Source organism: Amblyomma americanum, chromosome 11 (assembly GCF_052857255.1).
Source record: "Amblyomma americanum isolate KBUSLIRL-KWMA chromosome 11, ASM5285725v1, whole genome shotgun sequence".
NCBI lineage: Eukaryota > Metazoa > Arthropoda > Arachnida > Ixodida > Ixodidae > Amblyomma > Amblyomma americanum.
Window position 1 is genome coordinate 60,317,715 of NC_135507.1, and position 72,089 is coordinate 60,389,803.

Here is a 72,089-nt window from a genome sequence, read left to right on the forward strand (position 1 = left end):
ATGGCACACTTTGCTGAAAGTATATATCAAGTAGGGCTTGCCAACCAGTCCTTCCTTTACGGAATCAGAAGTTAAGTATATGCTGCCGTGCCCGGGAGTAGTGGTACCCATGCAACTTATAACTTCTATAAAACATCTTCAAACAACTCCAAACATCTAGTAACATCTAACTCTAGATTAAAACATTTAATAGGCATCTCAGGAATAGAGGTTTATCCACAAACATTTTAAAAATGCACTGACAAAAGAGGTTTATTCACAAATGTTTTAAAAACATGACAAAAGAGGTTTACTCATAAACGTTTTGAAAACTTCTCTAAATACACATTTTCCACTCAATGTTTTAAAATTTCTCTGACGAGTTGTTTACCTGAAAACGTATGCAGATATGAAACTGCAGGTATGAAACTTTTCTGTATAAGAGAAGTTTGGAAGGCGGCCCCTGCAAAACAAGCATCCTGCTGCTTCCAGTTTTAATTGGCAAGCATTTTAGTTTTTTTTATTGCACACTTATATAATAAACTATGTTCAGAGACTGATGAAATGGGTTTTCTTGTCTCATTTGCATAGTGTATTTATGCTGCAAAGGGCAGCTGCCCGCCCTTTGCAGTTCGACCTCTGCTGCACATATCTGAGCAAACAAGATCTGCAGCTCTAAAAAAAGCATGCGCACTAAACCTAATGAAATAGCCCAGTAAAAAAAAGAACAATGGGTCCAGTAGGGCATACCATTCGATTCCAGTTGGAATCAGTTGGACCCAAATGGTCAGCCAGTTGGGTTCATGAACCCAACTGGGTAGCCTATTTGGTTTCCCTAGTTCCAGTTGGGCATTCCAATTGGTTCCGCGTTTCCAACTGGATTACCCAACTGGTTTGTGAGGTTCCAATTTATTTCGGCACTCCCAGTTGTATCACCCAACTGGAACCATTTGAAACCAATTGGGGTTCCTTGTTGTACCCAAGAGAACCAATTGAAGCTGATCTCCCAACTGGAAGCTCCAGTTGGTTTTAACTGGGTGATCCAATTGGAAAGTCTAAGTCAATGATGTCCTTCATTCTGTATATATATTTAGCTGGCTATAAAACACAACACTAGGCTAATTACGTTCTTGTAAAAGAGATATAGTAGCCGCTTAATCTCTTGAATACTTTTCATTACTTCCATCGTCACTGCCGGCGTTCTTAAATAAGATAGCTTTACTTAATGTTCAGCCACCACTGCCTCCAGCTAGACGGTATATATAAATGACTGCAAAAGTGTGCTTTGTGGGTATACATTAAGAACTTGTGTTTGTATACAGTGTTTGACTCCTTGTGTGTAATGCACGTTTGTTGGTGTCTCTTGATTTTCATAACGATGTGTATTTATAATAGTTCTCTTGTAGAAATGTTGGCAGCAGTCTCACAGCAGTCATAGAAGAAAGGCCATTTGGTTACAATGCAATTATATATTTTTTTGCTGACCAGTTCAAACCATTTGAGTCGAATAGGTATGCCAACTTAGTTGGTGGGCCATTTCGTCTGGTTGGGTGGCCAATTATTTCTAATTGGAAGCACCAGTTGGGCTCAACTGGTTGAGCCCAATGGGTGCTGAAAACACATTTGGTTTTCGACACATTGGTTTCAAGTGGAACTTTTCCAACTGGACCCATTGTTTATTTTGGCTGGGATCCCAATGGTTGATTTTAGAGAGTTCTAAATATATACATAGTGATCTTTAGTCTAGGCTTCATATAAGGAGCCATTTCCAAAAAATAAAAATGTTTAAATGTGTTCTTAAGGAGTTTTTACGAAGAAGTTTTCTAGATTTTTTTTTGGCGGGGCATTGCGGCCGGGCACGGCACGCATCCAAACATAGCCTTAAATGTGCTCATCTTTGCCTGTCTGCAGGTTCCGCTACTGAACGGTTCATTTACAATGTCATCCACTATGTTTACTGAGCTGGATCCATGGAGTACAAGCCGATTGCCGAGCCTTAACTTCAGCCGCCATCAGTGACAGCAAAGTGCGCTGTCTAAAATCTAATCCAGAAGCATTCACCAATCACCGTCGACCACGGTTCCGCCGACTGTCTACATAAGCAAGCATCTGGATCCTACTCAGTTGTGGGCACGGCACGCATCCGAACGTGGCCTCAAATGTGCTCATCTTTGCCTGTCTGCAGGTAAGACAGAGTGCACCTTCGTTTCGAATCAACCATTTGTCTCTTATTGTTGTGCCGTGCCCATGCACACTGTTCTTGATTTTATGTGATTGCTGGTTCGTATTTCTTAAGCTTTTAACAAGTGGAGATGTTGAGTTGAACCCGGGTTCCCCTAACGTTGATTAGAAGCTGGAACAAATTCTCCTAACACTAAAGGAACACATGAGAACGTTTGGTGATATTAAGCGCGAGCAGTGCAAAAGCAAGCAGACAAGCGAGCAGTACAAAAGGACGCTGAGGAAAATGGTACTGCTATAAAAAATCTCGGAAGACCGTCTAAATAAACTTGAATCTGCACTTTCCACTGTAACCGAGACACAAGAAGTAGTCAACGACTTAAGAAAAGACATCACTCAGCTTTCCAAAAGGGTTGACGATTTGGAAAATCGCCAGTGGCGTAATAACTTGATCGTATTTGGACTGCCCAAAGAAGAAGATGAAACCCCTGATGATCTGTCAAAAGCTGTAAATGAAAAGCTATTCACTGTGGTTGGCGTCAACCCTACCAGTCTAAAACGAATGCATCGCATAGGAAAAAGAGGGGCATAATGCCGGCCAGTGATTTTCCGATTACACGACTTCAAAGAAAAGATTGCAATTCTGCAAAACTGCAAAAAAATTAAATATACGGGCATTTCTGTCAGTGAAGATTTTGCAAATGGTATGATTTATCGCAGAAAATATCTGGTAAAGTGCCAAAAATGACAAGCTGAATGGAACACGTGTGTGTCCAGTGCACAAGTTATATGTCAATGATAAGGCGTACTAATGGGACAATGATTCTGCGACGCGTGTGGCTTATCAGGCCTCTCGTCACAGCTCAAACGATAATACTCCGGAGCACACAGAGTCGTCTTCCTGACTTGTTAACTGTTATAAATTTGAATTTGCAAAGTTTAGAGAATAAGACCTTACATTTCGAAAGCACCCTTTTTGAGCATGAACCAGACATAGTCATTGTAACTGAAACGTGGCTAAACGAGTTTGTGGATAATACAGAACTTCTCCTGCCTAATTACACAGCTTGCCGTAAAGACCGGCGGAACCAGAGGTGGAGGTGTTGCCATTTTTTGCAAATCTAGTATTATTTGCATTGAAATACTGTCACCACCAGACCTAGAGTGCGTCTTGTGCAATATGAAAATCGATAATATTTCTTTCACAGTCACTGCGGCGTATAGAACTCCAGGTAGTACTGAAGATTATACACAGTCACTAAAGGATTTTTTAATACCCCTGTTTGCTAACACAACAAAGAAAATTATAACGGCTGGGGATCTCAATCTGCCCCATATAGACTGGGAAAATTTCAAGGAGAGTACGGTTGATGTGGCACTATCCCATTCCTTTTTAGATCACATATTTTCCCTAAATATGGTTTAGCTTGTCAGCACGCATACAAGAAACGCTGAGTCCGGAAAATCCCTACTTGATCTAGTCTTTCTGAGTCAGTCGGCAACACAATATCATTCACGCTGTGATGTCATGAGTGGTCTTTCCGACCATATGACGGTAATCGTCCAGCTGTCCATCAAGTGGCAGAAACCGCACCCCGCAAATACTGCGCTAGTCTCTGCTTTTTCTAGAGCAGACGATGTAGGAATACGACTGTCTAGAACAAGGCTTCGACGGTTTCAGTAATTTTGTAACTCTTGAATCAACATCTGTAAATCAAGCTTGGGAACAGTTTAAATAAGTATAATTCACAAGAACATAATATCCTTCATTCCTACGTGCATCAAGAAAGTTTGCAACAGAAACCCGTGGATATCTCTGAGTATTATTCACATGAAGCACCAGTTGAAACGTATGAGAACAAAACGCACAAATCCAACCTCACATGTAACAAAAGAAAGGATTAAAAACCTTTCCCAGGCATTTAAAGCAGAGATTGCAAGAGCAAAATAGCGATTAGGAATGAATCCTTGACTACATTTATTAAAACATCTCCGGGAAAATTCTGGCAGTACCTGTCAAAACAGAAATCCCCCATTCCGTTCTTGAAAACCGCTACTTGTGCAGTTAGTGATAGTAGTGAAATGGCATGCGTTTTTAACGATAATTTCGAGTCAGTATTTACCTGGGATGATGGTACAACACCGCATCTAGAATCACCCGATATACCGTCTTTATCGGATATAAAAATAAGTCAGGACAGAGTTCTTAATCTTCTTCATAATCTCTACACGATAAAATCCGTAGGACCGGTTGAAATTCTATATACCTTCCTAAAATGGTACTCAGAATGGGGTTCTTACTATCTTGTAGAAATAGTTGTCTCTTCTATCTGATGAAGTCCCTGGCGACTGGAAGTATGCCAAAGTAATACCAATAAATAAGCAAAGAGCAATACATGATGTAACAAACTATAGTACCGACCAATATCTTTGACGAGTATGTGTTGCAAAACATTTGAACACATTTTAACTGAACACCTAATGGAATTTGCTCAAGCAAATGGGGTTCTGGGAAGCCACCAGCATGGTTTCCGACGCGGATATTCCACTATTATCATATTAAGTGAAGTTGTACATGACATTGCCAATTAATTGTATTGACGAAAGATGGCAAATAGATATCATCTTTATCGATTTTAGGATATCTCCTTTGGTGGGATATTCTATAATACGCTCGAAATTTCACAACTTATTGAAGAATATTATTGTAATAAAATGGATTGAGGTATACCTAACCCATAGACCAGTTTTTTTTCTCTTGACAACGTTGCCAGTTCAAATAAAAAGGTACGATGTTCCACAAGGCTCTGTGATAGGTCCTTTGCTTTTTTCTTTGTATGTTAACGATATGAGCACCGGCTTTTCGCCAAAGATAGCGACTAAACATTACGCAGATGATACTATCATTTATTGTAATATAAAATCTTGTGATGATCACAAGAGACTGAATGACCATCTGGATATAATCAATACCTGGTGCCAACAGTGGCAAATGGACATGAACACAGAGAAGACCGTTTGTATGCATATGATGCGTAAAAACACCTCCTTGTATTTTCTTATAAAATTCGTGATGTCATTCTAAAAGATGTCCCTGCGTTAAGGTACTTGGGCTTGTGTCTCAGACATGATCTAAATTGGTCATCGCAAGTAGATCAAGTTTGTGATAAGGCGATCAGAAAGCTTTGGGTGCTACGGAAGAAGCTTACTGACGCCACGCCAGATGTGAAGTTGCTAGCATCATAGACCTACTGAACTAGAGACCTGTGACGAGTCTGGATGCCCGCTCACCTCCGCTTTCAGTAGGTTTTGGTTTCGGTTTTCACAGTTTTGCGATTTTTTGCTGGCAACATGGGTACCTCCGAAGCCAAATCCTCATCCATCCAAAGTCTAAGTGTTTTCCTCTCTCTTTTGTGTTCATTGCGACCTCCGGCACATCGGGCTCAACGCATCGTTGCGTCGTGTTCTTGTGACCTCGCTCGCAGTGTATTGATACAGTGCACACGATGGCAATGCGTCGTGCTCAGTGTGACGCTCGTTTTAAGAGAAGAGGGATCCTGTTAGCTGAAGAGGTCGGGAATTCTGCGGCAGCTGGAAGACTTGACCTCAACGGGTCAACCATCCGAGGATGGCGCCTGCAGCGGGAGGGGCTCTTTAAATGTGAGCCCGACTGCAAAGGATTTCGTGAGCCTCGCCACGGCCATTACGCCCAGCTGGAGAAAAAGTGGCGGACTTTGTTATCGAGCAGCGCAATTGTCTCATGGGGCTCAATGTCGAGCTGATCCGTTGGAAAGTTAGAGACGTTGCTCGGGAGATGGGAAGTTCAGAGCATCTCGTGGTCGGGTGCAGACGTTCATGGAGAGAGAAATGGATTCTCTCTGCGGCGAACAGCATCGATGCGGCAGAAGTTACCCGGGAGACTTCGATAGCGAAAAGGAGGACTTAGTTTCTGAGAACTCGGCCTGCGAAAGCGAGGAAGGTGAGTAAGCATGTTCGCCACTGTTTTGCGTCCCTATTTATTTTTTTCCCGCTGGGCAGCATGTAAAGTCACCCCTCGCGTTACATTCGAGTAAATACGGTATTTTGAAATGTGAACGTCTGCAGAACATAGCTCAGGTTCACTCATAATGCTTATTCTAGAATGCAGTCAGTTTCAGAACATAGAAAAACGGCTGGACTAACTAGCCACTGTTAAGAAGAAAATGGAACACAACAGGATTGTTTTCTTCAGTCATATTCTGCGTGGCTATTACAAAGTAAACCTCGAAAGGTACATTATAGCAGACAGTTCCACCCATTCAAGGACAAAACACACTAAAGTTATCAAACCACTGACTTGCAGGGCAGACTCTTTTCTTTTTTTTTTTCTCGTGAGGACAATAAATGACTGGGAAAAACTGCCGAATGAGGTTATAAATTCTAAGACTACGGGCTTTGAAGCTGCACAACGGGAATATTCTATGAGTGCGTATAAATGTTTTTGTGTGCTAGCCCTGTTACCTGTCATTGCTGTCTGTTTTCTTTTTAACTTCTGACAGTCGGACCTGCCCTAATTACAATTGTTTGTACTTTGCTATTACGGCCATGCACCTTCTTGTCACATCGTACCACTGCGGCTGACGTGTGCACTGTTCAAATATTCGTTTCTGTGTGTACATTTGTTTTTCTTGTTTGTCAACATTTTGTCATATCACGTGCTGTCAGTGACGTGCAAAAATTCCTAGTGTTCAGAGTTCGTAATTTTTTCAGTTTTTGTTGTATTTTGCATGCAACAGTTCTAACAAAATGTGTACTGGTAAAACTGCAACTCCTGCCTTGGCCTGTGCCGGCAGCAGGAATAAATAAATAAATACATATAACACTTCTTTTTGCCTCATTGTTTGCAGAACATCTGAAAACAGATTTCTTCCAGACATAATCGTATACTTTTGCAGACGTTTGTTACACGTTGCGTAGCCCTTCTTGTGCTTCGTGGGGTAGTTTTTAGGCATTCGGTGGAGGCCAGAAGCTCTGCCATGGTTAGGTCAGAAGTAATCCCATCGGAGGGCTCTGTAACGGATAAGTCAGCAGGAGATGTAGACGTGCAGTCGTAGTGTGGAAAAAAACTGACAGGCTGCTTGTTGTGCAAATGTATCCTCATCCACATTCAGCGCGAGGCGATTGCTCTCTGTGTAATCTGGAACCTGAGAATTGGTCGCTCCATGTCTATTGCCCTGCGTACAGGACAAGCGGGCACACCATGCACCCCAGCGTCTCCAGTTGCCTAGCCGCTTTGCAGAGCGCCGTGCACGTGCGGTAGCCCGGTGAAGAGCAGGAAGTGCCGATGGGTCGCCGCGTTGACGAGAAGCATGATGATCCGCCTGGCGACGGAGAGTGCACAGATTCAGGGGGTGTATTTCCGGGTTTAGGTAGTCCATTTGCAGTAGTGGTAATATATAGTGGGTCGCAAAAACAGCAGAGTACAGTGCTAAGACGGGTTGAGTGCAAATAAACTATTGTCTGCACGTACAGAGTCCCATGATGTTATGCGTACGCTGCGACATATTTTCCGTGGACTCGAAGTAGTGAGGGAGATAAAAATGAGGTTGTGATCAGAACCCCAAGTATTTGAATCAGCAGCCAAACGAGGATTAGCGGGGACTAACCACCAAGTCATATCAGGTTGTCACATATATTAAGGAGCCTAAATTAAATTTTAAAGGAAAAGGGTGTGAAGAAGACAACGCAAATTAACAGAAGAATAAAGAGGAGGAAGGAGAAGCATTCGGTGAGGTGGAGAGAGATGATTGGTGGAGAAGCATTCGGCGAGGTGGAGAAGAGAAGACGACGACGACAAGGCTTACGTGGACTAACGAGGCTATAAAAGGGCGAGTGAGAGTGAGGCATGGGGGGAACAGCAGAGAAGCGGAGGCTCCGGCGGGTCAGGGACACTTTGGCTGGAAGAGAGCGACGCCGGCTACTGCTCCGGTGAGCTCGCGTTCTATGATATCGCATCGTGGACTTCCTGCCGTGCCTGAGCCCGTTCCGGGGAGTCAACAGAGGACGCTACCACCTGCTACGGCCAGGGGTGTCTCCAGCGCTGTTGACATCCATCCGGGTGGTGCCCTAACACCAACAACACCGGCATCACCTCCACGGGCGCTTGGACCGGGAGCTTGTACGATGCAGCCAGCGACGCCAGCCCAAGCACGGCGAACGCCGCCTCGATGCCGCCTGCTGGATCCATACAACGCTGCAGCCACACCGAACCAACCGTGAGCACGAACGCCGACCGCTAATAGTAGAACATAATAGTAGACGCTAGTAGCAGTGTGTCCGGGTCGTGTGTATTTATAGTCTTTGTGTTTTGTGTTAGTTTTGTGTTCTACGGTGTGTGCCACGTAGGGTGTATTAAATGTGCGTTTGTGTGGGTACACCCATCGCCTAGTCCATCCTTTCGGTCTGAGTGTTCTCCGGAGAGATCCGTGACACAGGTGAGGCCACCTCAGAGCGGTATTCGGGCGGTTTAAAAGTTGACAGGAATGATCTGAAAACCTGCCTTAGATGAGTGCACCCCTTGAAGAATCCTATGAGCAACCCCACGCTCCGTAGTCGGCCGGCGTAAGTGCCATGAGAAAAATATTGCCCAGCTTACACACTCTATGATCCAACAATGCTTTAGTTGTCACCCAATCAAGAATTTGCAAACTGGCAGCCAGCTTATAGCTTTCACGAGCCAAATGTTGTTGTTGCCTCAGTACGATGGCCAAATGTGCGAAACAGAAGAAAACAAAACCATAACCATAGCCCCTGGCAAACCACTTGCAAGGTTGACACAGGAAAGAAAGCTGCATCGCTATGAGCATCAACACTTCCAACAAATTCGAGTCGCGAGGTGCGTGATCATAGAATGCAAAAACTCTCACATTTGCGAGTTTATGCTCGGCAATTTTATTGTGTGCTTATACTGCAGGTGTGGCTTCATACGGCTCAATACATCTCAAGCCGCAGCATGTCGCTGAAGAAATTGTGTTTTGCCTTTGTGTGTGCTCTGCGGGTTCCTGACCTGTTCGCACTTTTACCAATTGGGGCAAAGCTCTGGAAATGTCTAGCCACAGATGCAAATAAATTTGCCACGGCCAAAGCTATTCGGGTAACCAGAGTTGAGACAGTTGACTTTGATGCAGGTTGAATTAAGTACTTCCATTCAAACTGGATAATGAGTATCGCATGCACCAGCGGACAAGTAAACGCAAGAACTGCTAAGGCACTGACTACACTGGTGCCTAGCTGCTAAAAATTGAGTGAATCTCGGTGTTTTCTCTGACAGTCTTGCTGACACAGTCGTGAGTGAGTGTTTCGTAGCTCTGGCGGTCGTGACTATCGATGCACCATTTACATTGTTCCCTTCTGCCTTTGATCGCACAGCTAGTGCAATGTTGCGATTGCCGCGCTGTTTGCTTTTGCGAGGTGGCCATAAATGTCCTGGTACACATGCGCCGAGCAACTGTCGTAACTGTCATTGGAAGCTCTGCTGTCTGTTCTGGGGCCCAATGGAGGCGATGCATCCGGCGGTACTAGTAGCCAGCTGATCAATTTCAACAAGAGACTGATTTACATAAAGTTACAATTTCGTTATCTATAGTTTGTTGAAGGAAAGAGCCTAACATATCAACATTGATGTTTCAGCAAAGAAACCAGGCACTCTGCTGTAATGGATTCATGCAATGAATTACGATTGTTTAATAGCCGGAGCCAGGCCAGAACAAATCCTTGATACCTTTCCATTGGAGTATTTATTTTCCCTTCTACGTGCCCTCGAAGCATCTATGGTAATATTGTTAGATGCACGAGGCATATAAACATTGCTGATTGGGGCCTTGGAATTTTCATTTGGACTGCTTTGCTCTCTCTCATTTTGCAGGTATCCTAACTGATGTTGAAAACACGAGGACTGCGATTTTGCCAGCATAATCGTAAAGGACTCACTGGTTGATGCTCGTATCCTGTAAAACAGTCTATCCTTTGATCTGAATATGTGTTGAGCATAGTCCAGTGCAGTAGTAGTAGTAATAATAATTTATATGGGCATACTATACAATATATAATGCGCCCTCGAGGTGAGGCTAAAGGAGAAAGATGAAGCATGCCTCCTGACGAGGCTTACACACCAAATGATACATCTAAAACAACGGTGGCCTCATGGACAACAGAAAAACACTTTCACAATAATAAACAAAATTTATCACAATAGAAAGAGCAAACAATGATAAACAATGGAAAACATGCTGAACAACAATTAGCAGTAAATGAAAACACTTTCATGATATGACATTCGGGTAGAAAAGTAAACAGCGCATAAAGTATGCAGAGTTAAAATTTATACACGAGGAAAAAGAATCCAGTTTTTTCGTAAACAAAGATACACTACGATTTTCTACAGGAAATTCTACTAGAGCATGATTGTACATAAGGTTACAGTTTGGTTATCTATAGTTTGTTTTCCATAGTTTGTTCCAGGTCTTGCATTGATGGGGCAACCGCACGTAAACCATGCGTAACGTCTCTTGAATTGTAAGCATTTTGGAAAGAACTGAAATCGTGCTTAACTTTATAAAAGCCAAACTGAAATGATATTGGGTTGTGTAACACAAAGACTTATTAATATATAAATATTTGTCAACGAAATTTTTTAGCCTAATTACTGTGTGAGATTGCCTTGTTTAATTACAGGTTACTGCCCGCACTATAAAATAAGCTTTAACATGTGTGCCTCCGCCCTTCACTGAAAGTACCCTGCCTTTCTTGGTGCAGGCATGGTTACAGCTGATCCCATCGTCACAGTACTTCCTGGGGAAAATACGAAAAAGCAGCTGCACCAGTCCGCCCACTGCAGTCGGAGCTTCATTAAGAAAGACCCCATAGAGCCGCACCTTCTCACCCAAACGGGTGACTATCACATCCAGTGTGACCACTGTGGAAAGAGCTTTGCACGAAAATATGACTTCATGAGACACATGCGTACCCACACTGGCAAGAGTCCGTACAAGTGCCAGGTTTGCCCCATGGCATTGGCACCGAATGCAACCCTTGCAAGGCTTATGTGAGCCCGCAAGAAAGAAAAGCCATATCAACGCCAGTTCTCTACCAAGGCATTAAAAGAAAATCACCTTTTAGAACGCCGTGAACTCAATACACACTCTGGAAAAACGTTAGCACTGTAAAGGTTTGTTGCCTTTTACTGAAATTGGATATGAGAGCCATTGCTAGCTAACAATATATTAGCCTTATTGGCTAAAAGTATGCAAATTTGCATGGCTTCAAAGTAAACTGGCACTGGGCAATTTTTCATGTCCTTTCTCTTATCCATAAGAAGTGTGATTATACTGAGCTGCTACTGTAATTGACTGAAACTGGCATGGTATGTGCATGTGAAATCTTTCATTGGAACATGGTATTTTCCTACAAGATTAAAGTTTTGCTGTATAATTTAGTAACAGCTCGTTAATTAAAACTTCAATGGACCAGTAAAAATGTTTGAATTATTCAACCACTTCGAAAAAGACTGACGCACACCGCTTGTATAATAGCAAGTTTACTTGGTAAAAGATTGGGCAATAGTCACCATGCTGTAGCATGCCTGATATATCGTTTATCTCGCCTTTATTTATAATGTCATGCTTTGGTTTCGATTGTAAATCAACTTACAATCGTGTAAATACGGTAGTCCTCTCTTGAATGTGGTGGCAATTCTTGTTAGACATTGTATCCCCAGCAAAGTCAGTCTTGTCAAATGTTATTTAAATTAGGCGAAAGGGTTTTGCGTTGCTGTCACAAGAGCACTTCTTGTCTTATTCCATTTGACCTTAGTGGCTTTAACATTTCAGCATTTTTGCTGTCAGCCCTAACATGTTGGGCTTATCGAAACTCGGTGAACTTGCTTTGGTGATTAGATTTGGCGGGTGACTATTGACATAAAAATTATCGTAATTTAGAGCAGCTTGTGAAAGTAAATGTTTCAGAAATAGAATTTGAACAAAACATTTTCTCCTGTGCATTTAGATATTCAGCAATGTGCTGTGGGCTCTAATACTTCAGCTGCTTTTTTCATGTTGCGGTTTAACCAGTGTTTAACTGCATTGTAGTTGGGAATTTTTTATTAGTTGTAACTGTATGTTGTAATTTATGAGATTTGTGTATAAATCAATAAAATATTCTGTTCATCCTTGCAGAGTACAAGAATGGATTAGCCCTAAGGAGCTGAAGCTATTGATAGCTTTGTCAGGCAACTGCCTGTACACGATGACAGTGGAAACACGTTATAGACATATAAACTTGTGTCATGTGGCATTGAAGGTAAATTAGATGCCGATGTATTTAGTATTGAGGAGTGCATATTATTTCTTTATTTGCAATGAAGGAGTGGTTTAAAAATGTTGATTTTGCAGTGGCTTCTCTCTAGGCAGCTTGTGGCAGGAGTCGACGCTCATTCGCTCCCATTTTCAGTTACAAGTTCCCTCACATCATGAACACTGCTAGATTCAAAAAGCTTAACGCTTTTATTCAAGTTTCCACATCGATAGAAGCCTGTGAGTCCATTGACCCCCAAAACCCCGCTGCCTTTACAAACACTCGAGTGGGCGGTGGAGGCGGCCAGTGGTTTCGTCTGCTCCTTCATCTGCTACGGTACCCGGTTTGCTTTCGTTCGCTTATCATGCCGTTTGAGAACCTTTCATGTAGAGCTGTCTAGGCTGTCCAGTTTGAACGACTGCATCAGTGAGCAACTATAGCACTCGTGGCAGCATGCGGGATACCACTAGAAGATCGGGGTTTGTCCTGCTGCACAACAAGATTGCAGTGTTTTAAAAATATGTTGCCTTCGGATTAGCATTGCACACTTTGTCAGTCGTTTTCAAAGCACTCGCCAACTGTTAACGAATGGCGGCCACCGTGAGTAGACTGCGAAACAAAAAATTGTTTGGAAGTTACCCAGCGCATTCTTTCCCAGCGCTCCCAGCCGAAGGTAACACACGCCCCCATATTGCGATGCTTTAAATATTTAAATATGCATATGCATATATATATATATAAGGTGTACTCGGCTTTTCTTTACGAAGAGACGATATCTTAAGTGCACTGTGAAATCATAAAACTGCTTTGAAAACTTTTTTTGGCATGTATTCCTATAGGGTGCTGTCACGGTCCGAATGCACTCCTGCCTAAGTGAATTAAGGCGCGGACTCCCTCGACCAGGGTGACCACAGCGGCGGCAGCGACAGAGGCAGCGTCAAGTGGCCTGTCCGCCCTCAGGTCACCGAACAAAGTGATGCTTGTGAAAGGTTGTGCTTAGGATGTTAATTGAAAGACGGCTGCGACCTCGACAGAGGTCCCGTGTTTCAGACAACACGCTGGGGAGTACAAGGACATTCATTCACCTGCTGGGAATCAGGGTGCCATTCCTTTCCCACGCAGGCACTGACCGGATTGCATTCATCACGTCGACACGACAGTGTTTGAGGACTGCCCTTTCCATAGACCGAGCTGTGAGAGTCAGTGCTGCTCCTTGCCGGGGGTGTTACCACATTGGGCGTCTTCAATTATCTACCTTGGGCTGCCGACTGGCTGACTGTGGGTTGCAAGATCACGGAGCCAGGTGCTCAATTTTCTCGGGCTACCTCAGGTACTTCCAGTGGCTGCCCAGAACGCGTTCATTTTTCTTTTTTTGTTTTTGTGGCAGTGCACCTACTACCTGGCTGAATAGTTTCGGGCTGCCATCAGGCAGCCAGACTCGTGAGGACAATTTTGTGCTGGCAGTGCTCGAGCAACTAGCAGACACGGAGAGGTTGTATGCTAGCACAAAGTGATTGTGGCCATTTTTATCTGGACTAGAAAGACCGCTGTTCTTCGTGCAATGTTTCGCACGATGCGGGCACTAGTGTCGACAAGACCACGGTGCTTATCGTCTGTGTCGCCAGCAGTGGCTCCTTTTGAGGTAGTTCTCGCTGTTCATATATTTGCTTTGCGTACGTGTGTGTGATCCAAGTTCAATCGTCTGACCACCTCGGAAGCACAAATTTTGGCTTCATATTGCGATCGCATAGATATGCACAAAATATTTCTGCTGTTAATTTCATGCACCCAGATGATATTGCGATAGTGCTCGATGCCTTTCACTAGAGAGGCTGCAGATTCCTGTGCCCAGTATGCACGCATATATGCATGTGCTGAACGTATTCACTGAGTTGTAGCATTGATACGGCAGCGTGTGGTATACGCTGCGTTCTGCACAGTGGAAAGGCAGATATGCTCTAAGACATACTTGATTGATGGAAACATGTCCTTTATTACAAGCTCTCACGAGCACATTGCTCGAGGCATCTATGCGGGCATATATGGGGCCACGCAGTTTTCACATTGCGGCTTACGAGGCGTGCTGATTCTGTCATCGTCGACTGTCGTATAGCTTGAGGCTCGGGCCTTCTGCCAGAAATGCTTAAAATATCTGATAAGTACTGTACGCATGCATCTCCTCGCGTATTTCTAAAAGAGTAAAGAGTATAAAGAGAAAAGAGATGAGAATTTTTCATCGCGGATCATCATGCAAGCAGAAGTGCCGCCGTCAAGCAAGGCCGAATTGTAGCGCCTTTCATTCAAGTGCTAGCATCTGCGGTAAGGCTGTATTATATACAGATACGATACGCAGCTAAATTTGTCCATTACACCGGCTTGCTCTAGATGAGCGTTCAACCATCTGCTATGCGCTTTTGTTGAGATTATTTGTGCTTTCCTTGCCGGCAGCAAAAGATTTCGGCTGATAGACTACATTTGAATAGAACTTACCCCGATTCTTTCTGTTTTACAGCCTGGGAAATAAGATTTCGACAATTTTATGTTTTGTTCACTTTAAGCTGAGGCTTGTGTTTTTGCAGAGATCAGCGGCACAAGGTGTGATCCACGATGGATAAGTTCAAGGCAGAGGACCTCCTTGAAATTTTGGAAGGAGTGGGCATTTCAGTAGAGCCCACTAAAACAAGAGAATCCATTTTGGGGCGTTACGCGGGCAGAATAGGTGACAGTCGAGGAGTGAGACGAGGCTTGGGAAATGATTCTGGAGTGAAGGCTCCAGGAGGAGAAAGAACAGGAAAGGCAAAAACTTCGCGAGGAACAAGAAAGAGAATAGCAAGGCTAATGCCGTGAGAGATGGGCTGAGCTAGTGAACCTGCACGAAAAAGAGCTGCAGGAGCTCACACCTGAAGTTCAGTTGCTGCAAATGGGAAAAAGCGAGAGCTTTTTTGAGAAGTTTTCGAAGACGAGAAAGTTTTACAACTTTCCTCACAAATTTTCAAGCAAATTTGCGCTGAGGAGGAGCTAGACCAAGGCTGCTGGTTAAAGACGTTGCTGACCACACTGCCAGATGATATCAGCGGTGTATTAGTGCACCTGACCGACGAGGAGGTCAGCAACTATGAGACGGCGATAAGAGCTCTTTACGGGTATTTTGCCATTCGTGTAGAGGCACAGTCTAAAGTACGAAGTGATGGAAGCGGGCAGCGCTCCCACCTGAGTGTCATGCGACCAGCCTAGGAACCCTGCTTGGTTAGCTAGTGACACAGCCGTTGGGCAGGAGAGTAATGACAGCGCAGGTTTAAGCCCAGAAAGGACCTTTGGCAGCTGCAGGGGCAGCATTTGCCGATTTAGAGGCAGAGAAAAAGAGTTGCAGCTACCCCATCAAAAACAAAGCCGAGCGACCTGCTCCGTTAGCGAGCACTGATAACGCGAACAAAGGCAAGGCGCCTGTCTCTAGCCCTTAAGCAGAGGCTGCTTTGACAAGTGAAGCTGAAGCTTTCAAGAGGAGTGTAGTGAGTTTGCAGGCCAGTGCAGTAAAGGATACAAAGGAGAACCTCCTTCAATGCGACTGGTGAATAGTAGCTAAGTATAAGAGACAGCGCTTTGCTGTAGAAAGAGTGACAGCGAGTTACTTGAATGCACTGCTGAAACCTCGGGCCAGAACGCAACGTTGGTGAAACAGCGTGGTTGAAATCAATTTGCGGGACAGGGAGTTAGGATCATGATGTCGGATAGGAAGCCTCTGGAGATCAAGTTGTTAGGCTCAGCAGAAAGTAAAGTGCGGTCGAGGCAATTTGTTAGTACGACATGCAGTGACTCATCAAAAGTGTGAGCCAATCGTTAGCAAAAAGCAGATGTGAAGGGCAGTGCGATAAATGGAGGCACGCAGAACAGAACAACCTGGGCAGTGTCCGGAAGACGGGCTTGCACAAGGAGAGCCAAGTCATGCAGTAGTCTCTAGAGAAAGGACAAAGTACGGGCTCAAAACATTGTAAGACTGAGGGCTGGTCAACGTTGTAATCGTCTTAAAGTGTCAAAGCGGCTCTCCACATGCGATAGGCACTACACTAAGGCCAAACTGACTACACGGGTTCAGAAAAAACTAAAACCACCAGCCCCATTGTGGCGACACTGCTGAAGTTCTTGCATGGCGTGTGAAACTTGCAGCGAGCCACAGAGTAGCACGCCCTGCTCCTGCACGAATGAACGCAGCAGAATGCGTGCCAGTCAAAATTCTGGTATCGAGAGAGGAATACATACAGGCATTTCTTTCATGCTGCCCAGGTGTTGGGAACGTGCGGCCGGGGTGCGGTACAAATCATTGTTGCATGGCGTCTTGAGCTCGCAGGTGTAAACGCGCACTTAAGACCTTCGGTATTCGTCTTGTCGCGGCTGCTGAAGATAGTCTGTGACCGTGCAGGGTGCGGATAACGAACAGACTATCTCCCAAGAACTACTGCGCTGGAGCCTCACTTTGCAGTATGCACTTGTACATAGGTTTAGCTGCATATTGTGACAGTGTCCGCTTACGACCGGAAGTACAGGGGAGTAACTAATGGGCCAATGTGGCATAGTTTCTTGCGTGGGCACTACGAGGCACAGGGTGTCTATAAGTGAATGGCAGGTCGTTGATCTGCTGTAGAAGCATTAAAGACGACAACACGGCACCCTGTGTAGCAACGGATGGGATTGTGGAAAGAGGTTAATTAGGATTGATATGGCTGGATACCTCAGACTGCTTTTCACATCTAACATGTCTTGGTCCAAGCACATCAATCTAACTTGCAGTACAGCACTTCAGAGACTTGGGTATCTACGGTGCACATTACGTGCTGCACATCGTCATACAAAGCTTTCAGCCTGCAAAACTGTAATCCGACCGCTTATCAAATACAGCTCTGTTGTTTGGAATCCGTATCAACAATTGTACTGCGAGAAAATTGAATCATTTCAACGCAATTCGTTTTATCTAATGTTGCTTCGACAGGGAATTTTCACCCCTGTCTAATCTCACTATCACTCACTATCTCTAACATCACTGTCAAGGCGTAGTAGGTACTCCGAGTGCCCCAGTCATATATACATATTCATTAGCTGTCTGCACCTCATGGCAATGAGCACCCATGTTAATTCTTCTACTCCATTATCAACTAGGTGCCATCATAGTTTAAATACTTTTCCACTTTACACATGCACTGATACATGTAAATAGAGCTTCTTCCCACATACCATCAAAAGCGGGAAATGCCTGCCGTGCGAAATTCATTCACTTGAACTTCAATATTTTTTTACTGCCATTGAATGTCATTAACACCTATGCTTTGTTCATTTTATATTGTATCTTGTACGTACTCCTATGTATGTACGCGTGCATGAATCAACATATATATGCAACTGCCTACCATGTATCTTATGTCTCTACTTCTGCAATATCCCCTTAGGGGCTGCAGTATGTATAAATAAATAAATACGAATAAGTCCACAATGCAACTCTGCCTACGTTCATGACTGCTGCACAGAATTTCTCAATCACAAGGAAGTAGTGTCGTTTAAGTGTTTCTTCTTACGAAAGCTAATCACGCCCTAAAGATGAGAGCACGGCACCCAGTGTAACTGGCTGGATGCTCGAAAGAGGTGAATTATGATTAGTATGGTCGTATACGACAAAGTCTGAAGCGAATCTCTTCCCACATTCATAACCACTGCACAGAATTTTTTCTTTTAAGAAAAAGCAATCTGTCAAAGCATTATTTACTTGAAAAACTTAATCACAGAGTAAAAAAACAGTGCGGCACCCTGTGTAACAATGGACGGGATGCTTGGAAGAGATGATTTATGACTGGTATGTTTGGAAAACACTAAGTCAGCAGTGCAACTGGTCAGATTAATGATTGCTGGACTAAATTTCTGTGTGATGAAACAGTCTGTTGTTAAAGTGTTTACTTAAGAAAGCTGATCACACAACTTTATTAACAGTTCAAAAGCTTTTCCGCCTCTTAATTGTTCAACACAGTATAAGTTTGGATAGCTAAATTTGTTTATTGTTTGGAGTGGTTACTTCGTTCAAAAATTGCTATTGCTTTTTTCTCGCTTGAGAGTCATGTGAGGCACGAAAGGACTGCGATAAAATCGCTGCTTCCTCGTTTTAATTCACTACAATACTAAACCCAGCCTTCCTCAAGTGACGGAACAACAACAAATGCAGAAGCAGCGATTATATTGCAGTTCTGTCATGTTGCACGTGGCCTATATACTCGCGCTGACGTCACAGTCATCGTTCGGCTGTTGGAACTGAAGAAGCAGGATTGGACAATTCGACTATAAATTATTTGCCAGTCATAGCCAAATATCACGTGGTGAGTCAAGCATATTAGTGTCTTCTGCATCATTGTAGAGAAGAAAACCTGCCATCAATATTAGGTGTTTGTACTTTTTTGCTGTCTAACTTGTCTCACTTTGTTATTCGCCTTGCAGTTCTTATTCTAATCATCTTTATTGCTGTGTTTCATGTTGCAGGCATCAAAATGAATATTGGCGACCAATGATTACACAAGCTGCCCGAAGGACCATCTTCCAAAACCAATTCCTTCAGCATATGCAGGCTGAACTGCTTGATGTTCATGATGTAAAATAGCATAGCCAGTGATCTCAGACTGTGGTATCGTTGCACAAAATAAGACGTATCAGACCCTGCCTTGGTAACGCCTAGAACACTACCTCATCGTTGCAGCAACCAGCCATGGTGTCTCAGTAGTTAGGGTGCTCGGCTGCTGACTCGAAAGACACGGGTTCAACCCCAGCCGCTGTGGTCGCATGTTGATGGAGGCAAATTACTAGGAGGCCATGTAATGTGTGATGTCAGTACATGTTGAAGAACCCCAGGTGGTCGAAATTACCTGGAGCTCTCCACTATGGCATCCCTCATAGCCTGAGTTGCTTTGGGTTGTTAGACCGTATAAACCAACGATCATCGCAACTTGAACTATGGATATCATGAAACATTCTACAGGTGAAATTGTGCATGATTGCTGAAGAAACTTTGGGATCCAGTAGACAGCAGCACAAGTTGCAGATGCAAGCTAGAGTGTACAGAGAAAAAAAAATGCAGTAAAAAAAGTGCATGTGTTTTTGTGGATGTGCCTTTTCTGCATAATACTCTTGCCTTTTGTGCTGTAGTCTAACCAGTTTAGCTCTTCAGTTTCCGTTGTAGTTCTGTCACCCTTTTGAGCTTCCGTGTCTCATTATTTAATGGCTTATTGTTTTCTGTATGCTTCTGCGCACAACTTCTTTATAATGTGAGGTGTGCACAGCAGTAGTAATACCTTTTGGTGTGCCTTCAGATGATGTGCGGCGATTTTAATCACTACTGTTTCATCTGATGTCTATAGGAACTTCTGATGCTTGTCCTTCTGATCCTATTTGCTGTGGGGAATACTTATCTAGTTTGGTCTATTGTGATTTGCTATTAATGATTCATGTTTATCTTTAGTGCTGTCTTTTATTTTGGTGACGCTGCTGACAGAAATGGTTTTGTCCTTGTGGTTTTCCATGTGACCGTTTCTGTTCTCCATTTATTTTGTCAGACCAGCAGACCTCATTATGCTAGATTTATTAGAGGAGTTTCGCCTAATATTTTTTGCTCTGCTTTTGTAGACAGAAGGAATACACTCATTGCCGGTGTACTGTGTCACTAATGAAAGCTCATAGACATGTTATTTGTGCAAAACTCTTGGGCAGGCTTTTAAGATTCCATGAACCCAGGCATTATATGAGCACTTTGTCTAAGTTGCCGAGACTCATAAGCTGCCTACAGAGTAAGCTTGTTGCTCTGAGTAATTGTTTGAAAGTTAAAATATTCACCCTCCAGCTCTATGGAAATTTATAATTACTAGGAAATTTTGTTTTAAAAACTCATCTTTCTGTTTTGAGGGTGAACCCATTTACACTGAAGTAGACTTAAGTTAAATATTGTGTAATATTGCCACCACCAAACACGCATGGTCTCGTATTTCCCTAAAAACACCCCGCCTTTCTTGGTGCAGGCCTGGTCACAGCTGATCCCAAGCTCGGAGTGCTGTCTGGGGAGAACATGAGTCAGCAGCTGCACCAGCCCCCCCACTGCAGTCAGAGCTTCACGAAGAAAAACTGCCAAGACCAGCACCTTCTCACCCTAACGGATGACCGTCCCTACAAGTGTAATCATTGTGGGAGGAGCTTTGCTGAAAAGATCAGCCTGATCTGCCACATCCGTATCCACACGGGTGAGCGTCCATACAAGTGTAACCACTGTGACAGCAGCTTTTCTCGAAAAGGCCACCTGGACCGACACCTTCGCACCCACACGGGTGAGCGTCCATACAAGTGTAACCACTGTGACAGCAGCTTTACTCAAAGTTGGAACCTGGCGCATCACCTTCGCACCCATACGGGTGAGCGTCCGTACAAGTGTGACCACTGTGGAAATAGCTTTGCTAAAAAGGACACACTGGTGGCACACCTTCGCACCCATACGGGTGAGCGTCCATACAATTGTGACCACTGTGACAGCAGCTTTGCTCACAGCTCCTGCCTGGTGCAACACCGTCGTACCCACACGGGTGAGCGTCCATACAACTGTGACCACTGTGGGAACAGCTTTGCTGAGAAAGGCACGCTGGTGGTACACCTTCGCACCCACACGGGTGAGAGACCATTCCAGTGCCAGCTCTGCCCCATGGTCTTTACTCAGCGTACAGTCCTTGCTAAGCATGTGCGAGCCCATAAGAGTGAAAGACCTTATCAGTGTCAGTTCTGCACAATGACGTTTAAAGAAAAAGGCATTTGAAACGCCATGAAAATAACAAACACACTTCAAAAACCACAGTTCCTCAAAGTTTTGATAGCTTTTCCCAGCATTAGATGTTAAAACCATTTCTAGCGAACTTGTCTCACTTTTTAATTTGCCTTCTTGAGAAAAAATGGCAAGTTTACATGCCTTCAAAGTACATCCACACAGGGCAAACCTTAGGTTGCGTTCACTCCTCCATAAGAAACCTCAACATACCAAGCTGGTACTGTCATGAGACTGAAATCGTGCCATGTGCGGATATGATCATGTCGTCATTTTATTAGTTTCAGCGCATTGAATGATGTGCATGAATTGTGGCTGCAGTGTTTGGCACTAGCTAGCAAATTGACTTACTTACGTCAAAGCAGTTCTGCATCCTATAGCGAGTTTAATGCCACCAGAGAAGCATGCTGTTTCATTATTCTTTTCATGCTTTTGTTGGGGCTGTATTGTACTCAAGAGCAGAGAAACAAGCCTAGCCGCCTGATGATAAACATTGCTCGCTTTTGTTCTTAGAGTTTTCTCTTGGTTTAGGTATTTAAAAATGAAGGCTTTATTGCACTACATTCCTGTGGATTATCTGTTGTCGAATAATCTGTGATCGTTGCATGTGGCGTATTTTCATTACAAATTGCATTGTCAGTCTTGACAAACATGCTTTATAGACTTGGAGGCAAACAATCATCTCACTGTCTCAACAAAAGTTGTTCTGATCATGGTGGGTGGAACAGCGCGAACAGATGAGAGACGAGAAGAGGAAGACACAGACAAGCGCTGACTTGCAATTAATGTTTTTATTGAGAACATACATTTATACGACAAAAACACGTGGCATGTCAGTAACATAGCACTTGAGCTGGCACTTTCAAAGGTTACATCGCTACACGCTTATCAGCCACAAGGTACGCTCTCATCAACAAGCCTCCCCCCTCTTACTTTCACTTCGTGAAATATCTAAAACCGAAACCTCCTTATCAACCTGAAACAAGGAAGGCTCGCTAACACACAATGCTTGTCTTTTTCGAATGAAATACGCCTCCATTATTTCCCTGATTGTTTTATTTGTGTGGCGAAACAAAATCCTTGTTTTGGTGACCAAGGGGCGGCATTTTTTCTTTTTCCTGTTTTCTGCACTCACGGCAGTTTTCTTTCAGATGGGAATGACTTGAATCCGAGAGTGAGTTCAAGTGTTCCCACAAACGAATACTAAATGCAACGGCCGGTTTGGCCTATGTAAACTTTCTTACAAGAGAGTGGAAGGTCAGAAACAACTGAGCTGGCGCAATCGACCAACCGTGACCTGTGTGCCACTTGGCATTGGATGGGCTAACACTTTTTATTTGTTCATGTTAATTGCTAATGGCTCGGCATAGCCCACTCAACTTTTTCGTTGCCGAAAAAAACGACGTCGACTTCGAAACGTCCAGCCACATTTTTCAAATTGTGTGCTATCTTGTGTACATACGGAATAACAGCCAGTTTGTTATGCAACTTTTCGCTGTTTGGTTTCACACATTCCGCCCTTACCAGTCGCAAAAGCTTTTCGCAAGTTGATGAAATAACATTGTGTGGAAAACCTGCGCTTTTTAGCCTGCGGACTTGTGACAGCACACTATCTGGAATGCAATGATGACACGAGCTCTGAAGGCCAGACCGAATGCAAGACATAGCAATTTCGTTTTTTACAATTTTCGAGTTCCCGTATAAATGGCTTAAAACTGGTTTCTGGGACCTTGCTGAATGCTCCCAACGCACTTGGACATTTTTGAAAAACAATTTGAGGCTTAAAAGCTGGAGAGCATCGTTTGATGGAACCTCATACATGAATGACAGTCCCTTTGCACTCTCGCGAAAGAGCTTCAAGATTTCCGCTATCCTCCTGCTCAAGTTTTCTTTCTCAACCAGCACCAGAAAATCGTCTACAAATCTGAAAATTCGTATTGCCAGTGCATTGATGTGTTAATAGTTCTGTCCAGTTGACCTAGAAAAATATTGCTAAATGTGGGCGCCATCTTTGATCCAATACATATGCCCTTTTTTTGCACATACACTTCACCTCGCCACCCAACATATGTGGACTTTAAATAAAACGACAAGATTTCAAGAAAGGTCTTGACAGATCCTGCAGTGACCCATAAAACGCTTCGTCATTTTCTTCAGCGATGCACTTTTTGACTGCTTCCAACATGCCTTTGTGAGGCAGAGAATAATATAGGTCTTCAATGTCGACACCGAAGCCTGAACACAACCCCAGATTACTAAGCTTTAGGAACTGGGCCAACCTATCTGTTTTGTCAACCACAAATGGATCGTCCACAACTGACTTTGAAAGATGCTTTTGCAGCTAACTGAATACCGAGTATTGCCAAGTGCCTGCTTCCGAAACGATGGCTCTGAAAGGAATGTTGCTTTTATGAGTTTTTGCAGAGAAAAACAAATCTAACTTATCACCTTCCACTTTTGGTGTCGCCGTCGCCAAGGACCCAAAATTACACTCGTTTAGCAGTGAAACATTGTTTAGAAGAACTTTTTGTTGGGCTAGATGGTGCATTTTGAAACAAAAGAGCTGTAGCGCAACCCAGACAAACACAAGAAGGAGGTACACAGGACTAGCGCAAAACTTCATCTAACTTTATTCACTGGCAGCGCAGCAAATATAAGGAAAACCAGATCATGTGCAGATACCAGTTCACACACACCATTATCAACAGAACCGTCTCCGATTTCTGCCGCTTCAGGGCACTCAAAACACTAGCGCAGTGCTGAGGAAGATGCGCACCACTTAGGTCTTTCAGTGAGCGCGCTCACGTTTGAGGCTCCATCAAATGATGCTGTCCAGCTTTTAAGCTTCAAATTGTTTTTCAAAAATGACCACGTGTGTTGGGAGTATTCACCAAGGTCCCAGAAACCTGTTTTAAACTATTCATCCGGGCACTCAAAAATTGTAAAAAACGAAATTGCTATGTCTTGCATTCGGTCTGGCCTTCAGAACACGTGTCATCATTGCATTGCAGATAGTGTGCTGTCACAAGTCATTCGGCTAAAAAGCGCAGGTTTTCCAGACAGTGTTATTTCATCAACTTGTGAAAAGCTTTTGCAATTGGTAAGGGCGGAATTTGTGAAACCAAAAAGTAAAAAGTTACATCAGAAACTGGCTGTTATTCCGTATGTACACAAGATAGCACACAATTTGAAAATGTGGCTGGACGTTTCGAAGTCGACGTCCTTTTTTCCGGCGCCGTAAATGTTGAGTGGCTATGCCGAGCCATTAGCAATAGCCATGAACAAGTAAAAGTGTTAGCCTGTTCCAATGCCAAGTAGCACGCGGGTCACGGTTGGTTGATTGCGCCTCCTCAGTTGTTTCTGAGTTTCCATTCTTTTGGAAGAAAGTTTACATAGGCCAAACCGCCCGTTGCGTTAATATTCATTTGCGGGAACACTTGAATTCACTCTCGAATTTGAGTTATTCCCATCTGAGAGATCATTGCCGCGAGTGCAGAAAACAGGAAAAGAAAAAGAAAAAAAGCTGCCCCTTGGTCACCAAAACAAAGATTTTGTTTTGCCACAGAGATAAGACAACCAGGGAAATAATGGAGGCATATCTCTTTCGAAAAAGACAAGCAGAGTGTGTTAGCCAGCCTTCCTTGCTTCTGGTTGATTATGAGGTTTCATTTTTAGATAATTCATGAACTGAAAATAAGGGGGGTGAGGGGAGGCTCGTTGTTGATGAGAGTGTACCTTGCGGCTGATAAGTGTGTAGCGATGTAACTTTTGAAATTGCCAGCGCAATTGCTATGGTACTGATATGTCACGTGTTTTTTGGGTATAAATTGTATGTTCTGCTCAATAAAAACATTAGTTGTGAGTCAGCGCTTGTCTGTGTCTTCCTCTTCACGTCTCTCGTCTGTTTGCATTGTTCCACCCACCATGAACTGTTACCAACTCGCCCAACTTTCCATCCTTCTTCAGTGTAGTTCTCATTCCATTTTACAGTGCCAGTTTCAGGGTATTTAAGGATTTATATAGCAAGCCACTGTATAATATGCTTTGCTTACGGAAACTCAAGTGAACGTGCTTTGGTTACTGCATTTCTCAAAGCGCCAGTGACATAAAAAATTATTTCATTTTATAAACAGCTTTTAGAGTTGCATTTGTTAAAAAGCAGTCAGCTTCAAGAAACTTCTACTCCATCCTTAGATTTAGGTATGTGTTGTGAGCATTATTAGTTTTCAAAACAGAGGCGTCAACCAGAAAAAAGGTCTTAATTGACATTTCTGTTCCCAGCACGAGGTCCTTGTTCACAGCGAAGTTGCATTCTACTGGTTGACGTCTCTTTGTTTTCAGGTGAACCCTCTGGCTAGACGGTATGCCATTGCACTCTCAAATTTGCACTTCAGTATTATATTCTTTTTTTTCATGAAGTTGATTAGGTCACAAATAGTTAACTTGCTGCTTGGGAGTGTATTATCAGTTGTAATTGTGTTCTGTAACAGGATTCCAGGATTTTTAATCAAATCAATAAAAATTTTTTCATCCATGCAAAGTATAAGGATGTAGTGCCCACAGAAAGCTGAAGCTGTCGGCAGCTTTGTTCTCAAGAGCACCCTGACGCACCACCTTCGTACCCACATGGCTGAGCGTCCATACAAGTGTGAGCACTGCAGCGAAGCGACTGCCTTTACACATGATGGCAGCACAAGCACATTGTGGACATGACACAGACATACACCGAATAACAACTGGTCGCTCTGTATATAGTGTTTTTAAATTTATGGGCTGAAAGATATGGCACTAGAATACAGAGATGATTTAAAGACAAATACAAATCATTATTTCAGCCATTCTAAGATGGAGTGCTCATGTTGCAGAGATAAATGGGTCAAAGAACTAAAAGAAAACAAAACCAAGCACTGCTACTCTTATTGATGTGATATGAGTGCAAGCATTTTCTTCTTTATGGATCCAGAACACTTCAGAAAATTTGTGTGCGCACTTATGCAACTTCGTCGCCTTTGTCCTAACAAGGAATATTTCAGTTTGCTGAAACAGAAATATAGATTCGGCAGATTGGTTCATCACTATTTGGGATGACAACACTGTGTGAACAGCACTTTTAAACCTGTTTTAATTACCCTTATATATATATTCATACTATTATCCCAACAGATCTTTAAAATTAACGGGCCCTTGTTTTCATTTTCTTTCATCATCTCAAAAATGCGACGTGTTGATTGACAATGCTCTTCACTCCCTTTTCTTGTGGAAAGTAATTGTTTTTACCACAACCTCCAGTTAATGCAACGAAAAAGCACTAAACTACCGGAGAATTCCCACGAAATATCCAGAACATTTTTCATGCAGAAGGTTAAAATGATACACTTCCATGGGGTGGCAGCATTATTAATGTGGTGTTGCTAATTTAGTTTGGCATCCACATGTTCTTGATGGTTGAAAAACAGTAATATAGTGATTACAGACGCCTGCACAGAGGATGTTATTTGGTGGAATGGTACTCATTTGTACGTTCAGTGTTAAACAGGCTGGAAAAAGGATTAACTTTATTTGCACTCCTCGAGGGAAATGCGACGAGCTGCTAATAAAACAATGGCTGATCAACATAGCAAAGACAAGAGTTTGTCCAGACGAAAAAAACTGTTTTGTGTGAAGTACTGTGCTTCTCTTGATGTTCCAGCATGCTTTGCGGAGCATTTGTGAAATTTAAGAAACCACATTATTTTTCTCTTCCCATAGTTGGTTTTGTTTGTGTGACCATTTTCAGAAAAGTAGTTGTCTGCGCGGGATTGTCCACGGTGGTTTGAGAACAGTGAACCCAGGTGAACTCGCAATCAGCTTTAGCGAAGATACAAATTTTTACTGTTTATGGTTCTAATGTGCATCTATATTGATTTTAATACAATATTCTGCATAATCAAAACACAATACACATAACAGGCCTGCCGAGGCCTCGGAAGACTTCATTGGCAGAACCATTAGGTGCATCTCTTTTCTGGCTGCTGAGCTCTTCTTTATGGAAACCGGCTTTCTGCTGTTGAGAACAGTGAACTCAGGTGAACTCGCAATCCACGGTAGCAAAGCTGCAAACTTCTATTATTCGTGGATCTAATGCATGTCTAAAATAAATTTAATCATTGGGCGCATCTTAATTTTGGCATCAAGGCCCTTCTTTACGGAAGTGGCTTTTCCTTTCAGCATCTTCGTAAATGACATTCAACATTGTTGATAATATCTACATGGCACAAACTCTATGAGATGTCTTTTGGCCTTTAAAAAACCTTTACAGATGCTTTTAAGAGCTATTTTCAGCAACATGTACCATCATCAACAGCAGCAGCAGCCTGATTATGCCCACTGCAGTACAAAGGCCTCTCTCGTAGCTCTGCAACTAACCCTGTCCTGTGCCAGATGCAGCTGCCCTATCCCTGCAAACTTCTTAATCTCATCCGCGCACATAACTCTAACATCTTTTCCTTCCCTTAAGAGTTTTTCGCATTGTCTTCCAAATATGTAACTTTTTCTGTGCATTGGTTTTGTATTTTGAACTGTGTGTTCTGAAAGTAATCTGTATACACCACATCTTACGGCCGTTCACAAGGCGGCCAGTATTGTGACAATAAAATTTAACTTGCTGCTCGAGATTGTTTTGCAAATCTGTAACATTGTTTATCGGCACATTTGTTTTGTATCTGAAACTGTGTGTGATGTAATTATTTTGTACGCGCCATGTCTTACGGTCCTTCAGGGCGACCAGTATTGTGCCAATAAATTAAGATGCTGGTTCGCCCGAGTCACTTTGCTGACCAATAGATTTTTGAGAATAAAAATGACTTATTTGTGTATGCACTGCCTTTGATTAGCAGTCGTAGGAGCTTACAGATTGCAAGCTGGAAACGAAACCATGCGACACCCGACACTTTTGCTTCGTACATTAGCCAAATGGGATGCGAAAATCAGCCTGTGTATCGTTCATGCACATAGATTCATTTTTTTTTTGTTGGACATAGATTCAGATTTCTTAAGTGGCTGTTGGCCCCATTGAATGTCATCTGTCTGTTGCCCAAGACAATGGCAGCTTAATTTCCTGCTCAGTTTTACTCTCCGTTCCCGACGCCTCAGTGTACCTGAGAATGACGCTGAAGTGCAAAATTTTTCTTGCCATTTAGAGCATGCCTTCTGGTTCACTTCTTTATTGTCATGAGGGATACGTGCCACTACAACCTAACGTAACATTTACAAGGCGATTATAATACTTGTGCACAGCAGTTTTTAAATGAATGCTTTCAAAAGCCGGAACAGCAAGCCCTTCCAGTGACCCTCCGGTGGCGTCTGGTCTCGTGTGCGTAGACGGGTTCAGATTGCGTGCGCAGCGTGCCCGCTGGTGGGAGAGTGTAATTCGAGGAGGAAAGCAGCCGAAGGGAGGAGAGTGTTGCTACTTTCACAAAGATAGAAAGAACAAACCCAACTATGTCACCTTGTGAAATAAAGACTATTTCTGAGAACAGATAAGTGCAGCGTTACCAATGGGTCCTGAAAATTGGAAAATTGGTTTTTGAGGAAAGGAAATGAGGCAGTAATGGTTTTTGAGGAAAGGAAATGACGCAGTAACTTGCTAACTTATCTTGGTGGACATCCTGGAACCCCCACCATAAGAAAAGGAAAGAAAGTGGGAATGAAAGGAGAAAGAGGTGCCGCAAAAAATGCCTGAATAATTTCGAACACCTGGGGATATTTAGCGTGCACTGTCGTGGCACAGCAGACAGGTGCCTTTTGCGTTTTTCCACCATCGAAACACAGCTGCCGCGGTCGGGTTCGAACCCTGGTACTCTGGGTCAGTAGCCGAGTGCCCTAACCACTGAGCCAGCACAGCGGCCTGCCAGTTCCTGTTTAGTGCAGCAGGAAGAGGTAAGAGAGACCTACTGCAACATGACAGCGACATGTGGTTGACCGTGAGGAACTAAGAACGCCGCAGCACGTACCCATAGCAATTTATGCTTTTAGCAGTATGAATCCTTTGCACTTTGCCGTAGTTTTTTGTTTTTATTCGAGGAGCGCGCCATGATGCATGAGTTGAGAAAAGGGGAAGGAATGCAGGAGATATAAACATAAAAGGAGTGAAGACCCGTTTTGCTGAGTTAGCCAGAGAGGTTGCTGATGATGACGATAAAAGAAATTTCATGGTCCACTTCATATAGTCACGTTCACAGTTCTGCTGCAGGCCCTCCTCCCAGAGGAGCCGTTTTCTAATAGCAGCCGTCACTGGGCATGTCCACAACTGCCGCACATCACAAATGTTCAGTGCAGCACCACAGTCGGGGCACCTGTCAGTTGCTGGCAGATCTTTTGCACGCCACCAATGACAGACAGACGATGTCAAAGCCGCCCCTGTCGGAATTTGGTGCACAGATACCTCCGCCTGCCGAGTAAGACTAGGGGGAGAGGGTGCGAACATGAAGGAATGAGAGCGCGTGTTCGTTGGCAGAGAATTTGGGAATCGGCAACATGGGACAGGAACGGATCTGGGGGAAGAGGGCAAGGTGTGCGGTCGTCTTAATGTGTCAAGGTGAGTTATAGAATGTTATATGGATCCTGAGCATCGCCGTGAATCAAGAGTATGCGCACAGGACATAGGTACTTTGTGCAGAGCGCATTAATTGATTGTGTGACTGGAATGTACATTGAAAAACATTAAGCTGTTTAAGGGCGGCAAGGGAGTCTGTAAATATGAACTGTATTGAATGTGAGAACATGCGAAAGAGAAGCAATGGCACTGTAAATGGCCTGCAGTTCCAATGTCTGGGCCAGACAGACAGAAAAACTTTATTGTTGCAAGTGAGTTTTGGACCGTTTGGGGAGTGCACTATCGGTAGTATATATGTCGCGCGAGAGTTGAGATATGGATTGGAGGGATAACACAGAGCACTGACTCCCCTTTCTGCTGTATGTGATGCATCCATGTACGATATGCACCATTCAGGCTGATACCCATGGGGAAACAGTGCGGCGATTGTATGTGAGGTCACAGTATGGCCACGGAACAAATGCCTTTAAACGAAGTTGGAGAGACTGTTTGCGAGCTCTGTTTACCACCCGTTGGTCGATGAGTTCACTGAATGGATTAAGTTGGGTGAATTCTTGAAGCATGGGTATGGGTGTTAAACGGGGCAGATATGTTATGGTGTGCATAGCCTCATGATTGATAGCTTCAATGGAGTCCTACTTTATGCGGGTGAAACGTTGAAATTGTGCCTAATATATTATCCGTGGCTGAAGGATAGAGTGCACAAGATTTAAATGGAGAATGCCTATCATATGAACAGTTTCTGCTTGACGAATTGGAGAGCTATCTGCCATAAAATTTAAAGGGGGAGCTTTTCGTAAGCTGGCTTTATTTCCAATGATAATGAAACGTGATTTAGTTGGCGAGAGGGTTAGACCCAGACGTGGGAGCCAAGATGTCAATACATCCAGCACGTGCGGGAGGACCGACTGATCCCAACGGGCACTGAAACTCCCTTGGGCGTCCTGGGGATGTTAGAGATGTCCTGCAAACGTGCAGTTGAGTTTCAGTGCCCATTGGGATCGATAGACTCATCTGGATGACAGCACTCCAAGGTTATATCATCAGCATATGCAAGCACACGGATTGAAGCGATGGTCTCTAGGGCTTGAACAAGAGGAACAAAATCGATGTTAAGTAATGCAGGGGAGAGAACACAGCCCTGAGGCAGTACTCCTCTAATGGAAGTGAATAAATTACCAAAAGGCTTTCCGTGGGCACGCACACTAAAGGTTCGTTTTGCTAAAAAGGCATAAATGGAGAGGATAAACCGTTGAGGGGGACGAAGAGTTTGAAGGGAGGCAAGAATGGCAGAGTGAAAGATGTTATTATATGCGTTTGTTACGTACATCTGTAGCGGGCTCGAACAAGGTGACTCTGCGGAGAGTGGTGAAGCACGTCAGGAGCCAAAGTGGCAAGACCGTTGTCCGTTCCAATTTGTGGGAAGAAATTGATCTGGGAATCCAGGTAACAATCAAGGGGTTCCAGCCACCACAACAAGCGTACGGCGAGAATGTGCTCATAAGCTTGCAGATGGTAGGCGTGACGGAAATTGGACGAAGGGCCAAGAGAGATACTGGAAGCTGACCTGACGTGGGTATTGGAATCACAATAGAATGCTCTACCGGCATGACGGCAGATTGCCACAGTTCGCTGAAAGTATCAAGTAGGGCTATCCAAGCAGTCCATCCCAAGTTATGGAATAAGGAGATAGGTATGGCGTCGTGCCCAGGAGTGGTGGTTGCTAGTTTTTAGGCGTTCAATCAGAGGAGGCCAGCAGCTAGTAGCTGCCGTGGCTAGGTTGGAAGTAATCCCATCAGAGGGTCGGAGAGCTCTGTGGCCGATAAGACTATAGATGCAGTCGTATAGTATGGAGAAAAACTTACACCATGCACACCATGCAGCCCAGCGTTGCCAGCTGCCTAGCCACTTTGCATAGCGCCGTGCACGTGCGGTAGCCTGGTGAAGAGCCGAAGCGTTCTCGGGTTGAGAAGCATAATGATTCGCCTGGCGACGAAACATAATCATTCGACTGGCGACGAAGAGCGCACAGATTGAGGGTGTATGTCCGGGTTTGTGCTGAAGGCAATTTGAGTGTAAATAAGATTGTCTGCGCGTACAGAGTCCCATGATGCTATGCGTACGCTGCGGCATATTTTCTGTAGATGCGAAGGAGTGAGCGAGATAAAAATATGGTTGTGATCACTACCCCAAGTATCTGAGTCAGCAGCCCAACTAGGGTTAGTGGGGCCTAACCACACTGTCAAATCAGGTGAGGCTACCCCAGAGCTGTATTCGGGTGGTGTAAAAGTTGAAAGGAATGATCTCAAAACCTGCCTTGGATGTGTGCACCCCCTGAAACATTTTATGGGTCTAGCCGCAGATGCCAATCATTTTGCCGCGGTCAAAGCTATCTGGGTAACCAGAGTTAATGTAGTTGAACGCGTTGCAGATGGAAGTACTTCCATTCAAAGTGGATAATTCATATTGCGTGCACCAGGGGACAAGTAAACACAACAATTGCTAAGGCACTGATTGCACTGACGCCTAGCTGCTAAAAATTGAATGCCTCTTTGTGTTTTTTGTGATAGTCTTGCTGACACAGTCGTGAGTGAGCTTTTCGTAGCTTTAGTGGTCGTGACTATTGATGCACCATTTACTTTGTTTATGCGGTCCCTTCTGCCTTTCATCGCACAGCTAGTGCAATGCTCAGACTGTCACGCTGTTTGCTTTTGCATGGTGGCCATTAAAAGCGTGGTACACATTCGCCGAGTAATTGTAACTGTCATTGAAAGCACTGCTGTCTGTTCCAAGGCCCGATGAAGGCGATGTATCCGGCGGTGCAATTAGCCAGCTGGTCGCGCCGAAAAGTTGTAAGAAAGAGCATTGCATATTAACATCGCTGTTTGGCAAAGAGACCACTGCACTCTGCAGGCTCTAATGAATTCATGCAATGATTAACGATTAGGTGTTTAATAGCTGGAGACAGGCCAGAACAAATCCTTGATAGCTTTCCTTTGGAGTATTTATTTTCCCATTTTCCCTTCTACGTGACCTCGAAGCATCTATGGTAATATTGTCAAATGCACGAGGCATATAAACATGGCTGATTGGGGCCTTGGAATTTTATTTTGATTTGGACTCCTTGCTCTCTTTCATTTTGCAAGTATCCTAAGTAATGTAGAAAAGACGAGGACTGCAAATTGTGAGCTTAATCTTAACAGACTCCCTGGTTGATGCTCGTATCCTGTAAAACAGTGTATCCTTTGATTTGACTATGTGTTCAGCATAGTCCAGTGTACTAGTAGTAGTAGTAGTAATTAATAGTATTTTATTTGGCCATATAATGTCTGAATGAGCGCTTAAGGGAACACCAGTGTTCCATGAAATCAGGGACAGGGTCGAATTTACCCCTGCATTGTGGCGCATGCCCGGATGCTACGTGCAATAACCCTTGCCTGCCTTTGCTGACAGATACAAAAGTTTTGAGGAGGAGCCATAACCAGATGGCGCGTGAGTTAGCGGAGGCGTTTTGTATCAAACAGAAGGATAAAGATTGCGTAAGTGACCCTTCTATCAAACTGTATCAGAATGAAGACAAGTTTTTGGTTTCCACATGTGTGTGATGTGACAGTTTGAAACTATTAAAAGAGTGTCGTGTTGTCAATAAAGTTAGTCGCGAGTCTACGCCTGTTGTGTTATCTTCTTGTCCTTGTCTCTTTGTGCGCAGTACCACCCCCCTTGTATTTACCAATACAATATGCTCTCGAGTATAGGCTACAGGAGGAAGACGAAGCATGCCTCCTGACGAGGCCTACATCCCGAATGATACAGCTGGAACAACGGTGTCCTCATGACAACAAAAAACACTTTCACAACAATAAACAAAATTTATCGGAATTGAAACAGTGAACAATGCAAAACATGCTGAACAACAATTAGCAGTAAACGAAAACACTTTCATGATATGCACATTCGGGTAGAAAAGTAAACAATGCACAAAAACTAAGTATACAGAGTTAGTTGTAATTTATACAGGAGGAAAAAGAAGCCAGATTTTTCTTAAACATGGATACACTACGATTTTCTGCAGCAATTTCTACAAGAGACCGATAGTACATAAGTTTACAATTTGTTTATCTATAATTTGTTTTCCATAGTTTGTTCTACGTCTTGCAGTGGACGGCGCAACTGCTCGTAAACCATACATAATGTTTCTTGAATTATAAGCATTCTGGAAAAAACAAATGATGCTTAACATTAAAAAAATGTGGACAGCCAAACTCAAATTGCCGAAATAAAAGAAACTGTGAACATGAAATGTTTTGAAAAGATTTGCTTTTACCTGAAAGCTTGAAAATAATGAACGTAGAGCCCTTTTCTGAAGTGTAAACAATTTATACGAACTGGTTTTGTCGCAGGTTTCCCACACCAGGTTGCAGTACACAAGGGAATGAACAAGTGCAAATTGTTTTTTAACCTGTAGTGGGAGCAGATACCTTATATGATAGATAACACAAACAGACTTGGCCATTTTTAGTCTTGAGCAGTTTACATGATCTGTCCACCCCATATCACTGTATAAATACACACCTAGAAACTGGCAAGTATGCACTTGCTCGATGTTCAAGTCATTAAAAGCAAATTTGATTTGATGATCTAATGGTTTTTTTCTGTATGGAAGAGCATAAATTTGTTTTCTTGAAGTTTTATTGAAATCGGTTGACAGAGAGCCAAACCGCTAACTCGTTAAGCCAGATATTAGGTTGCTGTGCGCAATGCGCCCTCCGGTGGGAAAGTGTAATTCAAGGAGAACTGAGGAGGAAAGCAGCCGAAGGGAGGAGAGTGTCGCTACTTTCACCAAGACAAAACCTACACCCACCTAGCGCCACCTACCACCTAGCGGCAACAGCCACCTAGCGGAATACAGACTATTTCTGAGAACAGATAAGTGGACAGTTGACAACAGGCCCTGAAAATTATAATTGGTTTTTTTGGGAAAGGAAATGCCGCAGTATCTGTCTTATATCGTTGGACACCTGAACCGCGCCGTAAGAGGATTGATAAAGGAGGGAGTGAAAGAAGAAAGGATGAAGGAGGTGCCGTAGTGGAGGGCTCCGGAATAATTTCGACCACCTGGGGATCTTTAACCTGCACTGACATCGCACAGCACACGGGTGCCTTGGCGTTTTTCCTCCATAAAAACGCAGCCGCCGCGGTCGGGTTCGAATAATAATAATAATAATAATTGGTTTTGGGGGAAAGGAAATGGCGCAGTATCTGTCTCATATATCGTTGGACACCTGAACCGCGCCGTAAGGGAAGGGATAAAAATTGATTTTCGAGGAAAGGAAATGACGCAGTAACTATCTCACATCATCTCAGTGGACACCCGAACCCCCACCATAAGGGAAGGGAGGAAGGTGGGAATGAAAGAAGAAAGGAACAATGCGTTGCGAGTTGGGGTAGTGGAGGTTTCTGGAATTATTTCAACCACCTGGATATATTTAACGTGCACTGATATCGCACAGCACACGGGCACCTTTTGCATTTTGCCTCCATCGAAACGCGGGTGCCACGGTCGGGTTCGAACCCGGGTACTCCGGGTCAATACCCGAGTGCCCTAAACACTGAGCCAGCACTGCGGCCTGCCAGCTCCATTTTAGTGGAGGTAAGACAGAGCTGCCGCAACGTGACAGCGACACATTGTTGATCGCGAGGAACTAAAAACGCCGCAGCCTGTTCCGTTACACGCACAGCAAATTTGTGCTTTTTGCAATATCCTTTGCACTTCGTGCCGTAGATTATTTTTTTTTTATTCAAGAAGTGTACCGTGAGGCATAAGTTGAGAAAATGGGAAGGAATGGAGGAGATAAAAAGTTAGAGAGTAAAGACCCATTTTGCTGAGGTAGCCGCAGAGGTTGCAGATGAAATGATTGTTCATGGTCCACTTCACGTAGTCACGCTCACAGTTCCACCGCAGGCCCACCTCCGAGAGGAGCCGTTTTCTAATAGCAGCCGTCGCTGGGCATGTCCACAACAAGTGAGGCAAATCACAAATGTCCGCTGCAGCGCCACAGTGAGGGCACCTGTCAGTTGCTGGCAGATCTTTTGCACGCCACCGATGACGGACAGATATGGTGTCAGAGCCGCCCCTGCCCGAATCTGGCGCACGGTTACCTTCTCCTGCCGAGTAAGATTACGTGTAGAGGGTGCGAACACTGAGGAACTGTAGCGTATTCGCTGGCGCAGAGCTTGGGAATTGTAAACATATGAGACAGGAACGAATCTGGTGGAAGAGGGGAAGTTGATGATGCAGGCAAATCGCGACATCATAAAACTAAAAAACAAGCAAAAAAAGTTTTTGCACCTCATGGTGATGCGGTGACCACGTCAAGGGGCATTATCGCACCCGGAAGCCAACGAGTGCGCAGAAAACCTGCGCATTCTCTTCGAGGAGGTCACCGTAAGAGAGCGAGGAGGAAGCCGCTGGGCGAGGGAAATCCAAGGGAGGGGGGCAAAGATCTCACATTTTTGCTAGTTTCTTTAGATGCACTGCACCAACAACAGCTTGGAAACAACCAAGCCCTATACCATGACCAGTTGGAATATTGTGCTCTTCCTACGTTGAGCGGAAATTCACACAATGGATATGATGTCGCTTTAAAGGAAAATAAGCATTTATTGCTCTCGACTACTGTCCAAGGAGACACAGTATTAGGTTATATGTAGTTATTGGGAATAAGCTTACAAATCTTCCGCGCAAAAATTGTGTGCCCTGGTCGATGAAGTTGTGTGATACAAGTTTCCTAAATATTATCTTGAATCATTATAGCAATTGCATCCCTCGCCTATAAATCTCATATTTTGCTTTCCTGCTACATTTTTGAAGCCATGTGGTCTTCTACAGCGGTCACCATTTCATTGACATTTTACCTTTCTGTTTGGCATGTCGTCCATGAAATTTGCATGACTATTTTTGGAAATATAAAGGGAAGAATGGCGCAGCATCAAGTAATGAGGACAACAGGAGAGTACACACATGCACAAGTGCCAAATTTCAAGTTTATTGTTTGGCTGCCACTATGCTGAATTTATACAAGGCAACAGGCTTCCACACATGCACACACGCTCAAGCGGGTGTGTCCTCTCCAGCTGTCCTCGCTACTTCATGCTGCGCCATTCTTCCCTTTAGCATGTCTGACCAACTTGCCCAATCCTATGCAGTTCTTAATTTATTTTCTACAATATTCTAACATCCCTGATCGGTTATTGAACAAGTAAACAAATTTGTGCTTAGTAGTGTAAAGCCTGCATTTACTGCTCGATAGTAAATGTGAATGTACAGCTGGAGTACCATTCCACCAAATAACATCCTTTCTGTGCAATTGTCTCTACTTTCTACAATATTACTATTTTTAAACCATCAAGAACATGTGGATGCCAAACTAAATTAGCAACACCACCTAAATTACGCTGCCACCACATGGAGGTGTATGATTCTAACCTTCTGCATTGAATATGTACGGGATATTTCACCGGAATTCTCCGGTAGTTTAGTGCTTGTTCCTTGCGTGTCACATGAGGTTGTGGTAGAAAGACTCACTTTCCTCAAAAAAAGAAAGTAAACAGGATTGCGAATCAACACGGCTAATTTGTAAGCAGATGAAAGAAAAGAATAAAAACAAGGGTCCCATAGTTTTAAATATCTTATTGGAATAACATTATTAATATATATATATATATATATATATATATATATATATATATATATATATATATATATATATATATATATATATATATATATATATATATATAAGGGTAATTAAAAGAGGTTTAGAAGTGCTGTTCTCACAGTGTAGCCATCCCAAAAAGTGAAGAACCAACCTGCCGAATCTATATTTCTGTTTCAACAAATTGAAATATTCCTTGCCAAGTCGATGACGACGAACGTGCAGACGTGCGCGCACAAATTATCCGAAGTGTTCTGGATCCATAAAGAGGAAATGGTTGCACTCATATCGCATCAATAAGCGTAGCAGTGGTTGATTTTTTTTCTTTTAGTTCTTTGACCCGTCACTCTTTGCAACATGTGCGCTCCATCTAAGCATGGCTGAAATTTGTTTTTAGTTCATCTCTGTTTTCTAGTGCCATATCTTTCAACCCATAAATTTAAAAACATTATAGAGTGACCAGTTGTTAGTTGGCGTATGCCTGTGTCATGTCCACAGTGTGCTTGTGCTGCCATCATGAGTAAAGGCAGTCGCTTCGATGCAGTGCTCACAGTTCTATGAACGCTCACCCGTGTGGGTACAAAGGTGGCGCATCAGGGCGCTCTTCAGAGCAAAGCTGCCGACAGCTTCAGCTTTCTGTGGGCACAATAACCGTGTACTTTGCAGAGATGAAAAAAAATTTATTGACCCGATTACAAATCCTCGAAACTGTTACAGCACACAATTACAACTGATAAAACACTCCCAAGCAGGAAGTAACCCAATTTAGCACAGATTTGAGTCTGCAGTGGCATACCGTCTAGACAGGGTTTTCAACTGAAAACAAAGACGTCAACCTGTAGAATGCATCTTCGCTGCGAATAAGGACCCCGTGATGGGAGCGGAAACGTCAAGTAAGACCTTTTTCTGGTTGGCACCTCTGTTTTCAAAAGTATTAATGCTCACAACACAGCTAAATCTAAGGATGAAGTAGAAGTTTCTCGAAGCTCACTGGTTTTTAACAAATGCAACTCCATGAGCTGTTTATCAATTGGAATAATTTTTTATGTCAATGGCACCTTTTGAGATATGCAGTCCCCAAAGCACGTCCACTTGAGTTTCCGTAAGCACAGCATAAATACAGTGGCTTGCTATAGAAATCCTTAAATACCCCGAAACCGCCGCTGTAAAATGGAATGAGAACAACTGCTGTCGAGATAGTGAGGTGAGTGTTTGCCTTTTGCCTCCAAATCTATAAAGCATGTTTGTCAAGACTGACAATGCAATTTGTAATAAAAGTATGCAACATGCAATGATAGCAGATTATTCGAAAACAGATAATGCACAAGAATCTAGTGAAGTAAAGCCTTCATTATAAAAATTTAAACCAAGAGAAAACTATAAAAGCCTGCAAACAGAAGCAAACAATGTTTATCATCCGGCAGCTAAGTTTTGTTTCTCTGCTCTTGAGTCCCAATAATACATCCACAACATAAGCATGGAAAGAATAATGAAACAGCATGCTTCTCTAGTGGCATTAAACTCGCAAAAGAACGCAGAACTCCTCTGACGTAAGTAAGTCAATTTGCTAGCTAGTGGCAAACACTGCAACCACAATTCACATACATCATTTAATGCGCTGAAACTAATAAAATGACGACATGATCATATCTGTACATGCCACGATTTCAGTCTCATTCATGACAGTACCAGCTTAGTATTTTTAAGGAGGAGTGAAAGCAACCGAAGGGTTGATCTGTGCAGATGTACATTGAAGATACGTAAATTTTGCAATTTTTTTCTCAAGAAGGCAAATTAAAAAGAGACAAGTTAGGTAGCAATGGTTTTAACACCTAATGTTGGGAAAACGTACCAAAATTTTGAGGAACTGTGGTTTTTGAAGCGTATTTGTTGTTCTAATGGTGTTTTAAACTGTGTTTCTCTTTAAACTTCATTGTGCAGAACTGACACTGATAAGGTCTTCCACTCCTATGGGCTCACACATGCTTAACAAGGGCTGTGCTCTGTTTAAAGGCCATGGGGCAGAGCTGGAACTTGTATGGTCTTTCACACGTGTGGGTGCGAAGGTGTGCCACCAGTGTCTCCTTTTGAGCAAAGCTATTTCCACAGTGGTCACACTTGTATGGACGCTCACCCGTGTGGGTAAGAAGGTGTCAGTTCAGCTGGCCCTTTTGAGAAAAGCTGCTGTCACAGTGGTCACACTTGTATGGACGCCCACCACTGTTCGTACTCGGGTGGTCTGTCAGGGCGACCGTTTGAGAAAAAATGTTCCCGCAATCATTACACTTGTAGTTGTGGTCATCCGTTTGGGTGAGAAGGTGCTGCTCAAGGCAGTTTTTCTTCGTGAAGCTCCGATTGCAGAGGGGGGACTGGTGCAGCTGCTGACTCATGTTCTCCCCACACAGCACTCCGAGCTTGGGATCAGCTGTGACCAGGCCTGCACCAAGAAAGGCAGGGTGTTTTCAGAGAAATATGAGGCCCTCTTCCCCTCTTCAGCATTTGTGGCAGAAGGCCCGAGCATCAAGCTTTACGACAGTGGACGACGACAGAGTCAGCGCACCTCAGCTGCCGTAATGTGAAAACTGTGAGGCCACATATATGCCCGTACAGATGCCTCGAGCAATGTGCTGGTGAGGGCTTTTAATAAAGGACATGTTTCAATCAATCAAGCATTTCTCAAAGCTTATCTGGCTTTCCACTGCGCAGTACACCGCGAATACTATACGCTGCCGTATCAATGCTAGAACTCGCTGAACACATTCAGCACATGCATATATGCCCATGTTTTAACAGCGGGAATCTGCTTGGCACACGAAATTAACAGCAGAAATATTTTGTGCACATCTATGCGATCGTAATATGAAGCGAAAACTTGTTCTTCCAAGGTGGTCAGATGTTTGAACTTTGATCACACATACGTATGCTAAACAAATAGATGAACAGCGAGAACTACCACAAAAGGTGCCACTGCTGGCGACACAGCTGGTATGCACCATGGTCTAGTTGAAGCAAGCGCCTGAGTCGCGTGAATCTTCTCATAAAGAACTGCGGTCCTTCTAGTCAATATAAAAATGGCCACAACCACTTCCCACTGCCATACCAATTGTCTGATGTCTGCTAGTTGCCCGAGCACTGCCAGCAAAGAATAATCCTGGCAGGTCCGGCTGCCCGGTGGCAGCCTGAAACCGCTCATCCAGCCAGTAGATACACTTTAGAGTCAATAAAGACTCTAGGTACACTGCCACAATAAAAAAAAAAGTAACATGTTCTGGGCAGCCACTCGAAGTGCGTGGGGCAGTCCGAGGAAATCGAGCACCTGGCTCCGCGTTCTTGCAACCCAAAGTCAGCATGCAGGCAGCCACAGGCGAATAATCGAAGAGGCCCAATGTGGTAATGCCCACAGCAGGAGGCGGTGCTGATACTCTCTTACAGGTTGGTCGATGGAAAGGAGAATCCTCGAACACTGTCGGGTCGATGTCAGCAATCCGGCCCTGTCGATGCCTCTGTGGGAGAGGAATGCCACGCAACAGGTGAAAACAGGTGAACAAACCCAACAGGTGAAAAAACGTCCTTGTACTCCCCCCTGTTGTCCAATACATAGGACCTCTGTCGAGGTCGCAACAGTCTTTCAATTACCATCCAAGCACGACCTTTCAACAGCATTGCTCTGTTCGGATACCCGAGGCCAGACTGGCCACTTGATGCTGCCTCTGTCGCCGCCGCTGCCGTGGTCACCCCGGTCGAGGGAGTTCGCGCCTTAATCCGCTTAAGCTGGAGTGCATCCGGATCATAACAGTGCCCTATAGGAATACATGCCAAAAAAAAATTTCTAACCAGTTTCATGATTTCACAGTGCACTGAACATGCCGTCCCTTCGTAAAGAAAAGCCGAGCTAGTGCACCTTAGAACAGATTGTGAAAGTCTGAAATGCCATTTCAAAGGCGATGTATATTTAAAGCACCGTGATTCGGGGGAGCGCGTGTCACCTTCGGCTGGGAGCGCTGGGGGGAGTGCGACACACGCGTAACAAAACATCAGAACAATTTCTTCCGTTTCGCAGTCTACTCGTGGTGGCAGCCATTCGTTTACAGTTGGCAAGTACTTTGAAGACAACTGACAAGTGTGCAATGTCGTGTGCAATGTCATTCCAAAGGCAAATATAGCAAGCGCTATATTTTCTCACTGATGCAGTGGTTCAAACTGGACAACCTAGGCAGCTCTGCATGAAAAGTCCTCAAACGGCATGATAAACAAAAGAAAGAAAACCGGGTACCGTAGCAGACGACGGTGTGGACGAAACCTCCGACCGCCTCCACCGCCCGCTACAGTGTTTGTAAAGGCAGCGGGGTTTTGGGGGTCAATGGACTTACAGGCTTCTTTCGATGTGGAAACTTGAATAAAGGCATTATTTTTTTGAATCCAGCAAAGTTGCAAAATTGCCACCACATTCAAGAGAAGTCTATCGTAATTACGCAATTTTAAGTCGACCTATTTTTAAAAATTTCAAAATCCAAGGTTGGGGCAACGACTTAGAATCGAAAACAAAGCTTGACACCATAAATAAAGGCGAAATAAACAATGTATCTCGCATGCTACAGCATGGTTGCATTTTTGCTGCACGGCTTCGTCGCATTGCTCTTGGTGCTGGCCTTGAGCAGCTGCTATGTCAACGTACAGAACCGGCATCCCCGCACCGCGCGCGGCAGCCTAAGACGGCTGTCGGTAAGCAGGAAACTGGCATCCCCCCCTTCCCCTCCACTTCCCACGTGTGGTTGCAGATCGCGGCTGCTGATGAGCGGCGGCGTCCCAATAACTCATTTGCGTTCTACTCTTAAAAGGCATCTTTTTACTTTTAACTGCGCACTCAGTGCTTAAGGGAGCGTCGATAGTTGATGGAAGGGCCACTGTTCTAATCGCGGCGGCACCGCTACTCGGAAAGGCAGCGGCGCTTGGGAGAGTCGGTAGCCTACGGAAAATCTGCCGCCGCTCATGCATAGTTTCTCTTTGGTTCTTACACATTTGGTTACTAATTGTCGCGTTTTACAAGTTTTTAATGTAGTGCTTCTTCAGTCGTCATTTGTGCTCCGGGTCCGGTAAGCGACCGGTGCTTGTTCTCGGATACATTCAAGATTGCTGTCATTCTTTATGCTGAAGAAACGAACAATTGCGCCGGGGCACAAGCTCGACATTTGCAACGGGCGATATAGGCGTGGCAGCTGCAGTGAGGCAAAATTTTCCGCTGTTCCATGTATTGTCATGATGTGGCTGTTTGCGAAGTGCAAGATTTCTCTAAACAATGATCACGACCGCAGCGCTAGTTACACGATGGCCCAAGTGTGGAGGAACAGTCCGGTGACTATGCTCCATTTCATACATCAGGTGCAATGCTGTCAAAGCTAGCGCACTTGTGTGCGCTCCCTGCATCCACAACCAAAAAGTAGTGTATTCCTTGTGGTGAGCGAAACATGGTGAATCCTTTGTATGCAGGCTTACTACATGACACATTTGTCATGAACTTGATCAAATAGACTCTTACTGCTGACATCATGCTGTACCTTTCGCGTGCCTTAGGCCACTCGGGCACAAAACAAGCGCAAAGTAACACGCCTCCCTTTATTTTCCCGTCCGGACTACTACCGTACCTTCCACAGCGTTGCACCTGATGTATGAAACGGAGTATAATACATTTTCATTTAGGAATGTTGCTTGGGCATGCCTGCACATGGTAGCGGATAGTGGCTGGCGATAAGTGCTGGCCGCAGGACAATGTTATCACGTTCTATTATCAAAGGCCAAGCTTAACCAACCTCCAAGTTTTTATTTTTCTGAAATGTGATATGAGGGTGAACTTACAACCATGTAAATATGGTACTTGACAAGTGATAATGCACAAGACTGGTGTGGTGGAGTTTTCTTTCTTTTTTCTAATATTTAAACAAAAAGAACACACTCAAAACCTACGAGTAAAAGCAAGAAACATATATCATTTGGAGGTTGGGCTTTGTCTTCAGCAAGCATTATGTACTCATGGTAGTATAAAACACGAAAAAAAACACAACACACGGTAAAACACAACGTTTCTTTCACCTGCTTATGTTTTTGCTGGTGGAAGGCCAAGAAATAATGTCAGTAATGCACAAAGTAAGAGCTCACTAATTAAACCCTCATTATTTGTAACTCCGAATACTTTGAATTGCTGGCATGGACGGAACCAATCCCTATGCAAGTCTGCGGCATCAGATGTTCACTGATTCGGACACTACGAATCTGGCATGGGTTAGTTCGAATGGGCCCCCGAAAGAAGGCTGCATCTACGAATGACCGACCTGGCAAACAGTTGACACAAAAGCCCTAATTAAACCTGGCTGCATCCGGTGGAGTTGCCCGCACACCTCTCTCAGGGAGGCCCGTCAGGGGGGCCCTCCCATTTTGAAGACATTGTGCTTTGATGCCCCCAACAAAGCATGCGCAAAAAGGGGTTGATGGAAGCGTTAAAAATAATCATTGTTACACTGTTTTCATCTCAAAAGCTGGCGACTATTGCCCAATCTTTTACCAAGTAAACTTGCTGTGATACAAGCGGTGCGCGTCAGTCTTTTTCGAAGCGGTTCAATAATTCAAACATTTATACTGGTCCCTTGAAGTATGAGTTAGCGAGCTGCAACTAAATTATACACCCAAATCTTTTTGCAATATACCATGTTCCAATGAAATATCTCACTTTCATATACCATGCCAGTCCCAGTCAATTACAGAAACAGCTCAGTAACATCACACTTCTTAGGGATAAGAGAAAGGAAGTGAAAAATTGCCTAGTGCCTGTTTACTTTGAGGCCATGCAAATTTGCATACCTTTAGCCAATCAGGCTATTATATTGTTAGCTAGCAATGCCTCCCATATCCAATTTCAGTAAAAGGCAACAAACCTTTACAGAAGTGTGGTTTTTCCAGAGTGTGTATTGAGTTCATGGTGTTCTAAAAAGTGCTCTTCATTGATCGCCTTCGTACAGAACTGGCATTGATATGGTTTTTCTTTCTTGCGGGCTCGCACATGCCTTGTAAGGGTTGCATTCCATGCAAAAGCCATGGGGCAAAGCTGGCACTTGTACGGACGCTCACCAGTGTGGGGGTGAAGGTGTGCCACCAGGATTTGCTACTGAGCAAAGCTGCTCCTGCAATGGTTACACTTGTGTTGACGCTCACCGGTGTGGGTACGAATGTGCCTCATGAAGTCATATTTTCCTGCAAAGCTCTTTCCACAGTGGTCACACTGGAAGTGATGGTCACCCGTATGGGTGAGAAGGTGCGGCTCTATGAGGCTTCCAACTGCAGTGGGGGACTGGTGCAGCTGCCTGCTCATGGTTTCCCTAGGAAGCACTGTGACCTTGGGATCAGCTGTAACCACGCGTGCATCAAGAAAGGCAGGGTACTTTCAGTGAAATGCATGACCACACATATTGCCGCTCATTTTTTGTTGTGCGCAGCAACCTGTAAATACACAAGGCAATCTCACACAGTAATTAGGCTAATAAATTTCACTGACCATGGTTTTCTGGTTTTCATCCAGTGGTCCGTGGTCATACGTGGTCCGTTTGACAGACCAGAAGTCTTTTTTATCTGCTGTCATATCGTCATTTTAAGCGCAGTGTATTCGTTCATGCTCTTTTGTTTGCTTTCTTTTGTATTTTAGGTAACCGAGTGCATTTAACTTTGCTCTTTGTCTTTCTATAAAACCCTGTGTGTTAGCTTTTGCTTCTTTATCCGCATTTTTACTTGCTTTGTTTTGTCGCGATGTACGATGTATCCTTGTACCGCTCCTGCCTTGGCCACCAAATGGAGGCTGGCAGTATTGAATAAAAAAAAGAATACATGAAGAGGGCGCACGCATGGATTTAAAAATTCCCGGTAAAAATTTATATATTAATAAGTCTTTGTTTGTGTTACACAACCCAATGTTAATTTGTCATGGTATTAACACCATCATAGGGAACAGGGAAAATGATCTTCCTTGTGAGCTAAAAATCAATGCGGTGAATTATGCCGGAGACTCATTTGCTAACATACTCAGCAAACACTTTTTAGCTGCCAGAGCATACCAATCCTCTATTAGCTGTCACTTAACCTGAACTGTAGAGCCGTGCTTGCCCTCCTGCAATACTGATTCGATATCTTCGTCCCCCTATTTAAGCAGATGCCGTTTCTATAGCTATCGCATTTTGAAATACGTGCTCACCTGGAGATGATGAAGTTGCTGTTTTTTCTATCAAATGTGCTGTTAATATTATCACTGCACTTACTCATAATTGTAACAGAATGCTGCTCTTTGATGTATTCCCCAGCAAATTAAAAGTTTTGAGTGTTGGCGTGCAACATTTAAGTTTTTTAATGGAGGCAACAAAAATGACCCATACAATTATCGTCCCATTGCGGTATTGCCTCTGTTTTCAAAATTAGCTGAACCAATACTTTTCAGGCCAAATAATAAATTATTACAAGCTGAACTTCTAATGCCTCCAACAGTATGCCATTCAGGCTGGTAAATCAACCCAATCAGCACTGGTTGATATTAAAAATGCTAAAATTAATCATTTTGAAGTCTTTTTTTCTTTTGGAATTTTTTTTTGATTTGTGTAAAGCCTTTGAATCTGTGAAGCATTCAACACTACTTCAGAAATTCGAAACTTATGGGATCCGCCGAGTTGCAAATTCTCTTTTGGAGAGTTGGACACGTGATTCAGTATACTCAGAATGACGGTGTAAAATCCAGTTTTGGTAAAGCAAATTTCAGTGTGCCTCAGTGTTCAATTTTGGGACCCCTTTTATATATTTTATACATCAATAACATTGTCAACATTCCATTAACTCCTAATATTATGTCGTATGCCGGCGATACTAATGCCTTTTTTCTGGCTCGTCTTCAAGTATTTGAACAGCAATCTAATATCTGGCTTAACGAGTTAGCGGTTTGGCTCTCTGTCAACCGATTTCAATAAAACTTCAACAAAACAAATTTATGCTCTTCCATACAGAAAAAAATCATTAGATCATCAAATCAAATTCGCTTTTAATGATCCATAACAGCGCGATAGACGGGACAAAGAAGAGGAGACACAACACACAGCGCTGACTCACAACTAAAACGTTTATTGGCTGCCAGCCAGTATAAATACTGGCCTGGTGGCCGGGAAAAAAATACAAGCACGCTTGACTTGCGTGATATGAAACATCGCCAGTTCATCAGGCACGTGTCAACATACAAGAGTTATCAGTGCAAAATGTCACCCCTACAGCAGGCACGAGTTTTCATTCACAATCAAGGTAGCGGGTATCCTTATCCGACATGGCTACTGAGGGAGTGCTGATACATTGATCTGAAGTCCTAGCTATCAGGTGGGCTTCTATTATTTCCCTAGTTAGCGAGTCGCGGTTCTTACCTAATACAGAGCATTCCTTGTAAAGGGGAAAACAAGTTTTTGAGTCGTCATTGTCTTCCTCGCAATCTTCGTTGTCTTTGCAGTTTCTGCAGTTTTGCTACGTGGCCTGTGATAGCGACACGAGAGACATTATATTGGTGCTCCTTTAATCTTTCGTTAACACATCGGCCAGTTTGGCCGATGTAACATTTGCCACATGACAGAGGTAGAGAGTAGATGACCCCTTCCCGGCAAGGCACGAATTGTTTCGCGTGCTTGTATTTTTTTCCCGGCCACCAGGCCAGTATTTACACTGGCTGGCAGCCAATAAACGTTTTAGTTGTGAGTCAGCGCTGTGTGTTGTGTCTCCTCTTCTTTGGCCTGTCTGTCGCGCTGTTATGGATCATCGTCAGCACCAACTCGCTCAACAACTGGTTTTGTCGCTTTTAATGACTTGAACATCGAGCAAGTGCATACTTGCCAGTTTCTAGGTGTGTATTTATACAGTGATATGGGGTGGACAGATCATGTAAACTGCTCAAGACTGAAAATGGCCAAGTCTGTTTGTGTTATCTATCATATAAGGTATCTGCTCCCACTACAGGTTAAAAAACAATTTGCACTTGTTCATTCCCTTGTGTACTGCAACCTGGTGTGGGAAACCTGCGACAAAACCAGTTCGTATAAATTGTTTACACTTCAGAAAAGGGCTCTACGTTCATTATTTTCAAGCTTTGAGGTAAAAGCAAATCTTTTCAAAACATTTCATGTTCACAGTTTCTTTTATTTCGGCAATTTGAGTTTGGCTGTCCACATTTTTTAATGTTAAGCATCATTTGTTTTTTCCCGAATGCTTATAATTCAAGAAACATTATGTATGGTTTACGAGCAGTTGCGCCGTCCACTGCAAGACGTAGAACAAACTATGGAAAACAAATTATAGATAAACAAATTGTAAACTTATGTACTATCGGTCTCTTGTAGAAATTGCTGTAGAAAATCGTAGTGTATCCATGTTTAAGAAAAAACTGGCTTCTTTTTCCTCCTGTATAAATTTCAACTAACTCTGTATACTTAGTTTTTGTGCATTGTTTACTTTTCTACCCGAATGTGCATATCATGAAAGTGTTTTCGTTTACTGCTAATTGTTGTTCAGCATGTTTTGCATTGTTCACTGTTTCAATTCCGATAAATTTTGTTTATTGTCGTGAAAGTGTTTTTTGTTGTCATGAGGACACCGTTGTTCCAGCTGTATCATTCGGGATGTAGGCCTCGTCAGGAGGCATGCTTCGTCTTCCTCCTGTAGCCTATACTCGAGAGCATATTGTATTGATAAATACAAGGGGGGTGGTACTGCGTACAAAGAGGCAAGGACAAGAAGATAACACAACAGGCGTAGACTCGCGACTAACTTTATGGACAACACGACACTCTTTCAATAGTTTCAAACTGTCACATCACACACATGTGGAAACCAAAAACTTGTCTTCATTCTGATACAGTTTGATAGAAGGGTCACTTACGCAATCTTTATCCTTCTGTTTGATACAAAACGCCTCCGCTAACTCACGCGCCACCTGGTTATGGCTCCTCCTCAAAACTTTTGTATCTGTCAGCAAAGGCAGGCAAGGGTTATTGCGCGTAGCATCCGGGCATGCGCCACAATGCAGGGGTAAATTCGACCCTGTCCCTGATTTCATGGAACGCTGGTGTTCCCTTAAGCGCTCATTCAGACATTATATGGCCAAATAAAATACTATTAATTACTACTACACTGGACTATGCTGAACACATAGTCAAATCAAAAGATACACTGTTTTACAGGATACGAGCATCAACCAGAGAGTAGATCTGTTAAGATTAAGCTGGCAATTTGCAGTCCTCGTCTTTTCTACATCACTTAGGATACTTGCAAAATGAAAGAGAGCAAGGAGTCCAAATAAAAATAAAATTCCAAGGCCCCAATCAGCCATGTTTATATGCCTCGTGCATTTAACAATATTACCATAGATGCTTCGAGGTCAGAAGGGAAAATAAATACTCCAAAGGAAAGCTATCAAGGATTTGTTCTGGCCTGGCTCCAGCTATTAAACACCTAATCGTTAATCATTGCATGAATCCATTAGAGCAGAGTGCAGTGGTCTCTTTGCCAAACAGCGATGTTAATATGCAATGCTCTTTCTTACAACTTTTCGGCGCGCCCAGCTGGCTAATAGCACCGCCGGATACATCGCCTCCATCGGGCCTTGGAACAGACAGCAGTGCTTTCAATGATAGTTACGACAATTACTCGGCGAATGCGTACCACGCTTTTAATGGCCACCATGCAAAAGCAAACAGCGTGACAGTCTGAGCATTGCACTAGCTGTGCGATGAAAGGCAGAAGGGACCGCATAAACAAAGTAAATGGTGCATCAATAGTCACGACCACTAAAGGTACGAAAAGCTCACTCACGACTGTGTCAGCAAGACTATCACAAAAAACACAAAGATGCATTTAATTTTTAGCGGCTAGGCGTCAGTGAAATCAGGGCCTTAGCAATTGTTGTATTTACTTGTCCCCTGGTGCACGCAATATGAATTATCCACTTTGAATGGAAGTACTTCCATCTGCAACGCGTTCAACTACATTAACTCTGGTTACCCAGATAGCTTTGACCGCGGCAAAATGATTGGCATCTGCGGCTAGACCCATAAAATGTTTCAGGGGGTGCACATATCCAAGGCAGGTTTTGAGATCATTCCTTTCAACTTTTACACCACCCGAATACAGCTCTGAGGTAGCCTCACCCAAGCCTCACCTGATTTGACAGTGTGGTTAGGCCCCACTAACCCTAGTTGGGCTGCTGACTCAGATACTTGGGGTAGTGATCACAACCATATTTTTATCTCGCTCACTCCTTCGCATCTACAGAAAATATGCCGCAGCGTACGCATAGCATCATGGGACTCTGTACGCGCAGACAATCTTATTTACACTCAAATTGCCTTCAGCACAAACCCGGACATACACCCTCAATCTGTGCGCTCTTCGTCGCCAGGCGAATCATTATGCTTCGTCGCCAGGCGAATCATTATGCTTCTCAACCCGAGAACGCTTCGGCTCTTCACCAGGCTACCGCACGTGCACGGCGCTATGCAAAGTGGCTAGGCAGCTGGCAACGCTGGGCTGTATGGTGGGCATGGTGTAAGTTTTTCTCCATACTATACGGCCACAGAGCTCTCCGACCCTCCGATGGGATTACTTCCAACCTAGCCACGGCAGCTACTAGCTGCTGGCCTCCTCTGAGTGAACGCCTAAAAACTAGCAACCACCACTCCTCGGCACGACGCCATACCTAACTCCTTATTCCATAACTTGGGATGGACTGCTTGGATAGCCCTACTTGATACTTTCAGCGAACTGTGGCAATCTGCCGTCATGCCGGTAGAGCATTCTATTGTGATTCCAATACCCACGTCAGGTCAGCTTCCAGTATCTCTCTTGGCCCTTCGTCCAATTTCCGTCACGCCTACCATCTGCAAGCTTATGAGCACATTCTCGCCGTACGCTTGTTGTGGTGGCTGGAATCCCTTGATTGTTACCTGGATTCCCAGATCAATTTCTTCCCACAAATTGGAACGGACAACGGTCTTGCCACTTTGGCTCCTGACGTGCTTCACCACTCTCCGCAGAGTCACCTTGTTCGAGCCGTGATCGCTACAGATGTACGTAACAAACGCATATAATAACATCTTTCACTCTGCCATTCTTGCCTCCCTTCAAACTCTTCGTCCCCCTCAACGGTTTATCCTCTCCATTTATGCCTTTTTAGCAAAACGAACCTTCAGTGTGCATGTCCACGGAAAGCCTTTTGGTAATTTATTCACTTCCATTAGAGGAGTACTGCCTCAGGGCTGTGTTCTCGCCCCTGCATTACTTAACATCGATTTTGTTCCTCTTGTTCAAGCCCTAGAGACCATCGCTTCAATCCGTGAGCTTGCATATGCTGATGATATAACCTTGGAGTGCTGTCATCCAGATGAGTCTATCGATCCCAATGGGCACTGAAACTCAACTGCACGTTTGCAGGACATCTCTAACATCCCCAGGACGCCCAAGGGAGTTTCAGTGCCCGTTGGGATCAGTCGGTCCTCCCGCACGTGCTGGATGTATTGACATCTTGGCTCCCACGTCTGGGTCTAACCCTCTCGCCAACTAAATCACGTTTCATTATCATTGGAAATAAAGCCAGCTTACGAAAAGCTCCCCCTTTAAATTTTATGGCAGATAGCTCTCCAATTCGTCAAGCAGAAACTGTTCATATGATAGGCATTCTCCATTTAAATCTTGTGCACTCTATCCTTCAGCCACGGATAATATATTAGGCACAATTTCAACGTTTCACCCGCATAAAGTAGGACTCCCTTGAAGCTATCAATCACGAGGCTATGCACGCCATAACATATCTGCCCCGTTTAACACCCATACCCATGCTTCAAGAATTCACCCAACTTAATCCATTCAGTGAACTCATCGACCAACGGGTGGTAAACAGAGCTCACAAACAGTCTCTCCAACTTCATCGTTTAAAGGCATTTGTTCCGTCGTCATACTGTGACCTCACATACAATCGCCGCACTGTTTCCCCATTGGTATCAGCATGAATGGTGCATATCGTACATGGATGCATCACATACAGCAGAAAGGGGAGTCAGTGCTCGGTATTATCCCTCCAATCCGCATCTCAACTCTCGCGCGACATATATACTACCGATAGTGCACTCCCCAGATGGTCTAAAACTCACTTGCAACAATAAAGTTTTTCTGTCGGTCTGGGCAACTGCAGGCAATTTACAGTGCCATTGCTTCTCTTTCGCATGTTCTCACATTCAATACAGTTCATATTTACACAGACTCCCTTGCCGCCCTTAAACAGCTTAATGTTTTTCAATGTACATTCCAGTCACACAATCAATTAATGCGCTCTGCACAAAGTACCTATGTCCTGTGCGCATACTCTTGATTCACGGCGATGCTCAGGATCCATATAACATTCTATAACTCACCTTGACACATTAGACGACCGCACACCTTGCCCTCTTCCCCCAGATCCGTTCCTGTCCCATGTTGCCGATTCCCAAATTCTCTGCCAACGAACACGCGCTCTCATTCCTTCATGTTCGCACCCTCTCCCCCTAGTCTTACTCGGCAGGCGGAGGTATCTGTGCACCAAATTCCGACAGGGGCGGCTTTGACATCGTCTGTCATTGGTGGCGTGCAAAAGATCTGCCAGCAACTGACAGGTGCCCTGACTGTGGTGCTGCACTGAACATTTGTGATGTGCGGCACTTGTGGACATGCCCAGTGACGGCTGCTATTAGAAAACGGCTCCTCTGGGAGGAGTGCCTGCAGCAGAACTGTGAACGTGACTATATGAAGTGGACCATGAAATTTATCGTCATCATCAGCAACCTCTCTGGCTAACTCAGCAAAACGGGTCTTCACTCCTTTTAAGTTTCTATCTCCTGCATTCCTTCCCCTTTTCTCAACTCATGCATCATGGCGCTCCTCAAATAAAAACAAAAAACTACGGCAAAGTGCAAAGGATTCATACTGCTAAAAGCATAAATTGCTATGGGTACGTGCTGCGGCGTTCTTAGTTCCTCACGGTCAACCACATGTCGCTGTCATGTCGCAGTAGGTCTCTCTAACCTCTTCCTCCTGCACTAAACAGGAACTGGCAGGCCGCTGTGCTGGCTCATTGGTTAGGCACTCGGCTACTGACCCAGAGTACCAGGGTTCGAACCCGACCGCGGCAGCTGTTTCGATGGTGGAAAAACGCAAAAGGCACCTGTCTGCTGTGCCACGTCAGTGCACGCTAAATATCCCCAGGTGTTCGAAATTATTCAGGCATTTTTTGCGGCACCTCTTTCTCCTTTCATTTCCGCCTTCTTTCCTTTTCTTATGGTGGGGGTTCGGGTGTCCACCGAGATATGTGAGCAAGTTACTGGGTCATTTCCTTTCCTCTAAAACCGTTACTGTCTCATTTCCTTTCCTCAAAAACCAATTTTCCAATTTTCAGGACCCATTGGTAACCCTGCACTTATCTGTTCTCAGAAATAGTCTTTATTTCACAAGGTGACACAGTTGGGTTTGTTCTTTCTATCTTTGTGAAAGTAGCAACACTCTCCTCCCTTCGGCTGCTTTCCTCCTCGAATTACACTCTCTCACCAGCGGGCACGCTGGGCACGCAATCTGAACCTGTCTATGCGCACAAGACAATGCCACCGCCACCGGGAGGGTCACTGGAAGGGCTTGCTGTTCCGGCTTTTGAAAGCATTCATTTAAAAACTGCTGTGCACAAGTATTATAATCGCCTTGTAAATGTTACGTTAGGTTGTAGTGGCACGTATCCCTCATGACAATAAAGAAGTGAACCAGAAGGCATGCTCTAAATGGCAAGAAAAATTTTGCACTTCAGCGTCATTCTCAGGTACACTGAGGCATCGGGAACGGAGAGTAAAACTGAGCAGGAAATTAAGCTGCCATTGTCTTGGGCAACAGACAGATGACATTCAATGGGGCCAACAGCCACTTAAGAAATCTGAATCTATGTCCAACAAAAAAAAATGAATCTATGTGCATGAACGATACACAGGCTGATTTTCGCATCCCATTTGGCTAATGTACGAAGCAAAAGTGTCGGGTGTCGCATGGTTTCGTTTCCAGCTTGCAATCTGTAAGCTCCTACGACCGCTAATCAAAGGCAGTGCATACACAAATAAGTCATTTTTATTTCTTCTCAAAAATCTATTGGTCAGCAAAGTGACTCGGGCGAAACAGCATCTTAATTTATTGGCACAATACTGGTCGCCCTGAAGGACCGTAAGACATGGCGCGTACAAAATAATTACATCACACACAGTTTCAGATACAAAACAAATGTGTCGATAAACAATGTTACAGATTTGCAAAACAATCTCGAGCAGCAAGTTTAATTTTATTGTCACAATACTGGCCGCCTTGTGAACGGCCGTAAGATGTGGTGTATACAGATTACTTTCAGAACACACAGTTCAAAATACAAAACCAATGCACAGAAAAACAGTTACATATTTGGAAGACAATGCGGAAAACTCTTAAGGGAAGGAAAAGATGTTAGAGTTATGTGGGCGGATGAGATTAAGAAGTTTGCAGGGATAGGGCGGCTGCATCTGGCACAGGACAGGGTTAGTTGCAGAGCTACGAGAGAGGCCTTTGTACTGCAGTGGGCATAATCAGGCTGCTGCTGCTGTTGATGATGGTACATGTTGCTGAAAATAGCTCTTAAAAGCATCTGTAAAGGTTTTTTAAAGGCCAAAAGACATCTCATAGAGTTTGTGCCATGTAGATATTATCAATAATGTTGAATGCCCTTTACGAAGATGCTGAAAGGAAAAGCCACTTCCGTAAAGAAGGGCCTTGATGCCAAAATTAAGGTGCGCCCAATGATTAAATTTATTTTAGACATGCATTAGATTCACGAATAATAGAAGTTTGCAGCTTTGCTACCGTGGATTGCGAGTTCACCTGAGTTCACTGTTCTCAACAGCAGAAAGCCGGCTTCCATAAAGAAGAGCTCAGCAGCCAGAAAAGAGATGCACCTAATGATTCTGCCAGTGAAGTCTTCTGTGGCCTTGGCAGGCCTGTTATGTGTATTGTGTTTTTGATTGTGCAGAATATTGTATTAAAATCAATATAGATGCACATTAGAACCATAAACAGTAAAAATTTGTAGCTTCGCTAAAGCTGATTGCGAATTCACTTGGGTTCACTGTTCTCAAACCACCGCAGACAATCCCGCGCAGACTACTTTTCTGAAAATGGTCACACAAACAAAACCAACTGTGGGAAGAGAAAAATAATGTGGTTTCTTAAATTTCACAAATGCTCCACAAAGCATGCTGGAACATCAAGAGAAGCACAGTACTTCACACAAAACAGTCCTTTTCGTCTGGACAAACTCTGTCTTTGCTATGTTGATCAGCCATTGTTTTATTAGCAGCTCGTCGCGTTTTCCTCGAGGAGTGCAAATAAAGTTAATCCTTTTTCCAGCCTGTTTAACACTGAAATACGCAAAAGTACCACATCACGCAGTGCAGGCGCGTGCCAGCGGACACTGTATGATGCAGGCCAATCCCGACAGGGTAAAACTAAAAAGCAAACAAAAGTTTTTGCACCTCATGGTGACGTGGTGACCACGTGAAGGGGCATTCTGGTGCCCGGAAGCCAACGATTGGGCAGAAAAACCTGCCCCCATTCTCTTTGAGGAGGTCAGCAATAGGAAATTGAGGAGGAAGACGCAGGGCGGGGAAAATCCAGGGGATGCAGGGGGGGGGGGGAATTTCTCATTTTTGCTCTCTACGTGCTCTGTACAAAGAACAGTTAGGAAAAACGTAAGCCTGATGCCACGACCGTTTGTAATATTGTGTTCTTCCTACATTGAGCAGAAATTAACACAAAAGATATGTCACTTGAGAGCAAAACGAGCATTTGTTGCTCTCGGCTACTATCCAGCGACACACTGCATTAGGTTACATGTAGTTATCGGGTATCAGCTTACTCAGAAATCTTCCTTTCAAAAAGTGCATGCCCATACCTACGCAGTTGTGTGACATAAGTTTCTTAAATATTATCTTGACTCATTATGGCAATTGCATCCCTCACCTATAGCTTTCACAATTTAGCTTTCGTGCTATATTCGTGAAGCCATGTGGTCTTCAACAGCGGTCACCACTTCATTGACATTTTACCTTCCTTTATGGCATGTTCTCCATAAATTTTGCAGGCTATTTTTGTAAATTTAAAGGGAAGAATGGCGCAGCATCAAGTAACGAGGACAACAGGAGAGCACACACATGCACAAGTGCCAACTGTCGACTTTATTGTTTGGATGCCACTATGCCGAAGTCATACAACGCAACATGCCCCACACACGTGCATGCACACTCACGAGTGTGTCCTCTCCTGCTCTCCTCGTTACTTGATGCCACGCCATTCTTCTCTTTAGCTTGTCTGACAAACTTGCCCAAGCCTATGCGTTTCTTAATTTATTTTCTACAATATTCTACCACACCTAACTGCTTATTGAACAGGCATAAAGTTATGTGGTTAGTAATGTAAAGCCTGCATTTACTGCTGGAGAGATGTGAACGTACAAATGAGTACCATTCCACCAAATAACATCCTCTGTGCAGGTGTCTGTAATTACTATATTACTGTTTTTCAACCATCAAGAACATGTGGATGCCAAACTAAATTAGCAACACCACATTAATAATGCTGCCACCCCATGGAAGTGTATCGTTGTTGTGTTGGGTTTTATGGCACATAGGCAGCTAAGGCCATCATGCGCCAAGCACAAGGTATAGAATTGCTTTTCTACAGAATGTTTTGGAGTATAAAAAAGAGGCGATGGTGCAGATGACTTAAAAAGATTGTACTGCCTAGTAATAAAAGGGAAGAAATTTGGAAATGGCTAATGGTAAAAGCCTTAAAGATGGTCAGGCAGCCTAAGCGACTTTCCTTGGCTAGCAAGGATCCTGAGGCTCCCAACCAATCAAATAAATAGCCTCAGCCTACTTCTCAAGAATGAGAAAGTGGCTGAGGTGTATCATGTATAAAGGCGATCCAGTGGTTAAAAAAAAATTACAGCTTTTCAAGTATGCCTGCTGCTTTTAAAAAGCTAAAAATGGAAGGTATGTTAACAATGGCATTATCAGCTAAAAGCAATGTAGGGTGGAAAGGAATGCATTCATGATAAAATTGAGTGAAGTACTTTTTTCTTAGTTTTTCTAGTTTTATACATGAGAATAAAATGTGGTTAATTGTAAGTTCACCTCCACATTCTTAGCAAAGAGGTTTATCTTGTTTTGTTAGCAGGAAGTTGTGCGTAAGGTGCGTGTGGCCTATTCTGAGACGGCATAAAATCACTTCTTTAAAACGTTCTTGGTGCACACATGACTTAAATTCACCTAAAATCGGCTTTATTAAGTGTAGTTTATTATTCAATTCGCTGTTCCAAGCCGATTGCCATTTTTTCCTTAACTTCCTTTGTACTAATTTCATGCAGTCATTCAAGGGTATATTTACTTTTTTTATTTCCTTGCCACGAGCTTGAGCAGCACAGAAATCTGCTCGCTCATTGCCTTTTATGCCAACATGACTCGGGACCCAGCAGAGTTTAATGTTTTGTCTTCTAGCTGTCGCTGTTACTATGTTGTGTATAATGTCACCAAGTATAGGAGTGATTGCGTTTCTTGAGTGGAGGGCTGTAAGTATACTTAAAGAGTCTGTGTAAATAACAGCGTTTTCGAGGTTCTCGCTGAGTATTTTTCCTACGGTCACATATACTGCGTAACATTCTGCAGTGAAGATGGATGCGCACTGTGGAAGTCGTATTGTTGTCTCCGAATTCCCTCGCACCACTGCACTTCCTACATAAGTATCCGTTTTCGAACCGTCAGTATAAAAGGCTGTGAAACCATTGTATTTTTCCTCAAGTGCCAGAAATTCTTGTATTATTTGAAGTTGTGGAGTTTGCTTTTTGCGGAACTGTGTGAGAGTGAAATCGCACAATGTAGGAAAATCATACCATGGAGGCAGTGGACCTCGTCTTTGCGCAATGCTGGGTAATGTGTTCAGTATGCCGAGATTCTGGCAGATCTCTTCAAAGCGCAAGAGCAGTGGCCTGGTGGTTTGCGGTTTGTTGTTAAAGATTGTTCTGGATGGACACTTTGTAACTATTTCATAACAGATGTGTTTTGGAAGGGAACGGATTTTTAGGACGTATGAGCATGTAAGCATGCTTCTTCTATCTGTAAGTGATGGTTTGTTTGTTTCGACATAAAGACTGTTTATGGGCGACGTCCTGTAAGCGCCAGTGGAAAGACGCAACCCCAAATTATGCACTGAATCTAGTCGTTTCAAGTAGGATGGCCTTGCAGAACCATACACCAGGCAGCCATAGTCTAAGCAGGACCGTACCACAGAGCGATAGATGTGTAGAAGGCTTGCCCTGTCAGAACCCCAGTGTTTGTGTGAAAGCACTTTGAGTATATTCAGTGATCGAGAAGCTTTCTTTTTCAAGGCATTTATGTGAGGTAGAAAAGTTAGTTTTCGGTCAAATGTTATGCCTAAGAATTTGTGTTCAGTTTTTAAAGGTAACTGGCTTTCGTTTAGGTATAATGTGGGGTCTGTCTGTAGACCCCGTTTCAGTGAAAAAAGTAAGGCCACTGTTTTCTGTGGAGAGAACTGGAAACCATTCCTGTCTGCCCATGTTGCCAGTTTATTTATTGTTAGCTGTATTTGTCTTTCGCAAGTGGATATGTTTGAGGATGTACATGCTATCTGAAGATCGTCAACATAAACAGAATACATAATGGACCTTGGGATTATTTTCCTAATAGAATTCATTTTTACGACAAAGAGAGTTGTACTTAAAATACAGCCTTGGGGTACCCCATTTTCCTGAATAAAATTCTTTGAGAAGGTCGAGCCTAGGCGCACATGGAATGAGCGATTGGATAAAAAGTCTTTTATGCAATTTAACATCCTGCCGCGGACGCCAAGCTCGGCAAGGTCTTGCAGAATCCCAAACCTCCATGTTGTGTCGTATGCCTTTTCTAAGTTAAAAAAGACTGCAAGACATTGTTGTCTGTGTATAAACGCATCTCTGACAGTATTTTCAAGGCGGACTAGGTGATCTGTGGTGCAGCATCCTTTTTTAAAACCACATCGATGGCTGTCGAGAAGTTCACGGGATTGAAGGACAAAAGTTAATATTATGTTTAGGACACTTTCAAAGGACTTGGTGAGGCAACTGGTAAGGGCTATGGGTCTATAACTGTTCGGAGCGGTTGGTGGCTTCCCGGGTTTAAGAAACGGCACAATAATAGCTTCCTTCCAAGCTTTGGGTATTTTTCCTGATACCCAAACTTTGTTAAAAAACTTTAGAAGCGCCTCTACGGCAGGTTCAGAAAGATGGGCTAGCATTTGGTAATGTATTTGGTCTGGGCCGGGGGCGGTATGTTTACCGGCAGAAAGTACTGTTCGGATTTCTTGTATTGTAATTAAACTATTGTACGGTTCGTTTGTACCGCAGTCTCTCGGCAGTCTTTGTTTCTCTGCTGTCTTTTTGTATTTTAAAAATGAATCGCTGTAGTGGGATGAGCTGGAAACTTCGGAAAAATATTCGCCTAAAATATCTGCCTGTTGTTCTAGACTAGTCTGTACACCGGGGGCGGTAAGAAGGGGGACTGTGAACGGAGAGTAGTTGCCTTTTAGCTTTCTGACCTTCTCCCACATTTGTTTTGATGTGGTTGAGTTGTTTATCGACGACACGTAATTTTTCCAAGAAGATTTTTCTGCACTACGACGGATATAACGAGCTTTTGCTCTCGCCTTTTTAAATTTTATAAAATTCTCCTGTGTAGGGTATCTGCGAAAAATGCCCCAGGCTTTGGTTTGTTTCTTTTTGCTTCTTTACATTCTTTTGTGTACCAGTATTTGTGATTTTGTTTTACTATTCCAGAGGATTGAGGAATAGCTTGGCGTGCAGCGGCAATAATACAGTTTGTGAGACATTCGTTTAGTTCGTCTACACTCCCGTCGTCAGAAACTATTCTATCTAGGCTGGCTTTTTCACGGAACAGTGCCCAGTCGGCTAAGTGCAGTTTCCATCGTTGTGGTTTAGTTCGGATTACTTCGGGTGAATGTGCTAAGCTAATTAGTATGGGTAGATGATCACTTCCATATGGGTTATCTAAGACATCCCAATTAAAATCTGTAAAAATCGAGGACGAACTAAAAGACAAATCTATGCAACTGAATTTTCCTGAGCTAGGGGAACAATAGGTTTGTTTGCCAGTGTTCAGGAGGCAAAGGTTATTGGAGAGTATAAAATCCTCGATCAGTTGGCCTCTAGTGTCGGTTTTGTTACTGCCCCAAAAACTGGAGTGGGCGTTAAAATCTCCGACCATCAAAAACGGTTCTGGTAGTTGCACTAAAAGGTCTTGTAAGTCTTGGAGTGTTATTTTAAGATGTGGATCAATATTAACGCAGCACACTGTGAGTGTTTTAAATGTGTGCAGGATGGCCGCCACAGCTTCTAATTTGGTTTTAAGCTTGTGTTCTCGGGCTGCGATTCCACTGTTAACAATGATGGCTACGCCACCCGAAAGCCGGCTCACCTGCTCTCGGTCACGGCGGAAGACCTTATAGTATTTTAGAATGTTTTCGTGTTTAAAGCCTAAATTTGTCTCCTGTAAACACAAGGCGACAGGTGAGTATGTGGCTAATATGTCTTTTATGTCACTTAGGTTATGTAAGAGTCCCCTACAGTTCCAGTGTATAAAAGCCATCTTGTATTATGTGGGTACTGAAAGGAACTAGGTTGGGTTTTTAGGCGCCCTTATTCGGGGCTTTTCTCTTTTTTCGGTCTATGGAGCCCCGCCGCCCTTTCGACGTCGATGCCTTAGGACTACTTTGACTTGTGTCCATCGTGTCCATCGCATCCTCCGACACGCTGGACGAACGTGCAAGCCGCACGTTTGTTTTCATGTTCGGCCTCTCCGTGTGGGGAGGGACCTTGGGGCCCGCGGACCTGGAGGTCCGCGCGTCCTGTTTTGTGGGTGGTGGCGCAGCGCTAGCTGCTGCCACCTTGGGCACGGGTGGCCCCACTACAGGCTCACTGCGTGTGGCCTGAGTGGGAGCCAAAAGCGGCTGTGGTGCTGTGCCCCTTTGCACCACATCGGAGAAAGTAGGTTTGTGTATTGAAGCTACCCTCTTTCGCGCTTCCCTAAATGTTATGTTTTCTTTGACTTTGATTGTGACAATCTCCTTTTCTTGTTTCCAAACTGGACATGTGCGTGAGTATGCAGGATGGCTGCCCTCACAATTTACACATAGGTGTGGTTCAACTGCACAGTTTTCGGAATCGTGTTCATGGGAAGAGCATTTAGCACATGTGAGTTGGCCCCGGCAACTCTGAGAGCTGTGGCCGTAACGTTGGCATTTGAAGCAGCGTCGTGGGTTTGGTATGTACTGTCTTAGTTGGAGCTTTATGTAGCCTATTTCTACGGAGTCGGGGAGGATACTAGATGCAAATGTCAGGACAATGTGCTTTGTGGGGATTTCTTTATTATCTCGTCTCATTTTTATCCTGTACACGTTGGTCACGTTTTGCTCCTTCAAACCTTCCAGAAGTTCTTCATCAGTTACATATTTGAGGTCATCATCTGAGATAACTCCCCTAACAGTATTCAAGGATCGGTGTGTGCTGATTGTGACCGGTATATCTCCGAATGACTTCACTTCTGACAATTTCTCTTGTTGGTGGTTGTATAAAACTTCTAAAAGAAGGTCTCCGTTTGCTAGTTTTTTGATCTTGTACCCTTCTCCTATGGCACTTGTTAAAGTCCTGGTAACAATGAATGGTGACACTTGTCTAGCAGTTTGTTCCTCATGTTCGCTGTGAACAACGTGGAATCGAGGGAAGCTTGTAGCGTTTTTTTTGAAGAATTTATCTGTCTCGGTGCGCCCTCTTTTTCGAGGGAGATCGGGTTGAAAAAAATGAGAAGCCATGGAATGTGTTCTTTGTTCGGCAATGGTGGCAGCCACCCACCATGGAGCCCTACATGGGGACGGGACAGGTGCCTTTAAAAAGCCCTGTCTGCACCAGCTGTACACCATCACTATAACCAAATATGGCGTAACAAAGGTTTGTCAGCCACACAAGGTTAACCCTCGCCGCCAGGAAAAAGGAAAAAACCAAGAAGTGAGTGGGAGACAGGAGAGTTGTGAGAAAGGGGTAGGAAAGTGAAAGATGAAGTGGAGAATAGGAAAAGGCGACTGCCGATTTCCCCCGGTCGGGTCAGGCCGAAGGTGCCGTCTACAGGAAGCTGGGGCCAAAGTGGTGTGTTGCCTCCGCCGAGGGGCCTTAAGGGTCCAAACGCTCGGCATCGGCTCAACCACCAGGATCCCCTTTTCCCCGGACACGGCGATGCCACGCACGGCGAGGCGTGGGTGCTCGGGTCCGTGGTGATGCACGGTTCACCATCATCCCCTTGCGGGGATGTCCCTGCGGATGCTCGGGAACCCGCGGTGTCGCAACTCACCGTCGCGACGCCTGCAAGCTGCAGGCGCCCCCGTGCGGGGACCATGGAAGTGTATCATTTTAACCTTCTGCATGAAAAATGTTCTGGATATTTCGTGGGAATTCTCCGGTAGTTTAGTGCTTTTTCGTTGCATTAACTGGAGGTTGTGGTAAAAACACTTACTTTCCACAAGAAAAGGGAGTGAAGAGCATTGTCAATCAACACGTCGCATTTTTGAGAAGATGAAAGAAAATGAAAACAAGGGCCCGTTAATTTTAAAGATCTGTTGGGATAATAGTATGAATATATATATAAGGGTAATTAAAACAGGTTTAAAAGTGCTGTTCACTCAGTGTTGTCATCCCAAAACGTGATGAACCAATCTGCCGAATCTATATTTCTGTTTCAGCAAACTGAAATATTCCTTGTTAAGACAAAGGCGACGAAGATGCAGAAGTGCGCACACAAATTGTCTGGAGTATTCTGGACCCATAAAGAAGAAAATGCTTGCACTCATATCACATCAATAAGAGTAGCAGTGCATTGGTTTTGTTTTCTTTTAGTTCTTTGACCCATCTCTCTCTGCAACATGAGCACTCCATCTTAGAATGGCTGAAATAATGATTTGTATTTGTCTTTAAATCATCTCTGTATTCTAGTGCCATATCTTTCAGCCCATAAATTTAAAAACACTATATACAGAGCGACCAGTTGTTATTCGGTGTATGTCTGTGTCATGTCCACAATGTGCTTGTGCTGCCATCATGTGTAAAGGCAGTCGCTTCGCTGCAGTGCTCACACTTGTATGGACGCTCAGCCATGTGGGTACGAAGGTGGTGCGTCAGGGTGCTCTTGAGAACAAAGCTGCCGACAGCTTCAGCTTTCTGTGGGCACTACATCCTTATACTTTGCATGGATGAAAAAATTTTTATTGATTCGATTACAAATCCTGGAAACTTGTTACAGAACACAATTACAACTGATAATACACTCCCAAGCAGCAAGTTAACTATTTGTGACCTAATCAACTTCATGAAAAAAAAGAATACAATACTGAAGTACAAATTTGAGAGTGCAATGGCATACCGTCTAGCCAGAGGGATAATCTGAAAACAAAGAGACGTCAACCAGTAGAATGCAACTTTGCTGTGAACAAGGACCTCGTGCTGGGAACAGAAACGTCAATTAAGACCTTTTTTCTGGTTGACGCCTCTGTTTTGAAAACTAATAATGCTCAAAACACATACCTAAATCTAAGGATGGAGTAGAAGTTTCTTGAAGCTGACTGCTTTTTAACAAATGCAACTCTACAAGCTGTTTATAAAATGAAATAATTTTTTATGTCACTGGCGCTTTGAGAAATGCAGTAACCAAAGCACGTTCACTTGAGTTTCCGTAAGCAAAGCATATTATACAGTGGCTTGCTATATAGATCCTTAAATACCCTGAAACTGGCACTGTAAAATGGAATGAGAACTACACTGAAGAAGGATGGAAAGTTGGGCGAGTTGGTAACAGTTCATGGTGGGTGGAACAATGCAAACAGACGAGAGACGTGAAGAGGAAGACACAGACAAGCGCTGACTCGCAACTAATGTTTTTATTGAGCAGAACATACATTTTATACCCAAAAAACACGTGACATATCAGTACCATAGCAATTGCGCTGGCAATTTCAAAAGTTACATCGCTACACACTTATCAGCCGCAAGGTACACTCTCATCAACAACGAGCCTCCCCTCACCCCCCTTATTTTCAGTTCATGAATTATCTAAAAATGAAACCTCCTTATCAACCAGAAGCAAGGAAGGCTGGCCAACACACTCTGCTTGTCTTTTTCGAATGAAATATGCCTCCAGTATTTCCCTGGTTGTCTTATCTCTGTGGCAAAACAAAATCTTTGTTTTGGTGACCAAGGGGCAGCTTTTTTTCTTTTTCTTTTCCTGTTTTCTGCACTCGCGGCAATGATCTCTCAGATGGGAATAACTTAAATTCGAGAGTGAATTCAAGTGTTCCCACAAATGAATATTAACGCAACGGGCGGTTTGGCCTATGTAAACTTTCTTCCAAATGAATGGAAACTCAGAAACAACTGAGGAAGCGCAATCGACCAACCGTGACCCGTGTGCTACTTGGCATTGGAACAGGCTAACACTTTTATTTGTTCATGGCGATTGCTAATGGCTCGGCATAGCCACTCAACATTTACGGCGCCGGAAAAAAGGACGTCGACTTCGAAACGTCCAGCCACATTTTCAAATTGTGTGCTATCTTGTGTACATACGGAATAACAGCCAGTTTCTTATGGAACTTTTCACTTTTTGGTTTCACAAATTCCGCCCTTACCAATTGCAAAAGCTTATCACAAGTTGATGAAATAACACTGTCTGGAAAACCTGCGTTTTTTAGCCGAATGACTTGTGACAGCACACTATCTGGAATGCAATGATGACACGTGTTCTGAAGGCCAGACCGAATGCAAGACATAGCAATTTCGTTTTTTACAATTTTTGAGTGCCCGGATGAATAGTTTAAAACAGGTTTCTGGGACCTTGGTGAATACTCCCAACACACGTGGTCATTTTTGAAAAACAATTTGAGGCTTAAAAGCTGGACAGCATCATTTGATGGAGCCTCAAACGTGAGCGCGCTCACTGAAAGACCTAAGTGGTGCGCATCTTCCTCAGCACTGCGCTAGTGTTTTGAGTGCCCTGAAGCGGCAGAAATCGGAGACGGTTCTGTTGATAATGGTGTGTGTGAACTGGTATCTGCACATGATCTGGTTTTCCTTATATTTGCTGCGCTGCCAGTGAATAAAGTTAGATGAAGTTTTGCGCTAGTCCTGTGTACCTCTTTCTTGTGTTTGTCTGGGTTGCGCTACAGCTCTTTTGTTTCAAAATGCACCATCTAGCCCAACAAAAAGTTCTTCTAAACCATGTTTCACTGCTAAACGAGTGTAATTTTGGGTCCTTGGCGACGGCGACACCAGAAGTGGAAGGTGATAAGTTAGATTTGTTTTTCTCTGCAAAAACTCATAAAAGCAACATTCCTTTCAGAGCCATCATTTCGGAAGCAGGCACGTGGCAATACTCGGTATTCGGTTAGCTGCAAAAGCATCTTTCAAAGTCAGTTGTGGACGATCCATTTGTGGTTGACAAAACAGATAGGTTGGCCCAGTTCCTAAAGCTTAGAAATCTGGGGTTGTGTTCAGGCTTCGGTGTCGACATTGAAGACCTATATTATTCTCTGCCTCACAAAGGCATGTTGGAAGCAGTCAAAAAGTACATTGCTGAAGAAAATGACGAAGTGTTTTATGGGTCACTGCAGGATCTGTCGAGACCTTTCTTGAAATCTTGTCGTTTTATTTAAAGTCCACATACGTTGGGTGGCGAGGTGAAGTGTATGTGCAAAAAAAGGGCATATTTATTGGATCAAAGATGGCGCCCACATTAAGCAATATTTTTCTAGGTCAACTGGACAGAACTATTAACAAACACATCAATGCACTGGCAATACGAATTTTCAAATTTGTAGACGATTTTCTGGTGCTGGTTGAGAAAGAAAACTTGAGCAGGAGGATAGCGGAAATCTTGAAGCTCTTTCGCGAGAGTGCAAAAGGATTGTCATTCATGCATGAGGTTCCATCAAACAATGCTATCCAGTTTTTAAGCCTCAAATTGTTTTTCAAAAATGTCCAAGTGCGTTGGGAGCATTCAGCAAGGTCCCAGAAACCAGTTTTAAGCCATTTATACGGGAACTCGAAAATTGTAAAAAACGAAATTGCTGTGTCTTTCATTCGCACTAGTCTTCAGAACTTGTGTCATCATTGCATTCCAGATAGTGTGCTGTCACAAGTCCGCAGGCTAAAAATAAAAAGCGCACGTTTTCCACACAATGTTATTTCATCAACTTGCGAAAAGCTTTTGCGACTGGTAAGGGCGGAATGTGTGAAACCAAATAGCAAAAAGTTGCATAAGAAACTGGCTGTTATTCCGTATGTACACAAGATAGCACACAATTTGAAAAATGTGGCTGGACGTTTCGAAGTCGACGTCGTTTTTTCGGCACCGAAAAAGTAGAGTGGGCTATGCCGAGCCATTAGCAATTAACATGAACAAATAAGTGTTAGCCCGTTCCAACGCCAAGTGGCACACAGGTCACGGTTGGTCGATTGCGCCAGCTCAGTTGTTTGTGACCTTCCACTCTCTTGTAAGAAAGTTTACATAGGCCAAACCGGCCGTTGCATTTAGTATTCGTTTGTGGGAACACTTGAACTCACTCTCGGATTCAAGTCATTCCCATCAGAGAGAAAACTGCCGCGAGTGCAGAAAACAGGAAAAAGAAAAAATGCCGCCCCTTGGTCACCAAAACAAGGATTTTGTTTCGCCACACAAATAAAACAATCAGGGAAATAATGGAGGCGTATTTCATTCGAAAAAGACAAGCATTGTGTGTTAGCGAGCCTTCCTTGTTTCAGGTTGATAAGGAGGTTTCGGTTTGAGATATTTCACGAAGTGAAAGTAAGATGGGGGAGGCTCGTTGATGAGAGCGTACCTTGTGGCTGATAAGCGTGTAGCGATGTAACCTTTGAAAGTGCCAGCTCAAGTGCTATGTTACTGACATGCCACGTGTTTTTGTGGTATAAAATGTATGTTCTCAATAAAAACATTAATTGCAAGTCAGCGCTTGTCTGTGTCTTTCTCTTCTCGTCTCTCATCTGTTCGCGCTCTTCCACCCACCATGATCAGAACAACTTTTGTTGAGACAGTGAGATGATTGTTTGCCTCCAAATCTATAAAGCATGTTTGTCAAGACTGACAATGCAATTTGTAATGAAAATACGCCACATGCAACGATCACAGATTATTCGACAACAGATAATCCACAGGAATGTAGTGCAATAAAGCCTTCATTTTTAAATACCTAAACCAAGAGAAAACTCTAAGAACAAAAGCGAGCAATGTTTATCATCAGGCGGCTAGGCTTGTTTCTCTGCTCTTGAGTACAATACAGCCCCAACAAAAGCATGAAAAGAATAATGAAACAGCATGCTTCTCTGGTGGCATTAAACTCGCTATAGGATGCAGAACTGCTTTGACGTAAGTAAGTCAATTTGCTAGCTAGTGCCAAACACTGCAGCCACAATTCATGCACATCATTCAATGCGCTGAAACTAATAAAATGACGACATGATCATATCCGCACATGGCACGATTTCAGTCTCATTCATGACAGTACCAGCTTGGTATGTTCAGGTTTCTTATGGAGGAGTGAACGCAACCAAAAGATTGCTCTGTGTAGACGTACTTTGAAGAAATGTAAATTTGCATTCTTTTCTCAAGAAAGCAAATTAAAAAGTGAGAAGTCAGCTAGCAATGGCTTTAACATCTAATGCTGGGAAGAGGTATCAAAACTTTGAGGAACCGTGGTTTTTGAAACGTGTTTGTTCTCATGGCGTTTTAAATCCTGTTTTTCTTTAAACGTCTTTGTGCAAAACTGACACTGATAAGGTCTTTCACTCTTATGGGCTCGCACATGCCTAGCAAGGGCTGTACTCCATTTAAAGGCCATGGGGCAGAGCTGGCACTGGAATGGTCTCGCATCCATGTGGGTGCGAAGGTGATTCACCAGTGTGCCTTTTTCAGCAAAGTTGTTCCCACAGTGGTCACAGTTGTATGGACGCTCACCCGTGTGGGTACGAAGGTGTTGCACCAGGGTCCCCTTTTGAGTAAAGCTGCTGTCACAGTGGTCACATTTATATGGACGCTCACCCGTATGGGTACGAAGGTGGTGCACCAGGGTGCCCCTTTGAGCAAAGCTGTTCCCACAGTGGTCACACTTGTATGGACGCTCACCCGTGTGGGTGCGAAGGTGTCGGTCCAGGAGGCCCTTTCGAGAAAAGCTGCTGTCACAGTGGTCACACTTGTATAAACGCTCACCAGTGTAGATACGAAGGTGGTGCATAAGGGTGACCTTTTGAGCAAAGCTGCTCCCACAATGGTTACACTTGTAGGGATGGTCATCCATTTGGGTGAGAAGGTGCTGGTCTGGGTGGTTTTTCTTCATGAAGCTCCGATTGCAGAGGGGGGACTGGTGCAGCTGCTGACTCATGTTCTTTCCAGACAGCACTCCAAGCCTGGGATCAGCTTTGACCAGGCCTGCACAAAGAAAGGCGGAGTGTTTTCAGGGCAATACGAGAAAATTCATGTTATATCTAACTTGGTGGTGGCAATATTACACAATATTTAACTTAAGTCTATTTCAGTGTCAATGGGTTAACCCTCAAAACAGAAAGATGAGTTTTCAAAATAAAATTTCCTAGTAATTATAAATTTCCATAGAGCTGGAGCATGAATATTTTAACTTTCAAACAATTACTCAGAGCAACAAGCATACTCTGTAGGCAGCTTAAGAGTCTCAGCAACTTACACAAAGTGCTCATATAATGCCTGGCTTCATGGAGATCTTCCAAGCCTGCCCAGGTGTTTTGCACGAATAACATGTCTATGAGCTTTCATTAGTGACACAGTACACAGGCAATGAGTGTATTCCTTCTGTCTACAGAAGCAAAGCAAAAAATATTAGGAAGGCAGAACTCCTTTAATAAATCTAGCATAATGAGGTCTGCTGGTCTGACAAAATAAATGCAGAACAGAAACGGTCACATTGAAAACTGCAAGGACAAAACCATTTCTGTCAGCAGTGTCACCAATGTAATACACAGCACTAAAGACAAGCATGAATCATTAACAGGAAATCACAATGAACCAGACTAGATAAGTATTTCCCAACCGCAGATAGGATCACAAGCACAGGCACTACAAGCTTATGCAGACATCAGATAAAACAGTAGTTATTAAAATCGCCCCACATCTGACAGCACACCACAAGGTATTACTATTGCGATGCAGAGCTCACATTATAAAGTTGTAAGCAGAAGCATACAGAAAACAATTAGCCATGAAATAATGAGACATGAAAGATCAAAAGGGTGACAGAATGACAATAGAAACTGAAGAGCTAAACTGGTGAGACTACAGCACAAAAAGCAAGAGTACTATGCAGAAAAGGCACATCCACACAAACACATGCACTTTTTCTACTACATTTCTTTTTCTCTGTACACTCTAGCTTGCATCTGCAACTTGTGCTGCTGTCTACTGGATCCCAAAGTTTCTTCAGCAATCATGCACAATTTCACCTGTAGAATGTTTCATGATATCCATTGTTCAAGTTGCGATGATCGTTGGTTTATACGGTCTAACAACCCAAAGCAACTCAGGCTATGAGGGATGCCATAGCGGAGAGCTCCAGGTAATTTCGACCACCTGGGGTTCTTCAACATGTACTCACACCACACATTACATGGCCTTCTAGCATTTTTCCTCTGAAAACATGACGACAGTGGCTGGGATTCAACCCGTGTCCTTTGAGTCAGCAGCCGAGCACCCTAACCACTGAGACACCATGGCTGGTTGCTGCAACGATGAGGTAGTGTTCTAGGCGTTAACAAGGCAGGGTCTGATACGTCTTATTTTGTGCAACGATACCACAGTCTGAGATCACTAATTATGCTATTTTACATCATGAACATCAAGCAGTACAGCCTGACTATGCTGGAAGCAGTGGTTTTAGAAGATGGTCCGTCCGGCAGCTTGTGCACTCATTGGTCGCCAGTATTGCATTGGATGCCTGCAAAATGAAACAGAGCAAAAAGTTGATTAGAATAACTGAAAGACTGCAGACCACAGTATTTTGTTAAAGAAGCATGAACACCTAATTTTGATGGAAGGTTTTCGTCTCTACAATGATGCAGAAGACACTACTATGCATGAATCATCACGTGATCTTTAACTATGATCAGTAAATAATATATAGTCAAATTCTTCAGTCCTGCTTCTTCAGTTTCAACATCTGAACAATGACTGTGACGTCAACGTGTGCATATAGGTCACGTGCGGCATGACATAACTGCAATATAATTGCTGCTTCTGCATTTGCTGTCATTCCATCACTTGAGGCAGGCTGGGTTTAGCATTACAGTGAATTAAAACGAGGAAGCAGCGATTTGATCACAGTTCCTTCGTTACTCACATGACTCATAAGCAAGAAAAAGCAAGAACAATACCAATCTTCGAATAAAGTAACCTCCCAAGCTTCGTTGACTATCATCCAATATCTCCGACAAGCATCCCCTCAAAGCTGCTTGAACGTATAACATGAAGCCTTATGGCACACTTTGAGGCAATTAATTTTTCTCCTCAACAGTTGTTTTAGACAGCTACTCAACAGCATGGACTACACAACACAGAAGACATGCTCAAATGAACGCAATTCCACAATCACTTATTACAGTTTTCCGGCCCTAAAGCAATACAAAAATTATCAATAGGGATTAAACACTTCTTGGAAAGGCCTGTGCAATTTATGTGCGCAGTAGTAGGGTACAACTTAAAAAATGTTATCTATAAGGTGCCACATTACTCCACTGATCGATCCCAACAGTAAACAAAATTAGCTACCTAAAGTTCTAGTGTGTTGAACAATTAAAAGGCATAAAAACTTTTGAGCTGATAATAAAGTCGTGTGATCAGCTTTTTTACGTAAACACTTTAACAACAGACTGTTTATTCATCACACAGAAATTTTGTCCAGCAATCATTATTCTGAGCAGTTTCCCTGCGGACTTAGTGTTATCCAAACATACCAGTCATAATTCATCTCTTCCAAGCGTCCCATCCAATGTTACACAGCATGCCGCTTTGTTCTTTTAGTGTGTGATTAGCCTTCTCAAGTAACAGGAAACGCTTTGACAAATTGCTTTTTCTTAACAAAGAAATTCTCTGCAGTGGTTATGAATGTCGGCAGAGATTCACTTCAGACTTAGTAGTATAGGACCATACAAATCATAATTCACCTTTTTCGAGCATCTAGCCAATTACACTGAGTGCCGTGCAGAATTCTTTAGGACATGATTACCTTTCTTAAGAAGAAACACTTAAACGACACACTACTTTTTTGTCATTGAGAAATTCTGTGCGGCAGTCATGAATGTAGGCAGAGTTTCACAAGCGGCTTATTCATATTTATTTATTGATTTATTTATTTATACTTACTGCAGCCCCACAGGGCCTATTGCAGGAGTAGGGATGTAAGATAGATGGAAAGCAGTTGCGTATATATGTTGATTCATGCATGCGTACATACATAAAGGCACATAAAAGATACAATATAAAACGAACAAAGCATAGGTGTTAATGACATTCAATGGCAGCCAAAAAATATGGAAGTGTAAGTGAATGAATTTCGCCCAGCAGGCAGCTCCAGCTTATGATGGTATGTGGGAAGAAGCTGTATTTACATGTATCAGTGCATGCGTAAAGTGGAGAAATATTTGAACTATGATTGCGCATAATTGATAATGGAGTAGAAAAACTAACAAGGTGCTCGCTGCCATGAGGTGCACAGAGCTAATGAACATATATATATGCCTGAGGCACTCGGAGCACCTTCGCCATGAAAGTGGGGTTGGACATAGTGTGTCGAGACTAGACAGGGGTGAAAATTCTCTGTCGTAGCAACGGGAGATAAAGCGAATTGCCTTCTTTTAGACAGATTCAATTTTTTCGCAGTACTTATTGTGGATATGGGTTCCAAACAGCAGAGATGTATTCTATAAGTGGTCGGATTAGTTTTGCAGGCTGAAAGTTTTTGTATGACTTGGTGCTGTGTGTAATGTGCGCCGTAGATACCTGAGTCTCTGAAGTTCTTTACTGCAAGTTAAACTGATGTGATTGGACCAAGAATGTTGCACATGAAAAGCAGTCTGAGGTATCCAGCCATATCAATCCTAATTAACCTGTTTCCAGTGTCCCGTCCGTTGCTACACACGGTGCGTGCTATCCTTTTTAATGCTCCTACAGCAGATAAACGA

The 72,089-nt window shown here is 43.6% G+C and overlaps 1 protein-coding gene across 1 annotated transcript; it reads left to right on the plus strand.

Moving 5' to 3' along the window:
- The first annotated feature begins 5,587 nt into the window (after positions 1 to 5,587).
- On the plus strand, positions 5,588 to 28,170 carry LOC144110811 (uncharacterized). Its single transcript, XM_077643904.1, has 3 exons — positions 5,588 to 6,139; positions 10,954 to 11,242; positions 20,518 to 28,170. Exons 1-3 carry the CDS (start codon positions 6,016 to 6,018, stop codon positions 21,308 to 21,310), a joined length of 1,206 nt encoding a protein of 401 aa, XP_077500030.1. The 5' UTR covers positions 5,588 to 6,015; the 3' UTR covers positions 21,311 to 28,170.
- The last annotated feature ends 43,919 nt before the right edge of the window (positions 28,171 to 72,089 follow it).

Bases quoted from the DNA above. Each gene is read 5' to 3' on its own strand.
- LOC144110811 (XM_077643904.1), top strand. From the start codon at position 6,016: ATGGAGAGAGAAATGGATTCTCTCTGCGGCGAACAGCATCGATGCGGC. The intron at 6,140-10,953 runs GTGAGTAAGCAT...TTCTTGGTGCAG, and splicing joins GGCCTGCGAAAGCGAGGAAG to GCATGGTTACAGCTGATCCC. The intron at 11,243-20,517 runs GTGAGCCCGCAA...ACACCCCGCCTT, and splicing joins GCAACCCTTGCAAGGCTTAT to TCTTGGTGCAGGCCTGGTCA.